Raw genomic sequence first — 72,089 nt, forward strand, 5'->3', positions numbered from 1 at the left:
AACCATTTCCTTCTCAAGTTGCTTTTGATCATGGTGTTTTATCACAGTTACAGGAAAGTAACTAATATGAACTTTATGCTCAGGACAATGGAGAGACAATGAGGAATGTAAGCAAGAAGATGTGACTATATTTACATTTGAGAACTAGTTTAGGAGAAAGGTAGTTAATGGGATCCCTTGTATGACCTTTCTAATGGGATTATAAGTAAACAATGTATTTATTTCCCCCCCAGAAAAGCTATTAGAAGAGTTTTTTTCTAATGGGAACAATATAAGAATTCTCTTAGTAGTATGAAGTTCATTTTTGCTTCTCCTTTAGAGTCAAGGAGAAATACCCAAAACCATCAATTTAGTAACAATGAGATTTAATTTTTAATTTATTATTATTATCATTATCATTATTAATTAATCATTATTATTATTGTATGTCTATATGTGTATGGAAAGAGACAGATAGATAGAGATGAACAGACAGGCAGACAGACAGACGAAGAGAATGGACACACAGATACCACGACATGTGTAGAGGTCAGAGAATAATTTTCAGGAGTCAATTCTCTCTCCTCCCACCATGGGTTTCTGGGTTTAAACAGGTTGTCAGGACTGTCCAGGAATCACCTGTGCCTACTAAGCCAGCTCACTGGCCCAAAGACAGGGTTTGGGGTTTAAATCTAGGTCTCCTAACTATGAACTCAGTGTTTATCTGCCAACATCAACCTGTTTACAGTAGATACAGAAAGCCTGATATCAGGACCTCAAAGGAAAGCCATTGGTGCCAATAAGTGTCATTTCACCAAAGGGACATAAAAGCCATCACCCTGACCCAGTCTAGCATTTCAATATAGTTGAGAATTTCAGGCCTTGACCGATCTTCTGTCTTAGTGGATTATATCAATTAAGGCAGTGGTTTTCAACCCTCCTAATGCTGCAAACCTTTAATACAGCTCCCCATGTTGTGGTGACCCCTAACCACAGAACTCTTTTCACTGCTACTTCATAACTATAATTTTGCTACTATTAGGAATCATAATGTAAATATTTTTCAGAGATAAAGGGTTGCCAAAGGGGGTTGCAACCCATAGGTTGAAAAACCATCTTTTAAGGCATTGAAATGAAATAAAAGAACCAGAGCTTAGGACTGGGGTCGACGGCAGAGAAAGAAAGAAGGTGCTGTGCTGCGTGCTTTCCTGATGAGCAGCTAGGAAACGTGGAATAGAAAAAGAAGGATTCGTGGCAATCAAAATCCAGATCGCAATTCCATTTCTGTTCCCAAAGGAAACTCACACCGAATGGTCCTCAATTTCCCCCCACACAAACAAATCATCAGAAACTATAAAAATTCTAAGAAATCAGATATATAAAATGTAATAAGGGGGAAAAGTGTTATAATTCTTTATGCCACCTTGTCCTGCTTTCCTCCTTCATGGCCAGTCTCCCTATCTTAAGATTTTCCAGTGGGGGGTGAGAGGGGGGAAGTGGGAGGAGAGATGAGAGGGAGATCTGGGGTTGGTGTGTAAAATGAATAAAAAAAAATTTAAAGATTTGCCAATTAAATAGAAAATGTTCAAACACTTGGTTTAATGAAACAAAACAATTTAATAGCCTTTTAAAGTCTGAGCAAAGTTCCCCTCAACTCACAGAATGCACAACAGGCCTAGGATTTGCATTCCTTCAGTTGGTGGAGTTTTCATAGTTTCAGCCTTGGGTCAGATGTAAATTCTGGGGACTGAGGCCTACCTCGCCTGAGAGCTTGGCACTCTCTCTACTCACAGTTGGAAGCAAAAAGTACAGAAATAAGCAAAATGGAAAAATAATGAAAAACAAAAGTCAATCAAATCTATTCCCTTTGCCTTTTTCTCTTCTCTTAGTGAAATCAGAAATACATATCTGTTTGACTTTAAGTCAAAGCTTGGGATCTGGCTTTACGTCTGTAAACCTCTTTCCCAGGCTCTGATTAAATAGTTCCACCTACCCCATTCTGGCCATGGCTTTGAAACCCAAGATTTGCTTTTCCAGGTAATGTATTATCAAGACCAGTGACTGTGTAACTAACACTCAGGTTGAATTCTTTGGAAAGACATATAATATACACACATGCCTGGCTGTAGTTTATAGCAAACAAAGTTTTATGTTTATTTATCAATTCAAATGCTCTGATATGGGTACCAGCTCAGCAGTATGAGACAATCAGCCCAACCAAATTCACGTGGCAATGTTGTTGAGAGACTTCATCCCTCTGTCAAAGGGATAACTAAAATTCAGGCCCCTGCCTACTTATCAGAGCAGATAAAACTTCTCTCAGCACACTCCTAGCCCCTTGCCCTGTAGGAGATCACATGTTCTCCTCAATAGAATCAAAGACAAGGCAGTGATGTCTATGAGGAGACTCGGCACACACAAGAGTTCTTGCCTGTGTAATCTAGAAAGTGAACCAACACCCTGAACTGGCTCGCTTACTCAGTGCAATTTCATCAAGGGTGGACATTAACAATAATATTAATTGGTTCAAGGTTCAGGAGGTGGCTAGTGATGGCTGTGCTTCTACCACTCCATGCATATTTTGGGAGACTGTCCCCTACAGGGGCCTCACCAAACTGTCTCTGAGAATAAAGGCCCGTTGGGCCAGGAGAGCTCATGGGGCTTCCACAGCTCCAATGTTCTGAAGCAAGGTGTCCACTGCAGAACCCGGAAGTTGGGCCATGCTGACAGGTCTGACAGCCCACGAAGACCATCCGACAGTAGAGATCATCAGAGACAATGGGGTGGCCAAGAAGTAACCACACACGTGCTCAATTTGTGTAATAACTAGGAAGAGGAAGATGCAGTGTGACAGAGCCAACTGCGGCAGTGCCCCTTTGGCAGGTTGCCCTCACTATAAAAGTGTGCTTTATTCTCTTTTTGTTTTTATTACTGTATGTGTGTAAGTTATATGTGTAAGTATACATGTATATGTGCATATGTATGAGTACAGGTATTCATGCACATGTGTGCATGTGTCTGTGGAGGACACAGGACAACTTCTGGTGTCATCTTCAAGAATACCATCTACCTGCTTTGAAATAGGTTCTCTCATTGGCCTGGAACTCACCAATTAAGCTAGACCAGCTTGTCAGAGAACCCCAGGGACGCTCCTGTCTCTGCCTACCTGGTACTGTGGTGACACACATGTGCCACCATGCCACACACCCAGGTTTGTGCATTGGTTCTGGTAATCCACCTCAGAACCTCGTGTTTGTAAGGCCAGCACTTTACTTGGGATTGAAGCATCCCAAGAATCTTATCCTGTCCTTCTTAGACTAGTTATCAGAATGACTGAACTAGGATTACATTTTCCTAAATCACAAGAAGAATTAAAATCTAACATTTGGAAAATCTAACTTTTGAAGAAAAATATTAAAAACCCCACAAATAGGGAAAATGGAACACCTGCGGAGGAAATCGGCTCAGCACTGGGCACACATCATCAATAAGCACTACCACTAATAAGCAGAAGCCAAGGGAGATTGTCACACCCTCAATCCCACAGCTCATGGCCATGAAAAGAGAAGGGCACACAGGCCCTGAGCAAGGATCAGAGGGCCATAAAGAATGAGAAAGGAGATTGCTTTCCCTCTGGACGTGTTAATAATGACAATGTACTGAATGGATGACATCCACTGGGTCTTAGAATGACATTTGATGGACTTTGGCTGCAATTTAAAGTTAGTTTTGTCGATGGAAAACTGAAGGATGCTTTATTTTAAAAGAATAAGGTAAAACCCAGGCATGGAAGATCATGCCCTTAATCCCTGTACTGGGGAGGCTGAAGCAGGAGGAAAACAAGCTTGAGGGATGCTAGGGCTATACAATGAGACCTTGTTTAAATACATCACAGGCACACACACACACACACACACACACACACACACACACACACACACACACAAGATACGGTTATTGAAAATGTAATTAAACCTCAGTTCCCTCATCCCTAAACTGGAAATAGGGGTTTCTCCATCCCATAGAGGGCTTTTCCATTTAATCCAAATTTAGGAAGTAGCTACTTGAAATGCAGAGAGAGATTAGTAGAATGTGTGTGTGAACGCCATAGTAACATTGGTGGGGAAAGGAAGGAGGTGGTGATACTAGGCCCCTACTCCCATGAGAACATAAATCTATTCTAAAGTAAGAGAGGCCCTAATTAAAGTTATATCATTAAGTACCTGCTCTCTTTCTTTGCAGGACCACAAAATGCTCCTTGTGTAGGACTTTCTCGCCAGCCCATCAGGCATCCTTGGAGGCAGAAGAGAAACAGAAAAGGCATTATTCTTCTTTGTGTGTAAGTTGAGTCTAGTCCAAAGTGAGATGAACTCCTCCCCTTCACCCAGCTCTCTCCAGCTAGTTTCAATCTGAGCATTGTAATGAAAATAGGACCTCCAGTGGTACCTACCAGCTTCCGAGGTCACTAAACTCTATGGCGTCTCTGGAAATGCAAAGTCCCAGTAAAAGCCCACTGACTGGTACCTGCTGCACACTGGGCCAAGAGCTGCTCCACTACAGCAAGATGTCTGGAATTTGACTCTTCTGTCCATGAGCTTTATGGAAGTCAGAAAGATAACCAAGGAAAATTCCACGTGGAATGTTCCAGAACCCACTCCACCTGGACAGGTTGGAGATAATGTAACAGAGAAGGTATTCTTTTGAGTTCACCAAATAAGGAAATGGATAAGGGAAAGCCAGGTCAAAAGAACGTCATAAGCAAAGAAGGGCCAAGGCGCATAGGAAACTGTTTAGTGTCATGCTCAAAAACGTAAGCCGTCTGGAGGCAGGAGATGTGGAAGGTGATGCTCGGGAAATGAGCAGGAGCCAAGTCATGAAGGGATGCTCTGTGTGCCAAAGGAAGAGGTCTGGCCTCTGTCCCGCAGCTATGGTGAGCCCCTGGGAGCTTTGAAGCACAGGCATGATGTGGTCAGATTCACCTTCCAAGCACTCCCTCTAGGGCACTGAGAAGCAGATGGGCTGAGAAGAGACCGAAGGCTAGGAGGTGAGTTGTAAAGAGTTTTATTGCTATTTTTATGTGCAGCTTCTATTCTAAAAGGAACAAGAGAAGATTAAGCCATGGGGCCCCACAATGGGGCATGTGGGCTAATAATGATGGCTGTTTGTCACTGGCTACATGGACAAATGTTGGTGAACTGGTCACAGTGATGAGCAAGAAGAGGAAGTAAGAGAAAGACACAACAAAAGCCCCAGGACTGTGTGACTCTGGGCAGCTCGGTGACCCTCACGGAGCTGCAGTGTCTTCACGCAATGTGGTGGCAGTCACCTGGCCAGTGTGCTTGTGAGTCAGAGGCACACAAGGTCCCTGGCAGAGCTTGAGGCCTAGAGCAGGTCCTCCATGGGGGTAGCCACCATCATCGGAGTGGAAAAGCTTTCATCTGCCAAGAATGCTCTCAGCAATCAGAAAGGATCCATTCACCAAGACAGAGGCTTCCTCCACTGAGTACCTGTAACCAAAGCAAACAAGAGCACTGGGGACGGAGCCGGAGTTACTACCTACAGGGGAGGTTCAGGTGTCCCTTTGATGGAAAGCAAAAACCAGCTCAAGTCAAACAAGCCTGTACACACCGATCAGAGCTGTGTGTTCTCAGCAGCCCTGGGCACATTCCCACAGAACCTGGTTTGACAAGCAGTGCTGGCCTGATGCCCAGCTCCAGATCAGAACCTAGGAGGCCTGAAGTTTCTTTGATAATCAATCTCTCTCTCTCTCTCTCTCTCTCTCTCTCTCTCTCTCTCTCTCTCTCTCTCTCTCATTCTCACTTTCTCTCGTTCTCCCTCCCTCCCCCACCTCTCTCAGCAAGGGGTACAAATGAACAGAGACACAATCCATATATATTTTAAACACATACACAACTCTTTTCTATCTCACTCAGAAGGTAAATCATTCCTAGGTGGCACCCATGTCCCCTTGGCACTGAGCTCTGAGCACAGGTTCCAGAATCCGAGCAACTAGCTCACCAGCCAGAAACAAATGTGGTTCCTCAGTTAGCACTCTCAGTGGCAGATTTACTGGCACTCACAGGTCAGACGAGGATGGAGAGGACCACCCCAAAGTACTTGCGTGGAAATCAAAGGGTCCCATGCATCCATGGGACTGCTTCATCCAAGCTAGCCATGCTTTCTCACCCATCTTCTGACTCTCATCCTCTCCACGGCAAACACTCCAGAAGTGTTCTCAGCCCCTGCTTGGATACCATCTCCTTCCCGCTAGCACTGTATGTTCGTAGCTCAGAGTGCCCCCCTACCCACCCACAGTGCTTCTCACCTAAGAGTCACCTTTGAACTCTGAAAAGACCTTTATGCCTTCCCCGTGAGACTGAGACGATGACCCCTACAAGTCAATTGTGACCTTTGCAAATCCAGTGAATTCTCATCCAACCTGTCCACACCTCGGTATTATCTAATTCAACCATCCTGCACTCCTGGGAAGCTGCCTTCTCTTCTGGATCTCCACGCTCCGACTTCTGTTCACCTCTGGGTGCAGGCTTTCTGGACCTTTCTTCCTAGGGCCTCTTCTCTTTCCATAATCGTCTTCCTGAGGAATGCCACAGATACCCTTAGTCCCTTAAGAATCTAGTCTTCCATTGTAGCTAGATCCACCCCCTCCTCCTGTTAGAAATCCAAGGTACTCTTGACTCTTCCTTCTGTAGACCCCCATCCTGACAGCCCTGGGTCTTCCCACCTCTTGGCCGGACTCTGACCCTCACTGTTTAGCCACTCTTCCTGCTCACCCCTCCTTCCTTGTCATCCTCCTTATCACTGTTGTCTTTCTAAAGCATGGATGATACAAGCTTCCAAATCAAAACCCCTCATGTCCTCACACCCTCATGCCAAACCATCCCTAGCACAGCCTTCCACAATTCTGCACCATCCCATGAGAACACGCCTCTCCTGCAAGACCACAACTTTCTCAGTAGCTACCATTATGTCTTAGTGGCTGAGTGCCTCCGGTGTCACCAACGGTCAATGTCAAATAGGCACTCAAAGAAATGGATGAAATCTTGTATTAATTTCTATTAAGCTTGGTGAGGACCAAGCTTATACAGTCTTGCTCTCTAACTTCAATATGTTCTTCTCAGAACATCTCAAGGATAAAAGCTTCTTTGGAACAGTTATGTAAAATACACCCAAGCATGCTGAAATGTTTGGGGGTGGGGGTGGGGAGATGCACAACCTTAATTTTCCATTCCATTGAACCGTTCCTAACTGCTTGTTTCTCTACATCAAGCAAGAAGTCTTCTCGCTATAGATGACATATAACAAAGATACTTCATCAATATTTTTACACTGATTGTCCTTGTTATTATCTGATATCCAGTCATTAAAAATTAGAAGGCAGCCTATTTAATGCAGAAGTAAGTCAACATAAATAGTTGATTCCAGCAGTAACGGTGGAGCTGGAGCATTTCAGCAGATGGTGGCCAGGCAGGCAGAAGACAGGGAGCTGCTGATCCTTCCCAGCAGGGAAGAAGATGAAGAGCAAGACTAGGTCACCCTGTGGCAGCTAGAGGCTCCACAGTGGCTGATTTACCATGGAGTTTAAGCTTCAGGGCTCCCTAGGCTCTCAGGTTCCTTCTCAGAACCTGTTGCTAATTGTATACATATCATTTATCTTCTATGGTAAGCCAAGCTCTGAACCTGAATCTACCAAGACATATGGAGGAAATACATCACCATCAAGAATAGTGTCCAAGACTGGAGGTGAGGAGAAATGTCCTGGATTTTTCTTTCTGTCCACCTTTCAGTTTCCTGCTGGTACATCCCCAGGTCAAACCCAAACAGAAACCAACTGGTGTGAGAACATGGTTGTTAAGATTTCCGTGTAAGATGTTCCCTTACAGGCTCATGTGTTCAAAGACTTAGTCCTCAGCTGGTGGCGCTGTTTGGAGAGGCTGAGGGACCTTTAAGGTGGGACCTACCTGGAGGAAACAGGCTCAGTGGTTACAGTTCCCACCTGCTTCCACTTAAACCCTTTCTCTGCTTTCTGATCTCTGGAGATGTAGCAAGCTCTCGCCATCTTCACAGAGCCCTGGATGCTGTGACTTACCCTACCCCCATGACGGACAGGATTTACTTAAACCTTAAGCCTAAATGCTTCCTCCATCCCTTGAGTTGCTTCTCGCAGATTCTCTGTCACAGCAACAAGAAAAGTAGCTAACACACGGAGTAACAGGCTCTCCTGCAAGGTCAGCCTTGCTGTGACCTGGAGGAGAGCGAGGAAGAGCAAGCAAACAAAGCCAAAAAACGGCATCTCAGCTCCCTGAGTCTCACTCTAGTCCCAGTGTGAGGGCTGAAGGCAGGGGCACAGAATTGTAAGGGTATTGCAGGGACAGCCTGACTAGCTCTGCCTACCAAGGTGTCCCACAGAACAGTGTAGCTGGAGTTTTTCTGTGTCCTGCCCGGTCCACAGCCACTCAGATCCAAGTAAACAAACAGAGGTTTATAGTAATTAAAACTGCTCGGCCATTAGCTCAGGCTTACTACTGACTAGCTCTTACACTTAAACTCAGCCTATTTCTGTTAATCTATATGTCACCACGTGTTCCATGGCTTTACCTGTGTGTCATTACATGCTGCTCCCTGGACGGTGGGCTGGCGACTCCCGACTCAGCCTTCCTCTTCCCAGAATTCTCCTTGTCTGCTTATCCTGCCTATATTTCCTGACTGGCTACTGGCCAATCAGTGTTTTATTAAACCAGTGTACAAAAGCATTATCCCACAGCAGAACAGCATCACCCATGTAAGTACAACATATGTGACATGTACGCATACATGGATCAACACTGAATACTCCAAATCTCATCATTGTCCCAAAGGCAGTCAGACTTTGGGAGGTCAATCCACAGTAAATAAACTTATAAAATCTTGTAACTAATAAAAAAATCAATAAAAACAAAAAATTAATTTAAAATTTTTAAAATGATAACCTTAAATAAAAGTAATATTTCTATAGCGTGGAGTGGCATGTTTGGGGTAACATAACCCGCTCAGTCACCACAGCACATAATTATTAAATGTTTATTTCCTGGCAGCTGCTCCTCAGTTTTGTAAACACACCTAAATAATAGCACATAGCCTCTGCACACTCGCGGAGTAGAAGGTAATGAATTTACAGTTACACCATGGATAGTTCTAGAACGAAGAAAGAACTGTAAGCCTGACTGAGCTCCACAGCCAGGAACCTTCTTGTAGATTTCAAAGATTTAACAGCATCCCACTCTGCCTCAAGGACTGGTCTCCACCACAAACACAGACCTGACAGGAGGGCCATAACTGGCTGTTTTCTGGTAAGAATATAGTCTCTCTGACTCAGTTTCCCCATGTACCACACTGACCATTGCCTCTTTGTGAATCTGTAAGAGTTCCAGGCTCCACCCACACCCATTAGTACATGATGTTTACATACACTGTTAGGAGTCCTCTAGGCTCTAGGCTTCCTGTTCTTTCTCTGGAGCATTGTTTCTCAACCTCAGCACTGTTGACATTTCAGGCTGAATAATTCTTTGTTGTGGGAATCCATCCTCTGAATTGTAGAATTTTAGTGGCCTTTATAAAACAGATGACAGCAGACTACCCCCAGCAGCCTTGATGACCAAAACCTCCCTTGAGTTGACAAATGGCCCCTGCAGGGCAGACTGGGTTGATAGAGAACCAGTGCTCTAGAGAGGCAGCCATGTCCACTGTAGTTCAGTGGACAGAGTATGAAAGAGGCTGCTCCTGGCCAGCCTAGGCTGTGGATTCTCAACTCAGCAGCAGCTTAGCTTCAAAAGGAAGGCTGTGCCAAGTTCTGCATTTCTGCTTTTCCATAGCACAGTGAGCATGTGGGTCCCAGTGAGGAGGGAGCTGGATGACACACACTGAGGTCGGTGACCTCAAAGGGATTCTGGGCTTTGTTTTTGTTTGTTTGTGTCAATGGGGAGAAGAATTGCCATCACTAGTGGGATGTCTGTGTGTGTAAACCGCATACAACTGTACCCATCAACTAGCCAAGACCACTCAGAGACTTCTGTGATAGGTAACCTTGGGAGGAGTGCTGTGTATCTCCAGGACAGCTGGAATTATCATTGTTCCCCAAGGATGAGGACTCTGCAGCTATGGCAATGCATAAGGCCAACTGTGGCCCTTAAAAGATGGCATAAATAAATACGTCAGGGGCTAAATATGGCTGAGCAGTTAAAAGCACACACTGCTCTTCCAGAGGACCCAAATTTGAGTCTCAGCACTCCCCACTCAAGTGAGGCAGCACAGAATTCCAGCTCCAGGGGATCTGATGCCCCCTTCTGACCTCAGCAGGCAACTTCCCCCACATCTACATATTCTCCAACACACACATACACATACATTAAAAACTTAAATATAAATCATTAAAAAAATAAATAAGATATTGTGATTGTTTTATTAAGATGGCCGAGGATATCTCCCTTCCAACCACTGCCATACATATTCTGAGGATCTGCTGTGGGCCAGACATGGTGCTAACCACATAGCAAACCTTATAATGAACTAAACAAGAAGGTATCATCAGAGAGGTCTCAAAGCTGCTAAGAGTCACATAGCCTATCATTGACAAAGCTGGAATAGAACTTCGATCACTAATGCTTACAGCCAGGGCTCTTGTCCTATCTGGCTCAGTTACAAACTTTAAGGTTATTCAAGGCAGGAAAAAGCCTCTAACGTGTTTAAAACTCTTGGGAAATAGAAAAGTTCTTTCGTTTCAATGAAGAACTGCCTGGAAGTGGAAATCTGACAATGCGGCTCTGGCTGAATCTGTTTTTCAAAACATGGGAACCTATTTAGAACAGTATTTGGCCATCATCCTTAAACTTCTAGAGCCTTCCATGATACAGGCAGCTACATGCAGGGTTGAGGGTAAGGCAGAAACCCAAGAATGCTCCTTGGAGGGCTATGCTCACTGTGAGTTGCTGGCTCAGAGCTGGAAAACATCATTAGCCTCATTATCGAATCAACCCAAGGGCCTTCTCATTCTGCCCACACTACTCCAGGGGAAGTCTGGGGCAGGCTAGAGAGACCAGATTGATGGGGCTGGTCCAAAACACAAATAATGCATTTCCTCCCAAATATGAAAACAATGCTTGCAGCCAGGGTGTAATAACAGGTTCTACTGCCGTGGTTGCTTGCATAGAGAGCTCCAACTGTCCCCTGATTGCACTTCTAAGAACACCAAGTCTGGCTTCCTTCCTCCCTTCCCTTCTTCTCTTGCCATGCCTTCGCTTCCTTCCTTCTTTCCTCATCCAACAATCACATCCGGGCCTCCTCCCCTGCACCAGACCCTGTGCTGGAACCTGAGGACACAGATGAATGGGCCTGGGTGCTGCCCTCTCTTAAGTCCAGTGGGGGACACCATCAACTATAAATAATACTAAGGGGGTATAGCAAGCACTGAAATAGACTTGCTCTGTATATCCCTCAAACAACTGTCAGCACAGAGATTGGGAAGATCAGGAAAGTACTGCAAGCATGAGGATCTGGGTTCGGATCCCCAGCATCCATATGAAAAGCTGGACCAGCCGTCTGTAATGCCAGCACTGATAAGGTGTCCCCACAGCTCACTGACCAGCCAGCATAATGACTCCAGTAAGCTCTGAGTTCAGTGAGAGACCCTTCTCAAAATATAAGGTAATGAGTAATGGAGATCTCTGGCCTGCACACACACACTTGCATACAACATACCTGCATGCACACGCACACACACACACACACACACACACACACACACAAATATACACATACGCCTGTAATACATATACACATATATACACACAAACACTTTCATGCACACATGCACCCGTGTACACACACAATTGCACACACACACATATGCGTATGTGCATACACCTGCATACACATGCACTTGCATATACACATACACCTGCATACACTTATATGCACATGCCTGCATATACACATATACTTGCACACACACACACACACACACACACACACACACACACACACACACAGAGTAGAAATGTTCAAAGTTCTATGGGGAAACCATTCACTCATGATTAATAAATTAATAAATGCTACTTTTCTTTTTTTATTTAAAATTTTTTCATGCACTATGCTTTGATCATATTCTTTCCATTCCTTCAACTCCTCCCAGAAGCTCTCCACCTTCTTACTCATGCATCTTCATGTTTTTTTCTCTTCTCAAAAGAAACAAGAAAAAATAACAAATACTAACTAAAAAAAAAACACCAAAACAAAAAGTGCACAGAAAATATGGAGTTCATTTGTGTTTGTGTTGTCCAACTGCTCCTGAGTGTGTGGTGCCTGCCCTGGGATGTAGTTGATATACCCAGTAACACTCCATTATGGAAAAATGATGTCTTCTTCCCAGAAGGAATCAATTGGGAATAGCTTCCTGATTTCTTGTGGGACCTCATGTCTACTTCCCCTTCTCTCTGTGGGGACTTTGCCTGGGATTTGAACCTGTGCAGGTCTTGTGTATTCTGTCACAGTCTTTGTGAGTTCATACGTGCATCAGTCCTGTTGTGTCTGGAGGATGCTGTTTCCTTGGAGTCATCCACCATCTCTGATTCTTAACAATCTCTCTACCTCCTCTTTGGCATAGATCCCTGAGCCTTGAGGGGAGGGGTGTGATGTAGAGATCCCATTTAGGACTGAGTGCCCCACTGCCTCTCAGTGTCTGTGTTAATTACCATGTACTGAAAGAAGAAGCTTCTCTGATGAGAGTTGAACAATGATGCTCTGATCTATACATCTTGCTTTTCTTATTCATCTTTGAATAAACACGCTGTGGCTTTTACCTTTTTCCAATTATTTTTGTGTACGTTAACTAATATTGCTTGCTTCCCCACCCTGTCATAGGTGGTCATTATTATATCCATGTTTCCAGTAAGAAAATGGGAGCTCAGAGAAGCAGAGTTCTCTCATGAGCTCAGAGCAGGAAGTATAGACCTCTCAGGCTCACCTCTGTCTACCTGTCTACCTGTCCTTCCATCTAGAAGACACCACCTCTGTGCATGCCACAAGTCCTGGGAAACAGGTAATGATATTCAACTACAGTCTCCCAGGCTGCAGATAGAAAGTGGAAGGTGTGTTCAGGAGGATCTTGGGTGCTGAGCAGAAAGCAAAGTGGGTTTTAATGGAAAAGATTGTTCTACTTATAGCAGCTACAGAAAAAAAAAAGTGATTCACTCTTCAGGCCTGACATGTTTTAAGAGACAGGCATGCCTGTAGATTTGGCCAGACTCATGGGTGCCAGAGGATAATTGACAAAGACCCTAGGGCTTGATGATCAAGCCAGGACTTCCTCGTATTCCTCTCTGGGCTCTCCAGGGGCCAAGCACAGTGCATAATTAAATCAGATGGCTACAGAAGGGAAGAGACGGGTCATTTTCCTTATAGAGAGGTTTGCTTCTTGGCAAGAAGCAAAATGACACACTTCAGGCAGCAAGAAGATCATTTCCATAAAAGTCGGTGGGGATGGAGGGAAATTGTGAAGTTACTGAAAGACAAACAAAGCCCCAATATCATAAACAGAGTATGGAGTTCCCAACCAGAGGCACAATTATCTCTTACCTCAAACTTGGACAGGACTCAAGTGAGCATTAGAAGAGATTTTCTCATGCACATGAGTAATTGCCCCACTCATTAAAATGTTATAGATGAGCCTCACTTGGAAAGCAGAAATGTGTAGATCCCAATGCAAGACCCTGAGGAAGCTTAAGGGGCCCCCCAGAAGTCCCAGTGGAGAGCTACAGGGAGCATAGTGGTCTTACAGCAGGTAAATAATGGCCATTGTGAGAGGACCAATACAAAGGAAGGAACATGTCACCCAATATTCACAGCAATATTGTGCATGCCCTAGATAGAAAGAATTATGTATAGAATGGGGGGAAATAATTTTTTAGTCTTATTACTTGGGACTCTTTCTGCTTGGATGAAAATCAGTATCCTTTAAAAAGAAAGACCCCATGGGATTGCTAATAACAACTTAATAAAGGTGTGATTTGTGTAATATTTAATGGCATGACCAGAACCACACCAACATTCTGATCCCGTAGCTCTAGGGCACCCAGAAGAGTACAGATATGGAATATAACACTTAAAGGAACTAGTCAGTTGATTGTGTGAAAGCTGACCCTGGAATTTAGGATAATCAGATCTGTGTTTGAACTCTATGTAGCATTTTGAGAGAGTTCTGGTTTGGCTGCAGGCAGTAACACTCATCAAGATGAAGAATTCAGGGGAAAAAGGAGCATAGAGAGAATGAAAAATAATGATTCTTATAGAAAACCTTTTGAGCTTGTAGCCCTGTGGAGCATTTTCAAGCACAGAACATCCAAGCTTTGAGAGGTTGGAAATCTATTGGTACTGATTTCCGCTCTTTCTTTCTTTTTCTTTTTTTTTTTTTTTTTTTTTTTTTTGGTCTTTTGAGACAGGGTTTCTCTGTGTAGCTTTGCGCCTTTCCTGGGACTCACTTGGTAGCCCAGGCTGGCCTCGAACTCACAGAGATTCGCCTGGCTCTGCCTCCCGAGTGCTGGGATTAAAGGCGTGCACCACCACCGCCCGGCCTGATTTCCACCCTTTCAAAGGACGGTGGTAAGCAAAAGGCTGCTCGAAAATTAGATGTACTTGCTTGTTTCTTGGCTTTCTTTTGTGTATAAAAGCTGATACCTGGTACTTGCTTCCTCGTCACTATTAGTGCTATTTGTCACCAGATGTAATAAACACATTCCTCTGCGGCTAAACCCACAGCCTTTTTATTCGGGGCAAGCGTTCTCTCTGGAAAAGTTTAGGCATGTGACATGTCCTGAAAGAGCTTTGTCCCCAGTTCATCCTCAAGGGGCTGATAAATGTAAATGTTCCAGGAAGGGTCCATGGGCCTATGGGATGTGATGGAAGAATGGACATCTATGTAATCCCTTTCAGTGTAGGAGTGATGACCCTGATCAACTGTGGTGTCCTGAGTCCTGAGTACACCATAGAAACCCTTAAAATGAGAGTGCCACCTCAATGACCCATGTTCTTCCAGATCACAGGGAGCTACCTAATTGTTGTTTATAATGCTACGTTTCTGGTTACAAAGTATCATATTCTATCATAATAAACTCGGAAGATACAAATAGGATTAATAAGAAAACAAAAAATACTTTCAATGATACCGGAGATAAGTGTGTACATCCCGTTGAACTTGGCTGGCCGTCCTTGTCATGTATCAAGGGACTATAAACATGAGGACTTGTTTCTGAAAAGAAACAAGTACTTTCAGCAATTGCCTGTGATTTCCCCTTTTTGTTTCCACTCAGATGGACAGGTGGGAGGGTGGAATGATGGGTGGTTAGAGAGATACCTTTGTCACCACCATATACGTATCATTTTATGCTATTTCTTCCTTCACATTACATATTGAACATTATCCCATGGTGTTAAGTATTTCAATGACATTTTTTTTATTGGCTGATTAGGACTCATCATATACATATGTCATAAGTTCACCAATCATCATCAATGGACCTTTAGTTTGCTTCCAGTTTTGTGTCAGTATGAATAATATTTATTTATTTAAATCTGGTTGCACTTCTGTGCTGGTCAGATCCAGGCAGGATGGTTCTGCTAAAAGAAATTATTTGGAAAGAGGCTCTACAAAGGTATGACAGGGCTTAAGGGAAGTCAATAAGGATGGTGAGGCAGAAAGGAGTGATTCCAGGAAGAGTAAGGAATCAATCGTGCCACAGTAGGCAGGCATGAAGGAGGTTGTAGTCACCACAAACCATAAACACTGTGCCAAAAGATGAAGTTGTCTGCAAGGGGTGTGTCCTTCTGTGAGGAAAGCAGCCACTCCCAGACTATGACCTGTGAGGGAGCAGACAGAAATGCCCGAAGCTCTCTTTTTTCTGCTTTCTAAGCACCATGGCTTCCCATGAGCAGGACCCTGCCAGCAGAAAAAGAGCAATGTGGCCAGGGTGATGTGGCCCATTGAATTCAGACTAGTGAGAGTGCCCGACGTACCAAGAGATGACGAGAGAATGTCCAGCTTGGCGCCTTGGCTTCTCCTCTCCTAAGTTAGAGACCTGAACACTATAGAGACTACAACAGAGGCTATAACCATATCTCTGTCATTTCACACTCTGAGTTCCAGATGGATGCAGAACAGTCCCGGGGTCTAAGTCTGTACCAGGTCTAAGACTGGGTCAGCCTCTCCTCCCAGCCTTCTTCTGCCGCAGCCTCTAAAGAGATCTCTGTGTTCAATCATTGAGCCAGTACCAACCAGGGCACTCAGGGGGATCTATAGTTACAGTTGCACAACGTATCTGCATGATGATCCCTGTCACATTATTATATAACCGTCAAGCCTGGATGACTTAGCTACTTCCCTGGTTCCCCTGTTTTCACTTTATTACTTCAAAGGAAGGAGGCTGTTGTGAGGCAGTATCCTCCAAGATTAAAATCTTCCATATTGGAAGGAAGCTCTTTAAGGCACAAGGTCTTTACAGGGAAGCGAACAACAGGGTGCTCTAAGTGGGGGGAGGGGTGAAACATTCCATCCTGCTTGGGTGCTGGTTAAGACAGCAAGTAAATACTCAAAATATCTTCAGGAAGTCCCTGAAACTGACCAGATTCACTAGACTCCCCCTCCCCAAGAGTATATAAGCAGTGAAGACTTCTCGGAGTCCCTCTCAGACAAGTTGAGCTGCTTTGAAGAGGCTCAAATCAAGCAGCCTGGAAGAAGCTAAGACCAGCCAAAGTACCTGGAAGCGACTCAGACCAATTGAAACACCCAGAAAGCACACGCTCCAACCTGTTGAGCTACCTATAGTGTGTTCCAGGTTTCCAGCTTTGCTGAGCTATCACCCATGCTGGGGCGGGACATGATCATTTCGGCTCCTGTAAGCAACCCTTCATCCATTTCTTGCAAAAAATAAAAATAAAAAGTAAAAACTCCAATAAAACCCACTGTTCCACCAAGTTGGACTTTGATGCTACCCATAATTTGATCTGTTGTCAGTTCCCCATCAGGATGAGTAGATATTTGCTCACATCTTCTTAGGAATGGTGTCGTACAACAGAGCCCTCCACGCAATAGTAGCCAATAATCGAAGACATTTAGATCCGCCTGATTTGAGCCAACATCGTCTTTGTAGCCCCCTCTTCTTTCCCAAGCTTTGGTCAACATCCTGCCTTCAAGTCAAAGGCCCACCTGTGACCATAGCTGTGCCCATTTCTAAGTAGAATTGCCGCTCTCTGTAAATCCTCAATATCATGCCAAGCCACAAGGTCAGGTACTCCTTCCTGGCTAGCAAGTCTAGCCCAGCTGCAAGTTGAAAACATTTTAGGCACTGTGCTTTAGGTCAGTGTTGCAGTCTGGTGCTTCTAACCAGGGCTCAACACAGCCTTGATCGTCCTCCCGCTGAGATCCCATTGTATCTTACAACCAATTGTGCAATAACTGGTAAAGCCCTGAGCTTTACTCGCTATGAGAAAAGACAATAAAAATTCAGGTGATGTAGACACTGCCTTTCACTAATGACATCATCTTCTGTCTGTGACCTCTGACCCAGGTTCAGCATGTGAGTTTAAATATTCTGCTTTTTAAAAAAAAAAAAATTGGAAAATAGTCTTCTCTAATGTAGAGAACCATCTCATTGTTTTCATCAGATCTATGGCAATGAACTCTTTCACTGGGTCCTTGGCCATGAAGTGTGCCTCCTGTTTCACTGTGGGAAGACTTTCCTTATTGGAGGTCTACATCCTGAGTGTCTTTGAAGTCAGCGACGTCAGATGTTAATTCCAAGCAGGTCCCCTAGGTCTCTTGCATTCTTTGCTGCTTTATAAATTGCACTCAAGGTTAATTTAAGCTCTTGCGGCCCAACAGACATCGTCCCATGTGCCTCTACTTCTTTGTCTCTTTATTTCCAACAGTACGATTGCAAGTCCTGTCTTTGTTTGGTCAGGTGGGTCCCATTAAAATCTTGTATTAAATTTTGCCTCTTTTGAAGTACCAGACTTCATCCATCTGTTTTGTTTTTTTAATGACCTTATTTAGAAATTTTTTCAAAGTTAATGGAAATGTTTGAGGGGCAGAGAATCTGGTTAACTGATCTTTCAGTTAACTGAGGGTCACTGTCAACCAATATTTTTAGATTTTTACATCTCATCTCATTTCAAATGTCCCTTCCGTTTGTTTCATCTATCCATCCCCCATCTTTCAAATTTTCTCCTTACTGAAGAGAAACATTAAGTGCCTATTCCTGGGCCTGCACTTAGCAATGGATACTCAGACACTGGACTTCAGAGGGACAGCCAAGAAAGACATACCGTTCGAGTGCGGTAGAGTGAAGAAGGCTGCCATAGAGAGCGATCCACCCAAATCCAGAAAGCAAACCTGGCAATCTTAGACTATGTCTAAAAATCAAATCTGAACACACAGAGAAGCATAAAAAGGTTACATGTTTAAGGCAGAAAGCACCGAGTCACAAAGCAGGCTGGAAACGAGCACGAAAGATTCCAAAATACTATTGCCAGCATCACTGTGTACTGACCCCACTTAACAGGACACTTCTCAGAACTTGTACAAAACAAAATTGTTGTTTCGCTAAAATCACGCTTTCATGGTATGTGCAGGAAAATACTTCTTTTCCCTCAAAATTTATACAGTGCTATCTACCCTCTGGGCATTTTTTTATTCCTTAAAAAAAGTCAATATCACCATCACTGTTTAAAATAGAAATGCTAAACTATCCATAAAAGCAGCATCTCTGGTTCATGTGTCATGTGCAAGTGCTTACGACCATATGGCAACTGAAGACCTCAGTCCTTTGATTTCTCAGATTTCCTTAAATGAATCCATTATTTGGGATTGTCAAGTCTCACGAGTTTAAAGAAGTGATGGTTACTAATGAGATAGTTTGCCCCTTGGCTTTTCTCCTGTTTCAGCATCACATGCCACTGACCAGGATGAAGACAGCAGAACAGTTTCTAAGGGGGTGAGGAATGAGGCCTTGTGAGCCGGAGGACCATGGTTTGTAAAAAGAAAAGCCTGGGATGATGGTACTCACTTGTAACCTCAGGGATGGGGAGGCAGAGACAGGGGGATCCTCGGGGCTCACTGGGCAGCCGGTCTAGCCTACTGGCAAGTCAGGAAGACATTCTGTCTCAAACAAACAAAAAAGTGGATAGCACCTGGGTAATGACAAGGAAGGGGGCCCTCTGGCCTTGACCTTCACATGCACACACATGTACACACACCCATATACAAATGAGCATGCACACATCATACATACATGAACACACAACAATAATTTCAAACATAAAATAAAGGAGAGTCAAGCAGAACTCATCTCATCCATGATGCATCCAGGAGTCAGGAGAGATGAACTGTAAGACCCGAATCCAGAAATCATTTGCTGACCACTAGGAAACCTCTGGATCTGAGACAAATGTGAATAAAAGTACGTCCTAGCCTAGATCAAGGATGAAGTAACTTTAGAAACTTGACCCTATGACTATATTATCTGGGATAGGCTCTAAATATTACAGGAGATACTGAAAATGTAACACAAATGTAAAAGATTTGAAAGAGAAAACAGCTTCACACTGAAAGAATTTTAAGCCCTCAGTGTGAGAGCAAGAAAGGGTCCGACCACAAAAGAAGAAATCCCTGAGAGCCTAAGGGAACAAGGAAACATCACAGCTAATAGTTTGTATAAATGAAGAGTCCAAATGGTACAGAACAGAAGGGTTGTTGGACTGACCATCTCAGGACATACAGGGAGGAATCGAACAGGCTGATATCCCAGGGAGCTTCAGAGCAGATCATAATGTGTATTGGAACCTGAGTTCTCTGAAACTGCCCTCATTTCAGAATGAGAATCTGTCAGTCATCTTCATAACACACACACACACACACACACACACACACACACACACATATACACATACACACACACACACACACACACACACACACACACACACACACACACTGTCATATGTGTGTCCTTGAATGGGCCATACAATTCCAGGGATTAGAAAAGAATTAAAGTAGATTAACAGCATTCTACACAGTCTTAACTTTTTAATTTACCCAAATAGATTGTATTTCAAGAGGGAAATCAAGTGGGCTTAAGTAGCCCATCTTTCCCATGCTATAAACCACTCAAAGATTATTTTCTCTCCTCTGTTCTTTCTAGACTCTGAGCAATGCACTTCGGTGACCTTGATTTGTCCATTACTTGTGACCTGGCCACATGTAACTCTCCATGTTCTCTGTGTGTTGTTTGCACTCCATATACTCTGGGTTGGACTAATCCGAGCACCCAGCACCACAGAGTCCCCAACCACCATTCCCCTTTTACCCCTGAACTCAACCCTAAAGGACTGAGCAGCCTTTGCATTGAAACATCCAAACTTCCTTCTTCCCAGTAGGCTTTGTGCGTGTTGCTCCCCAGCAGAAAAGGCCCTTCCACACTCCTGCTATCTCTTCAAGTCTCTTCATTTTTTCTTCCATCTTGGGGGTCTCTTCTTTAGCAATACCTTCACTAAGCCCAGATTAGACAAGCCCCATCACATTTCTTTATTTCCAAGTCTTCTTTCACCCCATAGCACTCATCACCTATGTGTGACCCCATTTAAACAATATCTGCCTTCTTAGCAGGTTGTAATCTCCATGACAGCGAAGACTGGGTCCACTTTTGTCCCTCTGTGTCCTCAACACAAGGCATGGGGCCAGGTATGGAGTAAGTTGCACCGTGAGTGTTTGTTAAGTGAATAATAAAACAAGACTTGCTATTAGCTTTATCTGAACAATGAAGAGCTAAACATATGACCTTCAAGGTCCCTCCTGCTGTGACATCTGTCTCCTTAAAACACTAAGCCACATTTGGCTTATCTCTAGGAAGAACTACCCAGAACAGTAGGAAAGTAAATTTTACTTTCAGAGAAGGAAGTGCCTTCTACTAAAAGGGACAGTCCAGAAATAGAGGCAGTTTCCCTGCAGACCAATGCAGCTAATCAAGACATAGTAACTGGAGCCTTTGCGTGCATTTCTCAAAGGTCACAGAACAGTGAGCAAAAGGAGAGAGAAAGGAGCAGGAAACTCCCAAAGCCCCAGAGTAAGGGGTGCTGTCGAGGTGACAGGATCTCGGCATATCTAGACAGAGTTAGAAGTCCTGGCTTCCAGCTGGAGTCCAGGACTGGATTAGTCCACCAACCGAGAAGAGCAGTGTGACCCGTCTAAATCTCCTGACTCTCCGACAGAGAGAGGAGCATGGGCTGCTGTGGGATCCCCTGGAAGCCGATGCCTATAGGGAATGCGGACTCCAGCCTTCCCAGTCTCACACCTGTCCAAAGGGTTTGAAAGGTCTTTCCTCGGAGCTTCACAGCGAACACACGGAATGTTGGCCTCCTTCAGGAAATGGAGGCATATTGCCCTTCCCTCAAAAATGATGAGAATTTTGGCAAAGCTACATTGAGCCACCTCATGGCCAACTGTCAAAACAACTCTTCGGGATTTCAAAAGTGTCTCCCCACAGATGAACACAGCACCCGTGTGGGATTCCTGACTTCACTCTAAAGTCAAGGCCTGCCTACATTTCCCCTCCTTCGACTCTCGTGTTTTTTCAGCATTTTATTTCACTGAGAAGTGCATGTTTTAAGTATCTGTTTAATTTAATGTGTATGCTTGTTTTACCTGCATGCATATATGTGTATCATGTGCGTACTTGGTACTGGGGGAGGCCGGAAAGCTGGATCCCTGGAACTGGAGTTAGAGACATCTCTAAGTGACCATATGGGTGCTGGGAACCGAACTTGGATCTTCTGCAAGAGCAGCAAGTACTCTTAACCACTGAGCTGTCTCTCCTGCCCCAGAAAATGCATCTTAAAAACAAGGCTAAAGTTAAAAAAAAATCCAACCAAATCAATTTTTTCTGCTTTCATCCTGAAAACTTGTAAATTTGACACATTTGGGAGTGTTGAAAAAGAATTATAAGTTGTTTTTTTTTTTTTTTTTCATGAAAGGCCTAACACTGGGTATTCTAACTTACATAACAGAACCCACGTTGTCAGCTGGGGTGTCTTTGTCCTCTCGAGGCTTCGTTACCCTCCAGGTATTTGCTAGCTTCTGCACGTGAAGGGAATTTGACATGGTCTCTGCCCTCAAAGGGCTCGTACTCTAGCATCTGCATTTCCTGACTCTGTGTGAGAATGGGTATGTCTTCCCTCTGTTCTGTCTAACATGACGGCCACCAGCCACGTGTGACTGGACATGCAAGATGTAACTGGGAATGGATTTTTTTTTAAAATTTAAAGTAAAATTATCAGATGGGAGAGGAGGGGAAGAAGGGAGGGGAGGAGAAGACAGGAGTGGAAGGGAGGGGAGGGGAGAGGAGAGGAGAGGAGAGGAGAGGAGAGGAGAGGAGAGGAGAGGAGAGGAGAGGAGAGGAGAGGATGAAGGAGAGGTATATAATGAGTGTGGCTATGAGAAGGTACACAGTGAACCACCAATTGTCAATACGGACAACTACTTAAATGTTTAAGGCTCTAGTAAAGGTGGTAGAAGCTTCAGGGTGAAGATTGTTCATGGAAAATGAGGGGTGCTCTCCACTTGGGCAGTGGGGAGAGCTTGGTAGGTAGGAGCCACAGAATAAAGAACCCGCAGCAGCTCAGAAACACAATGGGCTTTCAGCATGCTGGTTTGTTCGGTTAAAGCAGGGGGCATTTGAAGAGAAGTTCCAATAAGAAGAGGGTGAATATGGCAAATGACAGAAACCATTAGGGATCGGTGCCTAGTTTGGGGCGGGTGGGGGATTTTTTTTGTCCCCAGGCAAAATGCTTCTCCTGAGGACACTAAGGCTTTGAAGTGGTGGCTGGTGCGCCTGCCCTTGTTTGCCTTCCCAGGGCTGGGAAGGAAAGCTGGTGTTGCCATTGTCAACGAACTTCCTGCTTCGGGCTTGTGTTGTTCACTGGGAAATGTTCTCGGTTTCTGTTTCCACGGGGCTGGAGAAAGCCAGCTAGCAGAGCTTAGTCTGATCCAGATGAAGTCTCCCTTTTCTCAGCCCAAACAACAGCTTCAACTCACTCTTTCCACGTTAGGAGTGAACCTCACTTTTCTGGGAGGCTCTGCCAGGCTTGGCAGACACGCTGGGACCACCAGAAGGACTCTGCCTGCTGGAGAAGGAGAAAAGGCTCTCCCTCTTTGTGTAGAGCTGCAAGTTCCACATGGCTCAGTCAGAACAGGGCTGCTGGGGAACGCCCTGGGAAGTTAAGCAGAGGGGAGAGCAGGATTCTGTAAGCCAGCGAGGCACTGGCACCTCCCAGGGGCACTCCCGAGAGTCGCTGTTTATGTAAAACCCTTCCTGTTAAGGCCACAACTGAAACATCATAACTATAATGAGTACCGACTCTGTCCCATGTACCATTGAACCCACTTGACATATGTCAATTCCATTTAGGCCTAGGAACTTTCCGCAAGGTAGAAATGTCTAATTCGGGTTCACACCTAGATGAACTGAAGCTCAGAGACACTGTGCAGTGTGGTCACACGGTCACACACTAGCGCCAAATTCAAAACTAAAGTGACCTATGGAAGATGTGTGCTCAGTCAGCACTTCCAGAAGACAGTGGTGTGAGAGTTAAAACAGAAACTCCCCTCCTCTTACGATGGACGAGTCTCTGTAACTTCACTTATAACCTAGGGATAAGCACACCTACATTTCAGTCACTGAAAGGTGCGGAACAGGCTTTGAAAATCTGCTTTTTCTTATATGAGGGGGATGATCATGTGAATGCAGGTACATGTGTGTATACAGGTACATGGTACATGCAGGGTCACATGTGCACATGCAAATGAAGGCTGTCTTCTTTTGTGAGGCAAGGTCTCTCACTGCTGGGGAAAAGCAAGTAGGCTAAGCTGGCTGGGCAGGAAGCCCCAGGAAGCTGTGCAGGCACCACCACACGTGGATTTTTTAATGTGGGGTCCAGGGATCAAACTCACCTTACCAGCTGAGCCACATCCCTAGCTCCAGAAAATTCAACTTTCTTGAGAAGGATTTACGTGTGTGTGTGTGTGTGTGTGTGTGTGTGTGTGTGTGTGTGTGTGTGTGTGCTCATGCACATGCCATGTGTGTACAGATACCTGAGAAGGCCAGAAGGGCATTAGAAGGCCTGAAGTTAGTTACAGACAGTTATGAGCTGCACAATATGGGTGGTAGGAACTGATCTTGGTCCTCTGGAAGAGACACAAGCACTTTTAACTACTGGGCCATCTCTGTGGACCCTGAAAATCACTTTTTAAGAGAAAGAAAAAAGAAGCATCTCCCTTCAGTGAGAACCTATCCTGCCAAGGCAGCATACTGAGCACTTTACCTATATTATTCTTCATTCTATCTAATCTAATCCTTACAACTTCCTGAAAGTAGAGGCCATATAATCATCAAACCAGAATGCACTGAGCACCCACAATGTTTTAGTGCCCTCTGCTAGACTGGGGATAGTGAAGGTACAAAAAGATTTTAAGAAATCATCTACCTAGCAGCACCAAGTCAAAATGTTTGTAGAACGCCACTCCCTGAGACACAAAGAATTCAGTAAGTTGGTTGGGAATGCTAAACGGAGACACGTACTCCAAGCACGAGGTTCTCAAAGGTGTTAATGCAGAGTGACAACCAAGCATGAGTATCTGTTCTCAGAACAACCCATTTAACTTCCTACTGAGTCAACTGCTCTCCACTCCCTCTGCAGTGTGCATAGACCAACATTTAGAACATAGCGGTTCAAAGCAAAGAAGCAGGTAGCAGAACCAAATGGAATAGTGGACTTCAAACAGCCATTGAGATTTACATTGAAACAGCCACTGAAGCCGGGCCGTGGTGGTGCACACCTTTAATCCCAGCACTCAGGAAGCACAGGCAGGCAGATCTCTGTGAGTTTAAGGCCAGCCTTGTCTACAGAGTGAGATCCAGGAGAGGCACCAAAACTACACACAAAAAAAAACTTGTCTTGAAAAAAACAAACAAAAAAAAATAGCCACTGAAGTTTACATGTGTGGATACCAACTGTATGCCACACTGAAGTAAATTAAATAGCGTGAGATCTAACGAAACATAACTGTGATAAGAACTGCCAAAAAAAAGTTAATAGGAATACTTTGAATAGACTCAGCAAAAATAAACTTCTAAGTAACCACTCTAGAAATAGAAGTGGTGAGCAGCCTATAAATAACCAGGGTGGAGGGTCATCAAGGTCTATATGGGTTCTATGCCCAAGTCACCTCATGAATATTTTCAAATTCTCATTACATGTCAAAGAAATCAGAACTGCAAACTGCAGTCAATCATGACTCCATCCAGTGAAGCATGCCTAAAGGCAAGCTTTGGCCTGACATCAAAGGGCTGACAGAGGCTGGACAATGTATGTGCTCTGCATCTGAACTGGATGTTTATGGCGTGTGTATGTCAGTTCTTTCCACCTTAGCCACCTTTGGAAACATGAAACAGCTACATGTCCTGACCACACACCCTAAGAAGATGCAGTATAGAAGCCAAATTATTCTCATTTTCTAGTTTTTTCTTCTTTTACTTGTGTGTGTACGGGAAAAGATATGGGCACGTGAGTGCAGGTGGCCTTCAGAAGTGAGAGGCGTGGGATCACTTGGAGATCAAAATGGGTGCTGGGAATCCAACCCGGGTCCTTTGCAGGCGCAGTACATGCTCTTAACTGCTGAGCCATATCTCAAGCCCCCAATTTTACATTTTTTTTCTGTTTTCATTTTATGATGAAATTAAAATATTTGTGAGCATGGCTATACTTGTGTTCTGAAATGAGCATCATTTTATTATATAGTCTGTGATGGACAAGTCAGACATCATAGACTCAGGGGCCTAGAACAAGACTGAATATAGAGACAGGCTGCATACGGGAAGCTCCAGGTTCTCCGATGTGTTTGCTATCCATTGTCTCTTACGTGATTCAACCTACATTGTGATGTGTGCTTTATATCACTACACATTTTATTTCTGTACTGGAGAGATAGCTCAGTTTGAGCCCCAGAACCCATATAAAAAAAATGCCATGCCAGGTTGGCATGCACTTGTAATCTCAGTGCCAGGGAGGCAAAGACTGGAGCTTGCTGGTCAGGCAGCCTAGTCTATTTGGTAAGTTCCAGACTAGTGAGAGATCTTGTCTCAAAACACAAAAATAAAATAAAGGTAGACAGAACCTAAGAAAAAACACCCAAAGTTATCTACACACACACACACACACACACACACACACACACACACACACACATTCTCATATCTAAGTCTGATTTTGGCTTGTACTCTTCATCTAATAGTTGAGTCTGTGAACTGATTTGTCCATCCTGATGTGGGAAAGGCAGGCAGTATGTTTTACTTGAACATGGCTTCTAACAGGCAAAGCAATTCTTTCTACATGGCAAGTATTAAACCATCCCATAAATTTTGATGGCCTGTGTTATTGAAGGGTTTACGTGTGTGTGTGTGTGTGTGTGTGTGTGTGTGTGTGTGTGTGTGTGTGTGTGTGAGGCAGTGGTAGTACATGATGCTCTTAATCCAATCACATGGCAGGCAGGGTCTTTCTGTGTTCAAGGACACAGCCAAGCGTGGTGACACATGCCTTTAATCCCAGTACTAACCATAGAGATCTGGAAGTCTGTACAGACAGGCAGTGACGAGGAAGTGAGGTAGCTGGGTTAGAAGCCAATGAGAAGGCCAAACAGCAAGGCAATGAAGGTGCAGGTTAGACAGGAAGAAGCTGGTTCGGTTCTCTTGGGAAGCTACAGCGATGTGGTGACCTAAGGTTAGTTGGTGGCTATCACTCTGATCTCTACAGCTTTCACCCCTGTATTTGGCTCTGTGTTTCTTATTTATTAAGACTGTTTAAAAATTCGTCCACACCTACTGACATATGAAGGATTAGTAAGACTTTCCAGAATACATTAAAATTAGCACATTGCTAAGATGTATCAAATTCTTAAATGTATTGGTTTTTTAAAAATCCAGGTGTTTCTTCAAGGCATGGAAGTCTTGCTGTTTATAATCTCAAATGCTGGGCACTGTAGAGACTTTCTAGGAAACAATGCAGGGCTCATGGCTTCATCACTGGATCTTAGACCTTGCCACTTTAGTTGTCTCTGCTCTCGTTTTAATTGAGACACTTGGACTGTTCTGTTAGGTTTTACTCCTGCTGATTTTTATTTTTGGCAAATCAAATGAGTATATCAAGTTATCAGGATGAAGGTTTTGCTGATGATTTGCAAAATTTTCAAGATCCATCCTTCTGCTTATTAATCAGTTGGGTGGAACCATAGCCCTCTGCCTCACTAACCTGAGAACTCTGTTTTTCGTGCTCCCTCAGCGGCTGCTGTCTCTCTAGCCTGTGCAATGGATAACTGATATGTGGGATAAATTCTAACTCCCCTGGGCTCAAAAACTCACCTGCTACTCAAGCCTAAATTGAAAAATATCCTCATTTACAGAACCGTGACATTTCCTGGGTCATACCACTAAAGCATCCCAGCAGCCATGCCCAATATGACATGATCCATGTGTATATAAACAAACACTGTTCTGCCCTGAAGGACATTAGGCCTGCGATTCATGTTTTGCTATTCTTTGTGTGAAGGAAGGCTCTCTTATGTAGACAACACACAAAACCCAGCCTCTGTCTTCTGAATCCCACACTACTTCTATGCAGTGATCAGATGTGATTTTACTTGCTTGCTACAAATTAAAGATTAGGTAAGTGATAGATGATAGGTAGACAGATAGACAGACAGACAATGGATAGATGACAGATAGGTAAGTAGGTAGATAGATAGATAGATAGATAGATAGATAGATAGATAGATAATAGATAGATAGATAGATAGATAGATAGATAGATAGATAGATAGATAATAGATAGATACACAGATAGATAGATGATAGATAGATAGATAGATAGATAGATAGATAGATAGATAGATAGATGCATATATACATACATCAATTAAGTGACCTGTCTTAAGTGTCCAGGGATAGCAAAAAGACTATGATTGGAATGTTTTTGGTTCATAGTATAAACCAAGTTAAATGTTCTCACTTTTTGAGAACACACACTCCTTTTATATAATCTCCATTTTATTAAAATTAAACTATTCCTAAACCCAATCTTGAGATACCATTTCTCATTTAAGGAGACACATCGGCCTGAGAGCCACTTCCCCTGCTTTGTGTGGGTTCACATCTTACCAGATCTTCAAAGCTGACTCAAAGCTGCTGCCTCCTGAGAGAAACTTTACCAAATTAACCTTATCAGGAAGCAGTCTCTACTCCCAGGAACCCAGATGTGACTTTCAGCCTTGCAACTCGGTCCTTGTATCTGCCCTTAAGACTGCTGGCCAAACCGTATAATTTGCTTCTTCTGGTCCCCACATCCCACAGTGGGCCTTGTACAAACTAGTGAATAGACTGCAAATGAGTAAATAAATGAACACATGAGTTTATGGATGGAGCTGACAACCTATATCATAACTGATTGTTCTCTCCTATAACTCCATCTCTGAGCCTTTATTGCCAGGTGAACCTGTCTTGAATGTGAACTCCAAGCAGAAATCTCCCTCTCAGATATGGTACGAAAGTCCATCTGAAACCCAAGAAATCCATGCTTCAGCTGGGCTCAAACCAAGGCACGGGGTCTCCATATAGAAACACTTTATAAGCTTCCATGGAGTGACTTTAAATTGGATTGGACATCTTGTGACATGTGGCTGAACTCATGGGACAGCAGAGCAGAAAAGTCCAATGAGGGAAACAGGGACTGAAGGTTGAGGGTATACTTTCTCAAAGTTGGAGAAGATGCAGATTACAGCCTGGACACTCCAGCTTCATCGTCCTCATCTTTTCCGGGAAGATGGCATTTCCTGGCTCTGTCACAATCACTTTCATGCTCCATCTCCAAAGTGGCTGCTCTCCAGCAGAGGGTGGGAAGGGAGCTGGATTTCACCAGAGATCTACAGCAGTGGGGAGCCCGAGATGGATCGAGGAATGGGAAGGATCTGGCAGGAGGCAGTTTTCCGGTAGGTTTAGCGAGCATGCACGAACATCAGTTATGTGTACACATCCATCAGCGTCCTGGCTGAAGATCAACCACCAGCTTCTGCTCCCATTGAGACAAAACAATTAGCACAGCCAGGCACTATCCCTCTGTGCACGCTCCAGTTCCAAAAGACAGGGGTAATTTGTCTAACCCAAACACTATTCCCTTACCTTCATGTTCTCACGTGGCAACATTAGCTGATCTCGGCTCCCCTATGAGCCATGCAAAGCTTGTTAAAGTCCAACCCAATCTAATGCTGAGTATTTCCTACTTCACAGAGAATATGAGAAGCTTTCAATATGCTTCCCTCCCCCGCCTCTAAACTTATATACATCCGCACTCCCTCACATCTTAATTTCCTCCCCCCATTGAATGTCCACTCTCAGCCTTGAGCTAGCTTAAACTCCTATGGATAGATTCCAGCTGCCCCCTCCCCTTCTAACACTGTATTCTGTGGGCCACGCCCTCTCAGGCTTCCCATCAGTTTCTTTCACTCCAGGCTGCCTCTCCCTGGTCTGCAAACAAGTTCAAGTCATAGATACCCTTTGAAAAGAATGTAACCTGAGTGCATGCTCACACATGTGTGCAAGAGTGCATGATGCACATGTGTGGGTGGACACTAGTGGTCGAATCCAGTGTCTCCCTCAATTGCTCCACATGCAATTTTAAAACAGGGTCTCTCATTGAACCTAGAGCTTACCCATTCAGCTAAGCTGAGTGACCAGCATTACCCAGGAGTCCTCCTGTCTTTGCCTACCCTCCACGCTGTCATGCCCAGCTTTTCTTTTTCACACGGGTGCCAGGACCCACTTCAGGTCCATATGCTTACACAGCAAGAGCTTTACCCGCTAAACCACTTCCCTAGGTGCCCCCCAAAAAAACTTATTTTTCCCTTTCAATTCCCACTTTATGTCTTGACCAAACTATACAGGCAGTGTCATCTGTCCAGCTGCTCTCAACCGCCTCAATCCTTCCAGCCCTCAGCCCATTGCAATCAAGCATTAGCACTGGGACCACCAAGAGGTGACAAGAGAAGCCAGTGATCACTAGCAGCCATGAAAAAGCACATCAAAGAGCACCTGGCTTGCTTCTCCCATCCTCCCAGCATCAGAGCCAGAAGCACAGAGGTCGGTCACCCTTGGAACTTTCTCCTTTCACCTCTCTCTGCCACCAGTAACTAAATCTTGTATTCAGTGCCAAATACAGCGGCTCATATGGATGCTGAAATTCAGAGCTCTGGGTGAAAAACCTGGGTCCCTGGCTTGGCCTTGATACCAACTTGCTTCGTGATTGGTCTCCCTCGTGGCTAAGGCCCAGTATCCTTGTCTACATGTCTAGAAACCAACTTAAGCCTTTGAGTTTGGCCCTCTACCTGGATACAGTCCACCTAAGTCACTTGCCTTCCATGCCCTATTTATCTAATAAATGTCTAAAGATTTACTTTGAAATTTAGAGTCTCATTTTCCTCTAAATATTGTCCATACCATCTTGACCTCCCAGTTCAACTCTATCATAGGAGACAGAGATAAATCCACCCATCCTGTTCCTACAGCCCTACTTCAAAATGGTTCTAACTGGCAGAGAACTGGGGTTTCTGCATCATCAGATACTGTTTTCATTAACAATTTAGCTAGTGCATTCTCGAGCCCTTGTTCTGCTATGGATGAGTAAAAATAACAAGAGTAGTTTCTTAGACAAGGGCCAAAGAAATGCAAAGGAATTGGTATATGCTGATGTCCAGGAAGAGAAGAAACTAAACAGTGTTCAAATCTGCGTTCGACGGAGGACAGGCACCCACTGTGGCTGAGCCAGGGCTGAGGCTGGACACTCCTCTCCTGGTCTCACTGGAAGGAGAGAGAGACAAAAGCCAGCTCCATTTAGATCAGCTCACAGCTATTCCACTAAGCACAGAACTTGGTGCCAGTCTCTGGGATCCAGGGGCCACAAAAATGAAAAGAAGTACTCTTTGCTGTCAAGGCAGCTTGTGAGCAATGACTGATCTTTTTGTGTTGGAGTCTGGTGATCTAGTTTTGAATTCTGGTAATGCCATTCAGTAGTTAAAGGACTTCATTCTCCTCTGAGGTTCACTTTACCACCTGTAAAACTTAAGTACTACCTCACATGGTTGGGAGGTATGGATTTAGTGATTGAAAAATTGGCACACTGCTCAGCTCCCAGCAAGTGCTATAAAATGGAAATGTCCAGCAGTACTACAGAGGGAGTGTGTATGCTTCATGCTAGATATGTGAGATTAAACAGAGTGCTTGCCTTTCTGAACTTCAAAATCTCTGTCTTAAGAAAAAGCCAGTAGTCTCGATGCTCACAAGATGTGCGCAGGAAAAATATATAAACATAATATACATAAAATTATTCAACAAACTATAAAACGTTTGGGCTCTACAAACTGCTCTAAGAGACACAATGTGGCAGAGCTCGGTAATTCTAACCTTACAGAGACATGAGTCAGTCACTAATGAAAATTGATTTCATTAAGTGCTATTTCCTATGTGACAGTCACCATCTGAAATACTTTGTAACAATAGCCCCTTCCCTGTCTTTATGGCAGCCCTTTAAGGGTAAACACTTTTTAATTTTTTTTACATTTGTTTAGTTAATTAACTAGAGCACAGAGTGGTACATGTGTCACCATGTGCTTGTGGGGATCAGAGTTTGCATAAGTTAGTTCTCTCCATCCATCATGTAGTTTCTGGGCTTTGGAGACAAACACCTTTACTCCTTACTATTCCCCAAATTGTCTCCGACAGCTGAATTATGCTTCAGTAATGGTTGTAAATTGGGGCTCCTGTGCAGCCTTCCCTAAAAGGGCCAGATAACTATTTAATTCTGCTGCAGGCTTCAGGGGTAGGAGTTTTTTTGGTGAAAAATTATAGAAAAATGTTGGCTAATCCTGGCTCTGTGTGCTGTGCTCTCCCTGAAGACAGAGTCATATAACCCAATAACATTTGTCATCACAGCTTCATGCTTCTAATGAAGTCGTTCTCTGTACATTCTCCTGCTATGGCTGTTAATTCTCACAAACTAGTGGCGATAGAGAACACCTTGGAAAGGACAATGACAACCAAGAGAAAGGTACCACAGTCCCTGGCAGGTGCACAAACTCTTTTAATGTAGATAAAGTACATTTGATATACAGCCATAACACTCCATCTGGTCTGATAAAGCACACAATTATTTACTGTGTGAAGGGAGCTGGATGATGCAGGGAGGGGTAGGGGGAATCATCTGCACTTGGTGGAAAACATATACCCAGCCTTCACTCACCAAAAGCCACCTGCTCTTGACAATATCACTTGACTATGGCAGACTTTAATAAGTCCCCACCACCCTTCCTGCACCAGAATCAAGACCCATCAAGTCCTCTCTACTGTTCTCAGGACTCTGGGTCCACAGCTTTCTTCTTATTCATTATGTGTAAGGAATCGGCCCACCTCTCTCTGCTTGCCCTGAAACTACTTTGACAGTATTCCATGGAAAGCACTCTTCACTTACAAGTTATGGCCTGATGAGTAATTCTCTTTGTTCAGATTGAAAACAAAAACACACACAACTTAGTGAGTTTATTTCAAAATAACAACTTACAACATTTTCCCCTAAACATTGTTCTAATTAAAGGACATGGCTTTGTCTTAAAAGACTGAGGCCTGTGGGAACCTTCCTTTTGTCCCTAGATCACTAGCACACCATTTAGTGCTTGATGAATGAATGAATGTGTGAATAAATGAATGAATGAATGAAGAAGCTGATGACTGAGTGAGCAGTAACTAGTGTCTATTGCTTCTGATACATAATTTTGCCTGTGTTCATAATCATTGCAGGGTCTTTAGCAAAAATTACAGATCTTCCTCTCCTTAATAACAAAGCCCCAAATTCCTGAATTTATTCAGAATAACCATGATCCCAGTTAAAAGACTATATTTCCCTGTCTCTTCTAAAGGTGAGTGTGGCCTATGACCAAAGCTAGTGAATGAGATTTAAGCATGATAAGGTTTTCAAGAAATTTTTCCTAAAAGCAAGCGAAGGGGGTCCTCCTTCTTTCCTACTTCCTGTCATCTAAAATGTAACAGATGGGGTCTAGACGCTATCTTAGAATATAAATACAAGGATCACCCACAGCTAAGGGAAGTGCTTTAAGACACAAACTCCCAGTGCCCCTGGGGAACTGCCATCCCAGTGGACACGCCTGTTGAGAGCAAGATCCTTATGCCCACAGATCTCCAGGAAATTCGGGTATGTTAAGCACCCTGGATTGTTCTTTCAAGGGAAAATATGTATAACCTGTTTTTCCAGAAAGCTGGGAATTAGGAGTGATTAACAGCCTGGTGATCTGCATTGTTTGTTGGACTAGGCCATTTCAAGCTCCTACAGCCAGGACTGGAGATGGCTGTAGTCAGATTTTTCTTTGGACCACCAGCTCACAAATAACAATATGGAGACTTACTAATTATGAAAGCTCTGCCTTAGCTTAGGCTTGTTCTCCACTACCGCTTGTAAGTTAAATTAACCCATTTATATTAATCTACATTCTGCCACGTAGTGTTACTTCATCTATGTACTGCCCATCCTGCTTCCTCTGAATCTGTCTGACAATTCTGTTTTTCTTCTTCCCAGCATTCTCTCTCTCTGTCTGGAAGTCCCAAGTCTCTCTCTCTCTCTCTCTCTCTCTCTCTCTCTCTCTCTCTCTCTCTCTCTCTCTCTCTCCCTCTCTCTCTCTCCTGCCTAGCTATTGGCTGTACAGCTTTTTATTATACCAATCACAGCAATACGTCTTCACAGTGTACAAATATCCCACGACATTTCCCCTTTTTGTCTAAATAAAAAGGGAAAGTTTTAATTCTAACACAGTAAAATTATATACAATAAGAACAATTACCAAGTAAGAATTACAATTACAAGGTCCAGTCTATCTGTATTTGGCAAATTCAGAGAAAATATTTCATTATCTATCCTATCTTGGTTAGTCAAATTTTGTATGTGATTTACTTTCTATCATAACTATGGAAAACTGTAACTATAACTATCTAATCTTCAACCCCACCAGAGACCTGAGAAGGATATAATATTGGCTGAGTAAACAGGAAGTGCAGAGTAAGTAACTTCCAAAACTAAGAAGAGACAGAGACATCTAGCTGCCTGGACAATCACCCCAAGGTCCTTCTGCAACATTTGGGCATCCATCTTTAGCCTATAGGCCTAGAATATCTGACAGACTTTTTGTGAAGCAGGAATTTTGAAGGACTGTCCTACCTTGTCTTGGCAAAGCTAGGTAATCACCTTCTTTTGTGTCCTGCTTGTCCAATTTGGACAGCATATTGTCAGCAGTCAAGGCAAGAGCAGTTTCTTGCCCAAATGGCTAGCTTTGCAACATTTAAAGCAAACTCCATATAGAGGTTCTTAAATGCCCATCATCTTCTCTGAAGCAGATTGGTGCTACCAGGAAGAGCAGACATGTCTCATTGTCAAGGAAAAACCTTATATTATTAAAATATCTTAAATGCTATATTCTGTAGGTATTGAAGACCACCTGTCTATCTAAAATATATCTCTGTTTGACCTTAAAAACATACCTAGCATGGCCACAAATTTGATTGTTATAGATGACTGACTACTACATTTTTTAGTTATCATAAACAGTTTGTAATAATAGCTTTTAAGGACTAGAACTTTGTATTACATTTTAAAATGAGCTGCATAGATATAATACCTTAAACAAGAGTAGAAACATATATACAGTATGTTAAAACAAAAATAACCTTAAATTTGTATCAATTGTAAAAATCCATACCAATGTAAAATATTTGAGATTAATAGTTACTTTTAGTTTAAAAGTAGATTTAATAATCTACCCTTTTATCCTATCATTTCTATACCCCCTTTTTTCTTTTCAGAACAAGATCTTTGAATCTAATCTCCTTTGCTTAGTTTCCTCCCTGACTATGACCAATAACGACTTATAACCAACCCCCCCTAAATAATGATAAATATCTATAATCTACCAAATGACCAAAATCCATCCACCCCACCTTTTAAGAATGTGGGTATCATGTTCTTAAAATTACTTCCTGCTATCTGGAAGCAGCAGCATATTTGGGGGACCATAAGATGATGGTCAAGTCCTAAGAGAGCTAGCTGTTGTCTAGTCTTGGTGTGATGAGGAAATGTAGGGCTTATCTGAAGTCCTGTCTGGAATAGTCTATAAAGCTAGACCATCTTAGCTAACTGCCTTGAAATTGTCCTGAGCAGATTGTAGTTCAAAGCTGATCATTGGGTGGTGTTTGTCAGCTTAATGGTTTTACCACAATCCAGGTGGAATTGTCATTGTGGGGCCCCATCATCCTTTTGGAGACTTCAAAGGTCACTGTTAGGAATGGTCACTGTAGAAAACTTTTAAAACATTTAAAATGTACATGCAGCAGATCTCAGAGAGGTTAAAGGACTACAATCTATTAAATATATTCAGGATATGCAAGCTTAGTTCCTAGTTACCTGATTCAGACTCAAGCCCAAAATCATGTACAGGAAGCCTATTTCTAGAATTAGTTAGTACTCTATATGAGCATTAATATCACAACAGAAAGCATATATATATATATGTATATATATATATATGCATATAAATCTTACAACTTTTTAGATAATATTTATACCTTAAGAAGAAAATTTTTGTTGTTTTTTATTGTAAGTGCTCAGCCAATAGCTCAGGCTTATTACTAACTAACTCTTACATTTTAAATTAACCCATATTCCTTATTTACACTCTGCCACATGGTGGTACCTTTATTATCATGGCACATTCATTCATCTCCTGTTCCCTCTGCATCTGGCTGGTGACTCTTGACTTCGTTCTTCTCCTTCCAATCATCCTTAGTTTGGTCGCCCCACCTATACTTCCTGCCTGGCTACTGGCCAATCAGTGTTTTATTAAACCAATTTGAGTGAAAAATCTTTAAAGTTTACAAGAGGATTATTATTCCACAGCAGGTAAACATTGATTGTCATTCTTAAGGATGAAGTTCACCTTGTTTTCCTGAGGTGGAATCTCTTGCTGGCCTGTGATTCAATGATTTAGCCAGACCAGCTGATTAGAAAACCCAAGGGATCCTGTCTCATGGCCACTCCAAGAACTGATATTACATATACTACCACACCTAGCTTCTTTTATTACATGGGTACTCAAATGCAGATCTTCAATCTTCATGCTTCAAAGGAAATATTATACTGACTCAATCATCTCTCCAACCTTATCTGTTGGTCCTTGATATGAGTATTTGGTAACTTGCAGAACATTTGCTAGTTTTGTTTTGTTTTTAAATAAATTTTTTATTCATTTTACATATCAACCACAGATCCCCCCTCTCATCCTTCCTCCCACTCCCTCCACCAGTGTTCCCCACCCTCCTACCCTCCCTCTCCTCCTCATAGAGCCTTTATCCAATAACTTATGGAAGCAGATGCAGAGATCCACAGCCAAGCATCATCAGACCATGCTCTGGGAGTCCAGTCAAAAAGAGGGAAGAGGGATTATATGAGCAAGGGGGGTCAAGAACATGATGGAGAAATCTATAGAGACAACTAAACCAAGCTCATGGGAACTCACAAACTCTAGACTGACAGTTGTGGAGCCTGCATGGGACAGGACTAGGCCCTCTGCATATGGGAGACAGTTGTATAGCTTGGTCTGTTTGAGGGGCCCCTGGCAGTGAGATCAGGATCTACCCCCAGTGCATGAGCTGGCTCTTTGGAGCCTATAACCTATGGTGGGATGCCTTGCTCAGCCTTGATGCAGGGGGAAGGGGCTTGGTCCTGCCTCAAGAAAAGTTTTAAAGAGTCAAAATAAAACCAAAGGATTATGAGACTAGTGGCAATAGAACAGTCCCTTAATTTTGGTTTTTCTTCTGCCCCATCCCAGGTGGCTCTTCTGACATGGGACAGAGATTTGAGATTTTCCTTTAACAAGCAAGCTTTCTCATCTGGACTGCCAGCTCACAAATAATGACACAGAGACTTCTTATTAATTAGGAAAGCTTGACCATAGCTTAGGCTTGTTTTCAACTAGCTCTTATAACTTAATTAACCCATATTTTTAATCTATGTGCTGCCACGTGGCTCATTACTTCATCTTCATACTGCACGGCCTGCTCTCCCTGCATCTTGCTGGTAAATCCTACATGCCTAGATGCCTCCTCCACTTCCTCTCTCTCCCCAGAAATCTCACCTATCCTTTCCTGACTATCTATTGCCCATTCATCTCTTTATTATACCAATCAAAGCAATATATCTTCATAGTGTACAAATATCTTACAGCGGGTGACTAGTAATCTAAATGACCCTTACAGCCAGGGACTTCCCCAAGCTCCCACAACCAGGACCTGAGATACCTAATAGTCTAAATGACCCTTACATTATCTGTATAGCCAGGGACTTCCCCAAGCTCCCACAACCAGGACCTGAGATACCTAATCGTCTAAATGACCCTTACATTATCTGTATAGCCAGGGGCTCCCCAAGCTCCCACAATCAGGAACAGAGGTGGCTAATAGCCCAAATGACCTCTACAGTATCTGTATGACCCAGACCAGACCAGAGCCTTCCCTGGGTCCTTAAGCTAATACAGGCAGCCTATCTCTAGAATCTATCTTTTTGGAAGAAATGACATGTACATTGAGTTGAGTTTTGATGTAATTACACTTCCTTGTGCACTGGGGATTATATTATACCAGGAAAAATTTTTTTTAATTATATACTGTGTTTAAATTTGTTGGGACTAAACCACCTGATATCAGACCCTTTAGAAGTCTTGATCCAGGTTTATGAAGTCAATCTGAACCGAGCTTTCATTCTTGTCTCTTCATGGTTCACTTCCCTGCAGGGTCCTCTCCATGTATGTAGGGAAAGAAACCCATGAGTGTTCAAGCTATGTGAGGAGGGACTATGTTAATCCTAAAAGATTCTGTTCTTAAGACCCATTCTGGTTTTTCTGGTGTAACAACCAAACTCCCAGTGACTCACAGTTCTACCCCTTTACCATGTCTGTCAGGACCAACAGACAACTTTTCTCTGAATAATTAGTAGCTAGATTAGCAAGTCACAAAGTTGATGCTTTCTGCAAGGCTATATTATGACTTTTATGATTTTTAGTAATATTTTCCCTAATAAGATCTTCTCATTAACCAGTCTTTGGCCCTGTCCTATGAACGCTCAGTGCCTTCGGAGCACCTCGTCACAACACTCTATCATTCACACCACTTAGCAAGTCCCTGACCCACGCCTCCTCTTCCCCCCCCCCGCCCCCACTTCCTCAGTCATTGCTTCTTCTTAGACCTCACAAATACCAGTTCACACTTGCTTCTGATTCTAGGACCCAAAAATGCCACCATTGTTGAATGGAGATTCATCACGATGGTGACTCAGCCCCAGGTAGAAGGTGACCTAGCACCACAGGACCAAACTTGATGGGAATTCAGGGCGTAGGCCTGACATACCAACCTCAGGAACGTGACTTTTTACTCAGGCATGGCCTCTACCCTCTCAGAGAAGACAGCAAGATAACTCTTGTCATTTTCTGAGATCTTTCTGGTGATAGGGTCCTCTCAAGGGATGCATGTTCTGGATCTTGGAGCTTCATTTTGCATCTGAATTAAAGTAGAAATGAGTTTTCAGGTGTAGGACATTTCATGTGCCTGAAGGTTCCTGTAGCTAGAGTTTTCCTTCCTGGCCCACAGTCAGGACAAATCTCTGTCACCCACCAGTCCCACAGCTGCTCAGACCCAACCAAGTAAACACAGAGACTTATATTGCTTACAAACTGTATGGTCGTGGCAGGTTTCTTGCTAACTGTTCTTATATCTTAAATTAACCCATTTCTATAAATCTATACCTTGCCACGTGGCTCGTGGCTTACTGGCATCTTCACATGCTGTTTGTCATCGTGGCGGCTGGCAGTGTCTCTCTGACTCAGCCTTCCACTTCCCAGCTTTATTCTCCTCCTTGTCCCGCCTATACTTCCTGCCTAGCCACTGGCCAATCAGTGATTTATTTACTGACCAATAAGCAACACACTTGACATACAGACCATCCCACAGCAGGTTCCACTTAGGATTTTTACTATTTTTTTTTTTACTTACCCCTACATCTGTAGAAGGCCATCTTTGCTTCTTCTGTCTAATTTGTGGAACCTCTGGGGAACCATTCTGGTATCAATGACCACATTCTGTATGTATGTGCACACTGAGCTATTGATCTCCCTCAATCCCGTTCCTGCCTGCCATTCCACCATCCCAGTCCCACAGTTCCAGACCATCAGAGTTCTCAGTAGATCAACTGGTCTGTGCCATCTCTGTAGTATATAGGTAGAAGGGGTTAAGTTCACACTACTTGAAGTACTTTCTGAGTAACTCACATTACTCGCTTTGCAAACAAATATAAAGAGTGGGTGAGATGATCAACAGGTAAAGGTGCTTGCTGCCATGCCTGGTGCTGGCCTGAGTTCAGTCCCCAGGACCTACGTGAGGAAAGGAACGAACCGACTCCCACAGGTTGTCCTCTCGTTTCCACATACGCATCACGGCACAGCGGTGGAGGCAGGGGTAGAAAGGAAACGTGTGTGTGTGTGTGTGTGTGTGTGTGTGTGTGTGTGTGTGTGAAGATTAAAAGATTAACCTAATTACAGGCATATCACATATACAGTATATATGGTATGATATATGTAAAAATCTACAAAATTAGTATAAAGTTCAAGAAATACAAAAACTTCCTGAATTTCAGCCTCATTTTAGGAAATATTACACATATGCACACACACAAATATACCCATGGATTTTGTTTTGTGTTTTGCTTCTTTTTCACATTTTTCCTTTGGTCTCACAGTTCCTTACTTCTCGAGGCTGAACGGATGGTGAGTGTCCATAAGCTATCCTCAGCTTGAATGACACTGAGTCCTCCCTAGACTCCTCTTCTGGAAAGGGTGTCCTATGCTAAGGACAGCGAGTGCTGCAAAGCTGGCGGGTCACACTCAGTTCAGACTCCCTCCTTGCAAGCCGATGAAGGAGGCTTTTATTCCTGAAGGACTCACAACAAAGAGGAACTCAAGTGAAAGGCCTCCATCCTGGAAAACGAACTGTGCTGAGCTTATTATGTCCTGGAGCATGAATACCACAAGACAAGCAGCAGAAACTTCACTGGTCATATCACACTAAGGCTCTGGTTGGAGAGACAATCCCCCTTATTACAAAATTGGCAAAGCCCTTGGACTGCCCCGGCTTTGGTCCTCCACTCAGCTGAAGCCCACCTCCTCCGTCTGTTGCCCCTCCTCCGTCTGTTGCCCTGCCTCCTCTGTCTGTTGCCCCTCCCCACTGCCCACACTGGTGCTTTACTTCCCAGAGCTTACCTCTCAGCAGAAACCATGGCAATCCCACACAAACTTCTCCTGCTTCTGCATGCAATTTGGATTCGTTAAGAAGAAGAGGATTCAGTAATGAACCATGGCATCCTCCAGGCTCTTCTACACATTATTCTCTCCCTCCTAGAAGCTTCCCTAGGTACAAACTGGAACATTCACAGGGCTTGGTTCATTTGCTTCTCATGTTTTAAGCATCTTTCATTGTCTAATATCCATTACTGTATCATCTGTTTTGTCTTGGGTGTTTGTTTTCTGTATTATTTTAGTCAGGGAAACAAATCCAGTCTGTTTAATGTGCCCTATTAAAAATAGAAAATAACATGTACTCAGTTTTCAAATCAAATCTAAAATACGTAAAATAAAACAAAGTAGATAGATAAACAGATAGATGACTGATAGATAGATAGATAGATAGATAGATAGATAGATAGATAGATAGATAGATAGATAGATAGAGATGGTAGATAGATAGATAGATAGATAGATAGATAGATAGATAGATAGATAGATAGATAGGTAGATAGACAGAGATAGATAGGGATAGAGAGATGACAGATAGGTTATTAGATGAGTAGATGATACTTTTAGAATATATTTGGTATTGATGAAATGTTAAGGATTTTTTTAACTTGATGCCAGCATACTCTTTAAATACGGCAAGCAATTAATGGTAGGATGAAGTAAATTCATCTTCAGTCTGTTCTCTTCCAGCTGAAGGCCTGTGTGCAAATATTTCCAACCTAAGGCACACACAGATGCGGCCTCCAGTGGGCTGTCCCTTGTTCAAGTTTCACCTCTTGGCTTGGATTAACTACCTCTAAGGCCATTTGTAAGAATGAGTTTGGAGTATTTTGAGAATTTTTGTTTTTTAGTTTTTATTTGGCATTATAGAATTACTTTCCTCACTGTTGTAACAAAATATCTGATTAAAATAATTTAAGAAATGTAGGGTGTGCTTGGCTTACACTTAAAAGGAATACAGTCCAGTGTGGCAGGTAAGGCATGGGCAGCATAGTGTGAGGCTGCTGGTCCCACTGCTTCTGTAATCAAGTTGGTCACACACTGCATCTCTAGTCAAGTTGGTCACACTGCATCTGTACTCAAGTTAGTCACACTGCATCTGTACTCAAGTGGTCACACAGCATCTCTAGTCAAGTTGGTCACACTGCATCTCTAGTCAAGTCGGTCACACTGCATCTCTAGTCAAGTTGGTCACACTGCATCTCTAGTCAAGTTGGTCACACTGCATCTCTAGTCAAGTTGGTCACACTGCATCTCTAGTCAAGTTGGTCACACTGCATCTGTACTCAAGTTGGTCATACTGCATCTCTAGTCAAGTTGGTCACACTGCATCTCTAGTCAAGTTGGTCACACTATATCTCTAGTCAAGTTGGTCACACTGCATCTCTAGTCAAGTTGTCACACTGTATCTGTACTCAAGTTGTTCACACTGTATCTCTAGTCAAGTTGGTCACACTGCATCTCTAGTCAAGTTAGTCACACTGTATCTCTAGTCAAGAAGATAACAATATACCCGTGCTCAGCTCACTTTCTCCTTTTATGCCATCCAGGACCCTAGCCCATGGAAAGTGTGTAACATATTTAATATGTGTTTGACACACCTCAATTAACTTAATGTAGAAAATCCCTCACAGCATGCCCAGAGCTCTCCCCAAGGTGATTCTAGATCCTGTCAGGTTGATAATCAACATAAACCATCACACTTGGTAAATATTTTTCATCATCTTCCTTCACAGCCACTGTAGCTCATTGTATTTATTCTGTTCACTTGATCAACATGAAATCTCTAACTTGCATCAGCAAATGGCTGATCTTGTGGATCCTGTGCCCTCATCTGCCTTTGCCCTGTGTTTCACTTCTTTTGAAAACAATAGACCCATTTCATCTCCTGCAAGTCCCCAGCTACTTCTGGTTAATTTGTGAGCTTTTGCTTAATAGAATAGCTTGGGAAATCTGAAAATCCTCAAGAGGTCAGAAAGACTCAAATGAACAAAACATGGAGGGAAAGGCAGCCTGGTCAGCGATCTGGGGCTGAGTGTTTCCTAGTCTTCCCCCAGAAGCTCACCATGGAGACTAGTCTAGAGTTCTATCACCTTGCTCCTTGCCACTGCACTGATACTTGAAAATATGAAAGAAACAGCACAAAGTCTTAACCCAGTCCCCTCCTAGACACAGACAGCTCTTCACAATGCTTTCCCTCCATTGGTCAGTCATGTCCTCTTGCTCCCCAGGTTTTAGGGTAAAGAGATTCAGTGTTGGGGCCAACAGTCTTGCTTTGCCTGACCCTGAAAGGATTCCTTGGATTTAGTGATGTCTACTTTTAAAATCATGCAGTCTTGTGCAAACTATGAAAGTTGGTCACCCTATGATTTGGTTAAATGTTACAATACCTTCAGTTCACCCAGCTATAGACAATGATCAACACAGAAAGGTAATTGTAATGCCAATAAGGAGTTCCTAAGAACAGATGTTTTTGCTATACATCAGTTTCCAAATCTTTATACATCTCCAAAATATCTCACAATTAAAAAAATATTTTCAATCTCTATTGCTTTTTCATTTTTCAGTATTATTCCTTTTCTTCAACATCTTTAGAGAGGGATTTTGACTAATATGATGGGAGACTTTCAAAAAAATTATCTGAGGGGCTTCAGAGATGACTCAGGAGTAAGGTTCCTGCCAGGTAAGAATGAGGGTCTCAACTCCAACCTCAGTTTCCATGGGAAAGCCAAGCACACAACCCTACATCTGTAACCCCAGCAGTGGACTAGGATCTGGGAGAGACAGGCAGATCCCTGGAACTCATTGGCCAGCCAGCCTAGCCAAAGGACAAACTCCAGATTCAGTGAGAAACCTTGCCTCAAAAAAAGATAGAGTGATTAAGAAAAAAATCCAATGCCATGTCAACTTCTGGCCTCCACATGCACACACACACACACACACACACACACACACACACACACACACACACCATGTATACATCCGCACAAAAGAAAACTATCTGATTTACAAATACTTTTTGTTTTGTACCAAAAACAATGGCACAAGTCCGTTTTATAGAAAATACCATTTGCTAGATAGAAATGTATATCTCCCAATTCCGACTAAAAGGAAATAACCCCATTGCTGGCAGAGTTGCCTCTGAGCCCACAGGAGTGAAGCAATGCATTTTCTAACTTGTTTAAGTTTTCTGTCTTCATGTAGTAAATAAATAGAGCACAAACAGAGGACTTACAAAAGAGAAAAGGATCTCTGATTTGCTCATTTTACAAGTCTGAAAATCCAATTTTTCATCTTAAAATTTTTATATTTCTTTCTCATTCAATTATACTCGCCTTTTTACTTGGCCACAATGTTATTTTTATAAACCATCTAAAGGACATTTAATTCATTTCAACTAAGCCCCAATTTTTGCCACTTAGATGACTCCAGCTAATCCTCTATTACTGGTCATGTACATTTCTCAGTGAATCTCCATGACTGGATATACAGGTCATTTCAGCTTCTCCTCATCACCAAGAGGGAAACATGGAAGGTACAAAACAGCCCTTATAATCCATCAATTTACATTTATTTGAAAAACTGGTAATTACAAAATTAGCATTTTTCACTCAAACATCTTTTCACCACCCTCATGTTGGTCAAGGCTACATCACTGAATCTCTTCAGACAAAATGTTTTCAACCATATCAAGTGTGCAGTTGTGGAGTATGAGTCTCAAATGCATTCAGAAGAGGAAAACAGAAACCAGAATAAACCAGTGAGATGCAGGAAAATGTACAGAGATGTATTGAGTTCACTGTCACTTTAAAACTGTCACAATTTCCTTGGGAGCATCCTGGAAGGGCACAAAAAAGTCTCCATAGCCTCATCCCCCACCTTTCCCTTCCACACAATACCCAGATTGATAATGGATGCCATTATGTCCCTCAACACTCAACCTGTGCTGGATGGCACATTGCTTTGGCTCCCTTAATGCCTCTCTCCCCAGGTTGGACTCTCTGCTCTAGGTCTTTAATCTTTTCTGCTATTTGCTACATTTAGTCTCATTTCTGTATTAAATTTTATGTGTTCCAGGCATGCTCCTTGGTGTTACAGTTCCTTTTCTATCCATTATGAAGTTTTCAGCTGCCTGTTACATGGATTGACATGGTTCATCCAAACAGAAACTATTTCAGCTAAGAATGCAGATTCCTTCAGTACAGGGTATAAACTTTCTGAGCTTATCCTTACCATTGTACAATGAGTTATTCCTAATTCCTACATCAGGGGTCCGACACATGGATTCCATGAGGGAGTCTGTGAAGTGGCTGACATAGTGATAATTTGGTGAGCATTAGTCTTGCTTATTGACAGCACCAAGTCAATTGAACACTGAAAAGGAAGACTGTTCTATCTCCAACAGTTCTGAAACCATGGTCCACAAACAACAAGCGCCAGCATCATACGAGAACTTACTGGAAACGTCAAAGTTCAGGCCCAACAACTGAATCATAAACTCTGGGTGTGCAGCCCAGCAACCTGGGTTTTAGCAAGCCATCCCAGTGACACACTCAAGTATGATAACCAAGGTTCTACATCAACCCTACCTACTGCCAAGCCATCCAGTCATCATTCCCAGAAAATGGCTTAGACTCACAAGCCAAGTAAGACATTTGCTCTTGTTCTCCCCATACCCACGCCTGGGGCAGGGGCTCTGCCACTACATCAGTGGTTCTTGACCTGTGGGTCACAACCCCTTTGAGGGGGGGGTTGCATATCAGATATTTACATTACAATTCATAACAGCAGCAAAATTACAGTTATGAAGTAGTAATGAAATAACTTTATGAGGGTCACTACAACATGAGGAACTGTATTAAAGAGTCCCAGAATTAGGAAGGTTGAGAACCACTGCTGTAGGTCCTTATCTTCCAGGCTCAACCCCCAATGCCGTCTATGCCTTCTATGTGGGACACTCGTTCTTCTCTTCAGTGCTGGGTCTCCTTGTGTCCAAGGTCTCAAATCAAACGATACCCTTTGGGAATACTTTCCCAGACTATCAAGTCCAAAATGCTTCACATCTTTCTTTGTCATTACCATGCTGTTTGGGGCATCCTTTTTCCTAGCACTTGTCACTGTCTACACTTTTTATTTTGTTTATTCATTGTCTGCCATTGTCCACTAAAATATATGAACCACAAAGACAGACCTTGTATCGTCATCACTATATAGATCCTCAGCACCTAGGGTAGTACATGGAAAACAATTGGCACTCAAGAAGTATTTGTTGCATGAATGAATAGACAAAAGGACAGAGAACTTTTGTAATGCCAACAGAAAGGATGGCTGAGCTGTATTGTGCCTCCTGTATGATACAAGTCTACACATTATGAGCCTAACAAGTAGACTCAGAGGTCTTTATTCTGATGTCACAGACTCTGGCTCCAACAGAGCACAAGGATGCAGCAAAGCAGCCATAGGTGTGTGCAATGTGCTTTATTATTTTTCCCCCCAGAGGCAACATAACCTTTTCTTCTGTCTAACCCACTTGTCTAGAGGCAGACTTAGGCAGAGTTTCCCCATCTGTCCTCACTCCTGTCTTCTCTGTCCTGTGAGTTGTAGCTTAGCCTAGGAGAGAGGAGGGTGTCCTGCCTGGGCAGGGGTGGCAGGTAGAGAGAGGGGAAAAATGAACAGGGATGGGAACTGAAGGAAACTCAGGACAATGTAGACAATGTAGGGCTGCAATGCCACCCAAATAGAACAACCATCTGAACCGAGGGATGCTGTTACCTGTTGGAGACCCCTCTACCTTGCCACAATGGAAGAACCGAGGAAGGAAGAGCTTCCTCCAACAGCTCCTGTAGGGCCTTTGCATCATCAGTCTCTCCTGGATGGGATGTTGTGCTCAGCTTCCTGAATCCTTCTCTCCAAGTTGGTCCCCAAGCTGCTCTAGGTCTTTAATTTTGTCTGCTGTTTTCTGTTTCTCTAACCATGGACTGTGAATTACTTCCTTAGACTAAAGAATAACCATTCTTCCTACACCATCATACATGTTAATCTCATCTAACCAAGTCATAATCTCTGTAAGATGCAAATGCTTTTCCATTCAGTTTAGCTGTTCTGTCTGTATATCTGAAAGCTTCACTTCCAGTTGAATGTCAACAATATTGGCTCGAAGCCCTAGGAAGGCCTTCTTCAACTCCAGATCCACAAGGAGCCGCCATCTTGGGGTGCTCCACCTGGATGACTCACTCTAATGTGTTTACTAGTTAGGCCTGGCCCCTTGTCTAGGGGGACTTTCTAACTAATCACACAGGCAACTCAGACGGATCTTTTGCTTCTATGTTAAACCCCATCTTTGGACAGCTGTAAGAGGAATGTTGGAGTTAATCTCAGCTTCCTTTCTTCAAAGTGAGACTCCAGCTCCCTGGATGCTCCTCCCAAAATGCGCGCGCACGCATGTGCGCGCGCACACACACACACACACACACACACACACACACACACACACACACACAAATAGCTGATGCTTTATGGCCCAGCCTCTCTCAGGTTTCTTCCATTCTTTATAAAACTGGGGCATTCAAACTGCCGCCATTAGGTTTTTAAAGTTTCATAACATTATTTTCACAATAAGTTCAAGGTGCTGTGGTGCCAAGAGCTGGCAGTACAGCCACATGCGCTGAAGTTCCCACAAAGACACATCAGAGCCAGCTGCCTTGGACAAGTTGGGTAGCCTTTCTGTCCCCACTTCATTCCCTCCAAAATAAAAACCCTTTACTCCTCCAAGTTTCTTCAGCAGTAGAAAATATCAGGGTGTCTGGGCATGGTGGCACAGGCCTTTGATCCCAGCAACTAGGAGACAGAAGCAAGTGGACCTGTGAGTTGAAGGCCAGCCTGGTCTACAAAGCAAGTTCTAGGACAGTCAGGGTTAACATAGGGAGATCCTGTCTCAAAAAGACCAAATACACACACACACACACACACACACACACACACACACACACACACACACACACCAGGGGATGCTGTAAAGTGAGGAACAGGGGTAGCAAGGCTATAGGGACATAGACAATAAAGAGAACCATAAAAACATACTTTGTTCAAATATGTAATAATAGTATCTAGCACATTTTATGATGATTTAAGAAAATAAAAACGAAAAGATCTATGAATATGTGTAAATGCAAAGAACTTTACAAGCATACATTTTTGTTATGTAGAATATTATGTAGAATACTTGCTTGTGGTCATATCTATGCTAAGGACCCTTACATTTAAAATAAAAAGCTTGAAAAGAAAGTTTTTGCTTTAAAATATTACCAACAAATACTTTCCCAAATAATTTTCTTTAAAGTATTAAGAGATGAAACCCAGCTCCCTACTGTCTATCTGCCGTGGCACTGGAAAGAAAGACATCAGCACCTAGAGTTCTCAGTGATCCAGTTTTGAGCCATGTTTCCAGCTTTGTGTCCCATCATTCTCTGTTCCATGTGCTGCCTCTGCAGGGCAGCTCATCTCCATGCTGCCGTGGCCCTCTCTACAATCACCCAACCCTCTGTCTGGGTCACCTTCCTCCTCTTGCCCTGGCTAACTCTCCCTCACTCCTCAAAAGCTCAATTTAGACATCAGATGCTTCCAGAAGTCATGCCCAACACCCTGACTGAGGACACTCAGGGGACCCTCCTATGGGCCCCTCTAGTGCAGTGAGCACCTCAGCTTAACATTTCCCATGTTGTGTTGAGATTCTCCTAAATGAGAGATGCAAAGAGAATCCCCTCCTTCAAACTTCAGCCATGCCATATCACTCCATCCCATAGAATAATTCCAGAGACAGCCTATGGTAGGTAAGAGAGAAGACTGCAATTCCAAGGTTAGAGCTTCAGGCCCTAAATGCCTTCTCCTAGCTTGTTTCTGTGTGGTGGTGTCTTAGTTAGGGTTTCTATTGCTGTGAAGAGACACCATGACCACAGCATCTCTTATAAAGGAAAACATTTAGTTGGGACTGGCTTACAGTTCAGAAGTTTAGTCTATTATTGTCATGGTGAGAAGCATGGTAGCATATAGGCCAAAATGGTGCTGGAGAAGGAGCTGAGAGTTCTGTATCTTGATCCTCAAGTAGTAGCAGAAGATTGGCCCACTAAGCCCAGCTTGAGCATATAAGGCCTCAAAGCCCACCCTCAGTGGCATACTTCCTCCAACAAGGCCACACCTCCTAATAGTGTCACTCCCTTTGGGCCAAGCATTCAAACACATGAGTCTATGGGGACCATTCCCTGTGGTAGTTTGAATGGAAATGGCCCCCATAGGATCATATATTTGAATGTTTGGTCTCCATTTGGTGGAACTGTTTGGAAAGGATTAGGAGGTGTGGCCTTGTTGTAGGAAGTGGATCACTGAGGGTGGACTTTAAGGTTTCAAAAAGCATGTGCCATTCCCAGTTAGGTCTCCCTACCTCTTTCTTATGGATCAAAATGTAGGCTCTCAGGAACATGCTCCCCACCATGATGGTCATGGATTCTAACCCTCTGAAATCATGAGCTCCAAATTAAACACTTTCTCTTAAAAGTCACCTTGGTCATGGTGTTTACTCACAGCCATACAAAAGTAACTAAGATACTCTCCAAACTCCCCCTGCCTCACTTGATTACTAATCCTATCCATGCCGAATCCTTTCATATCCTCAAACTTACTTCCCTGGCTCTAAGCAGAACTGTCCCTTTTCATCCTGCAGGTCTTTGCTTGAATGAATGCTTCTTCCTTGGAGTTACCTTCCATCTCCTCCTCCATAACAATGTGACTCTCTCCCACCATTCCCTATTCTCTTTCTTCATTGTGGTTTCAAATGTTTATAACAAAAGTATTTACTCATTATTTACTTGTAACTTCAGTATCTACTGTGGTAGAAAATACATCTTCAACTCTCCGTGTTCGAACAAGCTTAATAAAGTGTATACTTGCAGGATGCTTCTCCCCCGATATGACCTCAAGTTCTTCAAATACGTAAATGAAGCCAAGATCACAAAGGATGGTAAAAGAGGGGGAGTCACAAAATAACAGAAGTGTGTAGAAATTAAATATTGCTGTCAGTGTCTTTAATGGCTTCTGTTGGTTTAATTCTGAATGTATTTAAATATTAATTTGAGTGCATCCACAGGAAGAATTTATTACCTCTAATGTGTAAGGAAAGTGAAGAAAGGCAAGCAAAGTGACTTTTCCAAAAGCAAGACAATGAGTTAAATAGGGAGCTTGGCCTTGACCTCGGATTGCTTTATTTCATACTCTGTCTGGTTCCCACAGGATTTGAGGTGGCTTTGAAAGACACAGACAGTTACACAACTTACAGTGTCCACACAAACAAAACAAGCCAGTTGCTCAGGAGAAGCACGGCTATTCCTGGTATAAGGTCTGAGAGAAACTTCTCCCCTGGGTCCTCACAAAGGGGAGCAAACCACATCCTCTGTCCCATCCTCCAGGATGTGCAACAGTGGGGATCCTGGGGCTGTTTTCTGGCATTCCTAAGTGTGGGCTGATGGCACAAGACCAAGCCTCAGATCCATGGAGTAATTCTCTAAGGGACCAAATCAAGACAGGCCAGGTGTGCTATTCTCTGATGGTCTTTCTCAACCCAAAGGGATATCTGCAGACTCTGGGGGCACTTATTCACAGGGAGACCTTTGTTCCTGGCCCCATGAAATCTCTCTCTTCCACCAACATCTCTGATAAATACTCAATGATGGCAACCAAGAAGAGACAAGCATTTGGGACAGTCAATGTTATGGGACTAAAGCTCCAGTTTGATGACATCAGCCAGATGTTTCAGGAGACATCATTTCAGCAGTCTGGATGGACCTAAAATGTGTTTCTCTCTCATGATATAGGCTGAGTGTTCTTAGAGAGTTGAAGGCAGCAGGCGGCTCGGTCCACAGGGCATCTCAGGATAAAGTTGGCAGTGTGCCCGCTGCATCTGCAACACACAGCATCTTGTAAGTCTCAGGCAGATGCTCCGGTCATCACCATGTTAAAGCCAAAGGAAAGAGGCACAGAGGGAAAGGCCAACTACTTCCTCATAAAAATATAGACTGAAAGCTGTACACACTGATTCTGTTTGCACCCCAGAGACAAAAAGTGAGTGATCTTGCCACTCCTAGCTGTAAGGAATTCTGGGGAATGAAATCTCTACCTGGACAGCCTCATGTCCACTTAAAACTCAAGTAGGATTTTTGCTGCCATGAAGAACAGGAAGGTGGGTAAGGAAGACTACAAGGATCTGCTACAGAGGGCTGACATCTGCTCCTGAGCACCGTTCCACTGCAAGCCGGAAGGAAGAGAATGAGATGCCAGCTATTCCAGGTTCAGGTTTTCTACATTAATGTTTCTGTCTAATGCACAATGGAAAATCAAGATCCTAAAGTTGTGTTCGTACACATATGTGCTCATGTTAGCTAGAAAAAAATTAAAGTTGTTTCTTTCAGATGCCAATAACAACTATAAAAGAATTCATATTAAGAAATGCCATTTCCCTGTGACTCTTCTAAGATAAGCTGGTTGCAAGATTAAGTGAAGCTAAATGAACAAGGGAATGACTACACTGGACTCTGAACTGTAGACTGGGTGAATGCTGGCAGGCTTTTGACCAAAATAAAGCCCATTTTTCCTGGGACAGTTGGTCTCAGGCCATTCTCTCTGGTAGCCATTAGATGACAGCATTGGTTTGTTTGCTCAGGCATTCTCAGATGGATGCAAAATGATGACATCAGCACATTGTTATTCTCTCTGCTGAGCGAGGTAGAAAGCACACCCATCATGTCCAACTGATATTACCACTCATGTTTATGCAAACGGAGCATGAAGATCATCCACACATGAGCGGGTACATACACACACCAAAAGAGAAAAAGAGCAGAAAGAAAGAAAAGAAATGTTAAAGAACAAGGTATAACTCTTAGTTCTCTCCCTCCCTGCTCCCATGCTCGCTCATGCCTCATCTCTCTCCTCTACAGGAGATAAAGAATATAACGATGGCCAACCATGTTCAAAACATATAGTAGATTTGGCTCAGGAAGCCCACATATGCACTCTGTCAAAGAGGTATTTATTTAGACATCAAGTTGGCAAGCAGGCAGTCTATAGCTTAAGAGAAATAGATGGCTTCTCTTGAATATGGAGTAGATTGCACTCTATCAGTGGGCATGCTTCCAAGTTCTAGAGTGAATAGCCACTGGCAACCCTAAGCAATTTGCCTTAAACATGAATTGGTGTTCTTCTGGATGTGATTTTCCCAAACATATGTGTTCCTATGTACCTGTCTGTGTACATGGGTGTGTAAAGGATGGTGTACCCAACGGAGTCTGGCTTTATCCAGACACAATTGGGACAGAGGAGTAGGAAATGCAAACTCACATCCATTGAGTACCCTTGTGTGCCAAGGACAGTAATTTATCACTTATCTTTGATTTCACACCTGATTCTCACAAGACTCCTGTGAGTCAAGGATTACTAACACCCTTTTAGAGATACAGAACCTGAATCATAGGATGTGAAATTACCTGCCCAAGGTCACCAAGAAATTGAGATTTAAACCAGCTGACTGTACAGTGTAAGCTTTTTTCAAACAGACCACACTGCTGTTCTGGGATTCTACTTACTCTAGCCTTCCTAAATTGGCCATAAATGGTGCTTGGATATACCCAGCTCAAGGAACGGTACCAAAAAGACTCTTAATTCTGCTGTAACAATATGTGAATCTGAGCTCCAAGACTGTATCTGCCATATTCCCTGACATACAAAGAGATTAATGTGGTGTCTTTAGCACTCCACAATCTTTGAATAAATGAATGAATGAATGAATGAGAATTGTTGCATTTTGTATAAGGATGATGTACTATTTTCTGAGAAATTTCGTTATGTCTACCTTGGATCTCTTCTCTTTTGTATACAAAGATTTCTGGCAGCATGTCTCATAGTGATCCACATGTGACTATAGCACCATTATTACTACTACCAAGCTGTCTCTTTAAGCATGTACTATGTTCTATGCAGAACATAGTTCAGAATATGTATGGAATAGCTCATGTACACAGCATGAACTACTGTCCTGGTTAGTTTTTGACAACTTGATACAAGTTAGACTCATCTTGGAAGAGGGATTCTCAATTGAGAAAACACCTCCATAAGACTGACCTGAGGCAAGTCTGTATAATTTTTCTTCATCAATAATTGATGTGGGAGGGTAGTGCCACTTCTGGGCAGATGGTCCTGAGTTGGATAAGTTATGTAAGCAAACTATGAGGAGCAAGCTAGTAAGTAACAGTTCTCGATGGCCTCTGCTTTAGTTCATGCCTCCAGGTTCCAGACTTGAGTTCCTGCCTGACTTTTGTCAGTGATAAAGCGACGTAAAAACTTACAAAATGAAATAGATCATTTCCTCCCCAAGTTGCTTTTTCTCATGATGTTTTATCATAGCAATAGAAACCCTAACTAAGACAAGGTCCTTGTGTGTTATCTCATCTAATCCTATAATAAGTCTACAAAGAAGGTACTTTCTTCATTTGTGAGAAGACAAAGGTTGTGAATGATTTCATCACTTGACTCTATGATTCAAAGGACTTGACCCAAGATTGCCCAATTCTAAAGACCAGTGGTGAGTCTAAGCCAATTTGACATTTGAAACAGATTTGCAAAATGTATACCTCTAAACCACACAATTATTTTTAACAATCACAATAAAATAATGGTCTTCTTAACCCTTCCTTTAATTTAAAGCAAATAATGCTAAGGAAGAATAAAATTTGAGGATGTTTCAGCATTGGCAAACATTCCACACATCCACTAAAATTCACACGTAACACCGGTAAGCATTCTACCACACGGTTCACATTGCGTCATTGTCTTAAATTTCAAACATGGGGGGAGGGGGGAGAACCACCAAATACTCATTAACATTGAAAGAACTGGTATCGCTCAGATGTGTTTTTCCATCTTGTGCCATCTCTATACTTTCATGGTGTACACACAGGAACAGGCAAAGGCTGTGGGTGTTAGTGACACCGTACATATCTGACACGAGCGTGAGATGTCCAGACATTACAGCTCTTAAAACCACAATATAGCCGAGCCCCTACGGACTGAGCAGCAACTGCATGCCTGGGAACTCTCTGAATGAAGTTCTTTGTGGAAGCCAGTGTCCATTGCAGAATACTGTATACAAATGCTCTTGCCTGAAGTTAGTCTATCATCAGCAATTGTCCAAGTAACTTTTCTAAAACTTAGAACAACAGGAGATTTTCTCTCGAACTGTGTTATCATTGGCATTGCTAAAAATTGCCGAGACACCATGAAAATGAAAAGCAGACTGACTTTCAGGGAGTTGGGATTGCTTGGTTCATTGTTGCACCTTGTCGTCAGGAGCACCTGGAGCTGGCTCCTCCCCCTCCCCAACACCATCAGATATCCCTCGCTGTCACAGCACTGAGCTAGGGAAGCCACTGCTGAGACTGCTGCTCAGGCCTCCTGCTTCTGTTTGTACCCACCCTCCAAACTCAGCCATGCTCTTCAGCGCTTTCTTACCAAATGGTAGGTGCTGTGGATATCGCTCTGTATGCAGTGAATGTGTTGCTCTGGTTGGTTAATAAATAAAATGCTGATTGGCCAGTAGCCAGGCAGGAAGTCTAGGTGGGACAAGCAGAGAGGAGAATTCTGGGACAGGAAGGCTGAGTCAGGAGTCACCAGCCTGACACAGAGGGAGAAAGATGTGAAGGCAGAACTGAGAAAAGGTACCAAGCCACGTGGCTAAACATAAATAAGAATTATGGGTTATTTTAAATATAAGAGCTAGTCAATAGTCAGTCTGAGCTAATGGCTGAGCAGTTTTAATTAATATAAGTTTCTGAGTGATTATTTTATAAACAGCTGTGGGGTCCTTGGTGCCGGGCAAGCACAGGAAAACCTTCAGCTACAGGTAGGAAAGACTATTCTCCAAGCAGAGCCCTGCAGGACTGCCCTGCCTTTAGAATGAAGAATAGTCCCTGACCTCATCTACCTTGTATGGTCACCTCTAGGAAAAGCAGCTCCAGGTAACAAGTAAAAACATTCAATGCAATGAAAAAATTCCTTCTGCTCTGTTGCTTGCTCTTCGCAGCCCCCTTATCTGTGAGCAGTGAGTACAAGCTCAAAACACTTGAAAAAGCCAAAACACCATTGTACTCACTGTTTACATACTGAGAGCAAAACCATCTCTAAGGTCCTTTGCTAATTACAGCATAGTACCTCGGAATCTACCTGGAAATACAGCCTAACATAAAACACAAAACATTCACCTCATTGCAGATGAGATTTTAAAAGGTCCAAGAGATTTAGAAATTATTAAAATTAATCTGGATGACTTCATGAGAAAAATAAGTTCACTTACATTATTTTGTATATTATGTGGCTTCCTATAATATACATCTGCATGCCATAGATATGGGAGGAAATTCCTATGTTAGTATGGTTTCAATAACTATTTCACGAATCAATGGATTTATAAAGTAAATATTATTTCTAGTGAGTCATGTTTTTATCATCTGCTGCTCTTCCTCCTAAAGTGATTCACCTAAGTTGCAGCCACATTAGAATATTTGTCCTTAGGGAAACTTGATCTTTTGATAAACCTCTTTACTAATCTTCATTAATCCTCACAGTACATTGAGATAGTTAGCAGGTTATTGACTTACCTGTTTGGGGAAATGGCAATACTGAAACATGGTGGCAAGGAGTATTTCTGTTGAATACCTCAGGGTGGTGACCGGAAAGGAGGTAATGATGGATCCCTAGGACTTGTCGCCTCGTAGTTAGAATTCAAGCATCATAATCCCTAAGGTGGGAGGCATTCAGGAACATTCAATGCTGTATCCACAGCAGCCTTCAGCTCCCGTTGGCAGAGTCTCCATGAGTGATGAGCTGACCTCACTCTAAGTGGCATCATTCTATTAGGGGACATCTGTATTGTCTTAGTCTTTTTTTTTTTCCTGTTGTTGTGATAAAATACTCTGTCAAAAGCAATTTCAGAGAAGAGGGATTTATTTCAGCTCATAAATCAAGGTAAAGTCCTTCATGTTGGAGAAGTCAAGGGAGCTGGAGCTTCCAGCATCTGGTCACATTACGTCCACAGTCACAAGCCAGCAATGAATAAATGTGACTGCCCAGTCCCGCTCTCTACACTTACATTGCCCAGGATCCCCTGTCCAAGGAATGGCTAAGCCCCCGACTAACATGGATCTTCCCAAATCAACTAATGTAATCAAGATAATCTCCCACAGCTCTTCCCAGAGGCCCATCTCCCAGGCGATTCTAGTTATGTCACATGTAACTATTAATGATGCTCCTTGTGTTAACCCAAGCCTTGTTGCTCTACATCTTTTCCTCATTGTCCAGAGACAGAACAAAACAAATCCACTCTCTCTTCCACCCAGTTTCCCTTCAAAAGCATAAAGATGCAATGTCCCGCACAAGCTAGTTTGTGACTCGATTCTTCTACACACTCTCGTGTGACCTCATCTCAAATCTCCCCCTCACTCTGATCACCTTGCCAGTCTAATAATAACTTGCCCATGCAGAGGGACACCTTGGTGGTTGAGGTCAGATCTGCCATAAAATTGAACTGTGCTAGCTCATTCTTACTTTTCTTTATTTCCTTGCTCAGCAGCAAAGAAAACTTATCAGAAAATCTCTACTGTCAATCTTCCCAGCCACCCCCTTCAACTATTTCTTAGTAGCCAAAGTGACCTTGTGATGAAGGTTCCCTTATTCAGTGTCCTGCAGAGTATAAAATGTAATGTGGCTTGGCAGATAAAGCTCCAGCCAGAGGCCACCATCACACTAAGGAGAAAAAAAAGTCTCTCCCTAAAAGCGGCGTTCATATGACTTTATTATATAAACAATCCTAGAGAAGTATTAATAAAAATTAAAATAGAAAAATTACCCTGAATTACATATATGTATGTAAATATAATTTTAGATTCATCATGTTAAATGTTACATGTCGTTGTATCTATCTTGTCACATAGTCTTTATTATTAATTTTATAAAGCATATGTAGTAGCTTTCTAAATCAGCAGTTCTCAACCTATGGGTTGCTACCCCTTTCAAGGGACCCTCCCCTGAGAAACAACCCTTTCACAGGAGCCTCATATCAGATATCCTGCATATCAAATATTTATAATACAATTCACAACAGTAGCAAAAATTATAGTTATGAAATAGCAATGAAAGACTTTTATGGTTGGGGGTCACCACAATATGAGCAACAGTATTAAAAGATCACAACATTAGGAAGGTTGAGAAAACCACTGTTTTAGATACAAATTAAAATGTCCTAAATAATAAATCTGAATAAATAGTAATTACTTCATTGGCATAGAGGGGTTTTTTTTATATTTACTTCCAAAGTGTTCCTAATATAAGCAACCATGCCACAGATGTCTTAAAGCATACAGCATTTTTTATTTTCTATAAAAATTTTCCTGAGACAAGTACCATTGTACCCATCTTTTTTTATTATTAAGTCAAAAAAGATAACCAAATTTTTACTCAATTTTGATAATGAACACTATTATTTTTGATGGACTGGCCAGCTACATGAGATAAGAACATCTGTTCTTCACAGGGTTCTACTATCTGCAGACTAAGGGGTACATAGATAGATTTGAATTTGACCCTCAATAAACCCAGAGAGAAAGGCTCTTCTTTATCTGTGTGGTAGAGAAAGCAGAGGCTTATAGAAGCCACATAATTGTCTGGGATGATTTAGCCAGAAAGGTTGAGAAACAGTTTCATCTATTTAGAGGCTGAAGATTTAAAGCCAAGTGGTTCTGACTTTGAAAGCAGGTTTTCACCTTGGCCCCTGACTGAGCCTTCTTTCACCAAGGATACCTTAGAATAATGGCATGACCATCAATCAGCCCTGCCTCCTAGAAGAATCAGCAAGACATCATTCAATAGCTTTGGTTAAACTGAAGAGTTCTGTCTCTTTGGACACGCTTTGGTCCCTTTCGTCTGGAAGCTTCGGGAGTCCTTGATGCTTGTGTGTTTAATTTGTAATCTAATAGCCTCTTCCTGCCTGTGATTCTCCATGAAGTAGTAAGGTCAAGTGAGGTGTTTTATAACTGGGATTCAGGAGAAAAATGGAAGAGCCAAGGGAGAGACTGGAACCAGGATGCCCGGCAGCAGACATTCCCATCCTGCTAGCTCAGGGGGCATTTAGGCTGAGGGCAGAGATGAGGGCAGCAAGACATTAAAATGTCTGTATATTTGTTTAAACTTACAATAAACAAATCAGGCACGCAACATCTTTGCATAACTCTCTTACTAATAAATGCATGAGTAACATGATTGCATCTGGAATTTTGCAAAATAAAACAATAGAGACAGTCCCTGCCCTCAAGGGGCTCCTGGTGTGAATACCACAAAAACAATGCAAAAATGGTCTAGGGAGGCAAGCCTGGACAGGTAGGAAGATGGTAAATGCCCAATGCTAGCAAAAAAAAAGTTAGTTCAGGGAGCTTGGAGTCTGCTAGTGAAAGTTCAAGAATCTCCAAGTCTAAATCCGACTTTATCCTTTAATTCTCGTCTGTGAAATGGGACTGATTATAACAACTGGGGAAGACTGTGGTGAGTGGGTATTAGCTGAAATAGAGTATGGAGAAAGATCTGTAAACGATGAAGAAATATGCAAATATTAATTAAAATAAGTCCTGACTATTTGAGGCAAGATCCCCATTAAAATGTTACATCAACTGATGATCCTCACTCTTTCCTTCACTTCCATCATTATCTCTCTATGAATATTCATTAAGCATCCGCCTACCGCCAACCACCCACTTGTACATGCACTAACTTTAATCCTCCCCCAATCCCAACTGATGAGAACCATTATACCCAACCCAGAGATAAAGGAGCGTGGTGCCGATGGAGATGATAATAGATATGAAGCCTCCTTACTCTGCTTTTAGTATTTCTTCCAACATATCTCTACCTAGATGATGAGTTTGGGTATTGGGATCATAGTTTGATTCAATCATTTGTTTTCTTTTCGTAGTGCATCCATTCCACCAACACTGATCTAGTGTCTACCAGATACTAGGATAGTTCCGGGCAGGACAAGCACTGGGTTAAACAGAGAAGATGCCTTTGCTCTTTCAGAGCCCAGTTCAACATGGAAACAGATATTAAACAGATAAACAGATACATCAGTATGATATTACCAAGAAATAACAGGTGCTGTGGAGAAAATTTAAATGACAACAAAGGAAGTAAATGATGACTGGGTAGACAAAAATGATCATTTACCTAATTAGAAAGCTTTTCATTTTGCTCAACAAAACTTAAGAGTTTTTCCAATGCCATTCATGTTAGTTCTTCTACCACAGACCGAGGGCACAAGGTCAAGGTCCCAGGTAAATACTTCCTGTATCAACACAGAGTGGCTTGCTATTGGAAGAGGAACTATATAGGCTGGAGGCATGTATGTCATCCTACAGTTTCCCCTAGACACCCTTAGCCATGGATACCTCCTCTCAGGTTAACCACCAGCCTGGGATGGTGTCACAAAACGAAGACCATCCTGGAAAAGTTGCTTGCTGTCTGCAAGTCCACAGTTCTAGTGTGGCTGCAGCACCATGACTGTCAGGTATGAGGAGCTCCGAGATTTACGTGACTCCTAGCAGGAACATGGTGATGTGAGTACTTTAGTGACAAAAGTAAGACCAAAGGCATGGAAATCCGGATGAAAGGGAGAGAATTCCCTTGTAAGAATATGTCTTCCTAGTCAAAATCCACGGGGAGTCTAGGTCAAAGCCTCTTAGTTTATTACCAATGGAAAATAATTTGTTTTAGCTGATTATGCTGTGAAGTACAATGTGTACTGTAATCTTATGTGGTTTTCTAATGACCAGAATAAATCCCAAAACATCGAGTACAGCTCCTGGGTTATGGCATATACAAAACTCTCTGGTATGATGCCAACTGAGATCTCTAGATAATGTAATAAGTGCCTTTGATGAGAATAGTTAGTTCAGCCTCCTCATTTAAAAAGAAGCACTCTCAATAAATAACCCTCACTGACAGTTTGCTTCTCCGTGGGTGGGGAGGTCAAATAGCAACAGTGTAGTCCTTGGAGCTAACGTGTGAGACCTACTTTGAAATGAATCCCGGCTATTTCCTGGGTGAGTCATCATCTATAAGCCACTTAGCCTCTTTAAGACTCTATTTCCTCATCTGTAGAATGGAGGTAATATTTATGAAGCAGCATTCTTGTAAGGATTAAATAAAGGGACGGACATTCACATCCATCATAAAGACCAAAACATCATCCACCTGGTTGTGTTTACTACTAAGATGTACTTGCTGCAATCTGGATAAGGTGAGATGTGTCAATCTGGAAGTTTCAGCGACCATCTGTAATGTATTTTTGAGACTGAAAAAGAGAGTCATTTCAGCCCTCTAACATTAAATTTTCTAGCAGAAAGGGGAGCGCATTTTCTGAACTCTGTTACACTGTCATGGCTGAAGTTTGGTGCCACTGCTTTTAGTGGCTATCAGAGTCCAGAGGGGACCCACTGGGATTCTGGATTCTTGCGGCATGTAGATAGAAACCGCAGACATGATTGTTTATTAAAGGAGAAAGGCACTTCTGAGCCAGAGCTGGAGAGAGTTTAAAAAAAAACATTCACCCACCGGAAGAGTTGCATCCCGTACAGTTCCTGTACACATACCCGCCTTCTCCTGTATTTGTGTATCGTGGGCTTTTCTCATGAGTGTTCTGTCCTTTACATGTGGCCCTTGATGAAGGTGCCACTCTTTCTTTCTGTCATTGGTATCTTTCATATGCTAATCTCAGTCCCTCTCTGCTCCCACACCACCAGGATCTTCATTAGCACTGAACAAATAATCCATTTTCCACTCATTTGTTCATTTACTTGTTCATTCTCCATGTGTAGTTATAGCCACATGCTCATTTGCTAAGTCCATTCTGAGCCCAATACTGTGGAGGGGCAGTTCAAGGGCTGGGCTCACCATCCAGGAGGGGAGGAAGATAAGTAAATCAGTGACTGCGATGCACTGTAATGGGAGCAATAACAATAAAAACAACAATAGTGAAAATGAGAAAAGTTAATGTGGCTGGCCGCTATTCTATCTGAAAGCAGCAGACAGTATCTCCAGCTGATTTAAACACAAAAGGAATTTACTGGTCACAGGATGGCTAAGAAATTTGGAGAACCAGTGAAGGAAAATGGGCAGGAGCTTAGAGAGGTCGCCCAGCTGGACCAGGGCCAAAATCCTACTGCAGCAAAGGTCTACTGAGGACATCCAGACTGGCCTACTTTCATGGCTCTTGCAATGACAAGCTGTACTTGCTGATGCTGGATTCAACATAACAAGCCCCCAGGTAGTGTGGTGAGATGCAACTGACTGTAGTGATGGACATGGGATAAGTGATGTGCACACCCTGACTCCCAGCAGGGAGATAAAACAGCATGTCTCCTCTCAGCTTTGACGGCAGGCATAGGTGTGGCTTCCTCCCAAGACGCATCCTCCAGGAATCCTCTGAACATTGAAATGGGTTTCAGATGCCAGGCAGCCAAACATCTATAGAGTGCCTCCTATGTATTGGGCACCATGCTAAGCAACTCCTATGGAACTGCCCCAGCAGCTTTTGATACCTACCTGTACAAACCGAGGTTTAACGAGCAGGCAGAGTTCGCTCAATATCGTTCTGTTAGTAAGTAGCAAAGCCTTGACCTAGACTTGATTTTTGACAACTAAATGACCCTTTGTGCAAACAATGAATACTAACTATTGCAGAGGGGCATGTGGGAAGAGGATAGAGACGTGAGGGTCAGGACCCCCGAAGAAATGAAAGAACAGCTCACATCTGAGTAAAGGGTATGAGACATAAACATTGCTTATCCCTGAAGTTCTTTTGTTCCTACAGTACAAAAGCACGGCCTCTGAATGCGAACTCAGTGTTCCAAATCCAGATTCATGTTTATCCCTGGGAGGGGATTCCAGACGATATCCCAAGTACTTCCAAATTATAAAGATTGCCCATCTCAAATCTCAGGCAGTCAGTGTGGCACTGGCATGATTAAATCCCTTTGTCTTCATTGAAAAAGAAGAGAGAATCAAATAAGCAGGTCGTGACAATGCACAGCACCCTTCCTGGACTGAGCTCACTCCTCACCACCGGAAACCACACTGAGGAGTCTGCTTGCGGATCCTTACCTAGACTCTTCCCCGAAATGGACCATGGACTCTCCTATCTGGAGTCCAGTGTCTGCTGACTTTAAGGAGGAAGGAATTCTAGGAACATAAATCCCAGGGAATGTACTCACTGCAATGGGCTTTTCCTTGTACTTCCAAAAGGCCAATGGTTTCTGCCCATATTCCATGGAAGAGTAATAGTTCACCATCAGCCATTCATTCTCCAGAGTGGATCTCTGCTGCTGTTAGTGATCAACACGTTACATCAAACTTCCTCAAGCTCATGCATAGGGTGTCAAGACTGAGGAGAGATTGTGAGTAGACTTTCCACGGTCTTTTACTGCAAGGACCACCAGCTGACCCCACACTGCAGCACTTTAGCTAACATTAGTTTAACTACACCTCACATCGATTAACCAAGTGTCATTGAGAACTTGCAAGGAAACAAGACCCCAAAAGGCAAACCACAGCCTCTCTCTCACAGATGTCTGTCTCTCTCAGTTTGCCATCACCTCCCAGTTTCCTGTTCTCTCTCTCTCTCTCTCTCTCTCTCTCTCTCTCTCTCTCTCTCTCTCTCTCTCTCTCTCTCTCTCTCCCTCTCCCCCCCTCTCTCCCTCCCTCCCTCCCTCCCTCCCTCCCCTTCCTCTCTCTCTCTCTCTCTCTCTCTCTCTCTCTCTCTCTCTCTCTCTCTCTCTCTCTCTGGTTTTTCTTGAGACAGGGTTTCTCTGTGTATTTTTGGTGCCTGTCCTGGAACTCACTCTGTAGACCAGGCTGGCCTTGAACTCACAGAGATCTGCCTGGCTCTGCCTCCTAAGTGCTGAGATCAAAGGCATACGCCAGCACCGCCCGGCTCCTGTTCTCTTTTATGCATACAAAGATCTCTACTGCCAGTTTGTCCAAAGGGCATCCCCTAGAGCAGTGGTTCTCAACCTTCCTAATGCTGCGACCTTTTAATGCAGTTCCTCATGCTGTGGTGACCCTCCAACCATAGAATTATTTTCGTTGCTACTTCATAACTATAATCTTGCTACTGTTATGAATTGTAATGTAAATATCCGGTATTTCCAGTGGTCTTAGGTGATCCCTGTGAAAGGATCATTTGACCCCCTCCCAAGGGGTCATAACCCACAGATTGAGAACCACTGCTTTAGCGTTTCCTGAGCCAGGCAGAAACACTCCCCCACCCCCTGCTTGCTGACAGTGAGAGAAGTCCATTTCAGGCACTTGCCCAAAGCCATTTGGTGAGTCACTGGTGGAGACAAAGTGCCCAGCCTGCAAGGTGTGGCTGCTCCAGATGACAGGCCATCTGTCAGGTTTCTCCTTGATTCATTCATTTTCAAGGGCCAGAACCATGACGACATTCATGGCTCTCCTTGGCAAGACTCTTTAATGACAGCAAGCACCCGACAAGGCCTTCCATGCAAAAGGTGAGAAACATCAGTTCCCGTGAATGCGGAACACACTGCACAAAGCCCAGCCATCCCCAGAGCCGATGCATGCCATGAGGTCAGAGACCAGCAAGGTGTGCATTCTGGGAGGAATGTCTGAACTCGCCAAATCTCAGGGAAGTTGGACTTCTCCCAAGAAGAGTCTTGCCTGACTCTTGCTAACTGTCAACACATCTCACAAAGGCAGGAACTCTTGAGCTAGAGATGCCAAGCAGCCGGGAACCATTAAGGCTAAAACTCAAGGAAACTGCTGAAGGAAACTGGAGCCTGGGTCCTTCTCTCTTCCCTGAGCTGAACCCTAAGAATGCAGGGAAGGAATGTCATTGATGTGAATGAGCTCTGGGCCTGGCTAGCATCATTTCACGGAGGCAGGGCACTGCAGCGCAAGGCTTCTCATTGCCGTGTGGGCTGCATCGTTCTTTCTTATGATGACCTATCCTGGACACTGTAAGATGCTGACCAAGACCCCTGGGCTCTGCTCACTGGGTACCTACAGCACCTCCTGCTGACAGCTGTGACAACACTGTCTCAACATGGCCAAATGCACTCCAGAAGACAGAGTCATCCCCACTGGAGAGCCAGTACTACACACAGTGGCTAAAAGTGTGGACTCTGGAATCAGATCATCGGCTTCTCAAGAGATCTAAGAAGATGTCTTAATTCCTCTGATCCTCCGTAGCCTTCAAGGAACTAAATATCCCCAATATGGAGGCTAGGAGAACTAGAGACAGGCCCCATAAGCCCATAACACCAAGACCGGATGGTGGAAAACCAGCATTCAGATACACACTACACTTGTTTGCCAGAAAAAGAAAGTGAGACTCAGAGATGTAAGGGAATCCTACGGCAGTGAGCAGCCATGCTGGGGTATGACCATTGTTCTGCATGGTTCCTAGAAAATTCCAGAACTTCTGTGTCTGGTCCATCCTAGACTTTGTAATTAAATAGGCAAAAAGAGAAAAATCTATGTGCTGTGTCTCCAGATCCAGCGAAGTAAGCAGGCACACAGCCTAGCAGGTTCAGTAATGGCTGCTGCCTGCTGTGCCTGGAAGGAATGCAATGGGTCTCAGAGCGGAGCGCCTGGGCCAGCCCAGTTTGTACAGTCAGACAGTGTCCTCAAAGACTTCAAAGCCCTTTCAGCCACATCAGGCTGTTTAATCCATCAAGCAAAAGGCAGGCAGTTTTAGCATCAGGGGTACAGTGATGCCCCTGACCCTGAACTTTGCAGGCAGTGTGGGCTGGGACATCAGCCTCTGCCTATTTGTAGAAAAGGACAAAGGCATAGAGCCTCACACAGCCTGAGTCAAATCTCTTCACTTAGAAGCACATGATGGGCCGGTCCAAAGCATGTTTGCAATCAGAGTCTCTTCCGCGGTGTGGCGAGAGGTTAGCACACCCAGGTCTCCGGCGTGGTGCCCCTTGCTCAACGCCAAAGACAATTACAATTTACTCAGCATGAATAAGCAATCTGGTGAGTAAGTAAAAACCCAAAGTACCACAGCAGCTTGTCCTTTTCCTTGATGATGCTGGTTGCCTAAGAAAGGACAGTGATCCCCGGGACAGACAAAAGGGTTCTTTCTCAAGCAGAGCTATTTTAACTGCCCTGAAATTCACGTAGGGGGCGAGCTCACTGCTGGTGGCTCACGCTCCTATTTCCTCTGGTTGTGTGAAGACACCCGCATCAGGGCTGTGTCACTGTGAGCCTTCAAAAACCCCAGTTACCTGGGGCCTGTCTCATGTGATAGAACCCGACCCCTGCTGAGACAGTGGGGAGGACCAAGCTCCATAGCGGTTCTTCTCGAACAACATCTCTGATAGAGAAGATCCCAGTGCTGCTCAGAGTGTGGGTCTCAGCCCAGGACGATGAGAATTCCACGGAAGCAATCCCTTTACTCCACCCCAGAATAGTGTCAGTCTTTGAACATGGAGACCTATGTTTTAACAAGCTCATCACATGATACTGAGGTTCGAGTCTAAAAACCACCACCCAAGAATGTCTTCCCTTCACCATCCACTTCATTAGCTCACTCAACAAATATTTATTGAGTGTCTACTCCCTAATAGCTCTGCCACCAGACGGCAGGTCTACAGGACTGAAGAAGAGTGGCACTGTGTTTGTTCTTGCAGACTTTACAGTCTCCTCTGTGAAGCCGTGGGATTTGGTGACCACTTTTGATGACAAACCACGAAGGAGTTTAAAACACAGCCTTATTCCTGGAGAACTATACAGGTACAGAATCCCATGAACCAGCGCAGACGTTTAGTAAACCTTGGGATTACTCTGGATGACAAAATGAAAGGAATGAAATGAGAATCAAGTGATACACACACACACACACACACACACACACACACACACACACGTCCACCCTAGTACTCTTCGCCCACACTTGTTTTTTTGATATTTCAATTTTCCCAACCAAAATCCTAAGCTCCCTGAGACCAGACAAGGTCTCATGAGTCCTGGCTTCCCAGGTCTTGGCCTGCGACCTAGAACTCACTCAGTATTTGCTGAATGAATACAATAAGGGATAAACCCCAATTAGCCTGGGAGCTTGCCCAGTGCTCTTCAAGTCCTTAGAATGCCTGTGACAACCTGCAGTCTGCCCCTGGACTGGGACAGGGGCCCTCGTCTGCCAATAACCACATGTCAGCAGAACATCTTCAAGCAGAGGCCTAAGTGTCCTTACAGCTTCCTTCAAGGAAGTTGTCTCTCTCTAGAAGTACCTCCCTATGGGTTGGAGGAGGGCAGAACTGAAATGGAGGGGCAGTAGATGAAGCTTCTGTCAGGGCTTGGGCAGACAGGGAAGTGCTGTCCCCTGCCCAAAAATGCTAGCCTGATGATATTAGCAGTAAGCAGCCAAGCTCTCAGGGATTTTGCTCAACTGGAAATCCTGGGGCAGCCTGAAAGTGGCAGGTTTGGCCTGGTTTGGACACCTGATGGACTGGAGCCAGACTGTGTACTTATTTGGGAAGGAGAAGCTTAAAGCATGAGAAAGATGTGAAAGTCGTCCGCGTGTTGAAATCACGTTATCCAAGAACAAGGTAGAGATGAGGATTTCAGGTCATATTTCAGCTCTCAAAGAATAAAATCCCCGCTGAGTCTGCCCATACTGTTGAGCTTTGCTTTTAAGAACATGATTTGTAGAAGAGGGAGCTTCATGGTATAATGAAAGCGAAGACACTTGGGGGCTGCAAGAGGGCCCTAAGGAAAGGAGGATGATGGGAAAAAGCAAGAAAAGAGCAGGGAGAAAGAGCAAGGGAGGCACAGAGGGGCTGGAGCAGGAGAAGAAGGAAGAGGAGGAGGACGAAAGGGGTTGAGGAAGAAAGGGAAGACCTGGAAGGATTCAGAGCTGGGCCACCTATGAGCAGCTGTTGAAGAACAAGCTTTTCAACTTGTGCTCCAGGAGGATACCCCAGAAGCTAATGCCAGCTGATACCCAAGAAGCCAGAAGCTGCTGCCAGCTTATCCAGCAGCTTCAATGTGAAGACAGAGTACCCAAGCAAGGGTGATTCTTGCCCTTGGCTTTCAGACGCTTCTTGGACAAAGCACATGTGGATGGTTTAGGGGCTCATACTCTGTACAGGAAGAGAGGGGGACAGGGAAGAGCCGCCCAGCTCAGCCATCTACCCGCTACTATCCAGTGGAGGACCCACACAGCAGAAGCAGCTCTGTGGGAGGCCATGGAGCCACACAAAGGCTCAGGTTACTCCTCCCAAGGTGACCTGGGGCTCTAGAAATGGGTCTGGACTTGTGAAAGTACAGGGGACCTTCCAGAATCTTGTTAGGTATTCAGAACAAGAGGAAGTACCAGGAAGTAAAACCAGCAAGGAACATGAAGGTCAGACATGATCAGTCAACTGTTGGCCTAAGGCAGGTGCCATTTAGCCTTTGAGGTCGGAACCTTTTGTGAATCTGACCTCAGGGCTCCCTCCTAGAAAAAAACGCTGTCTCAGTCCTTCTCTGTGTATACACCTTTCTGTCTCTGTCTCTCTGTCTCTCTGTCTCTGTCTGTCTCTGTCTGTCTGTCTGTCTCTCTCTCTCTCACACACACACACACACAAACACACACACACACACACACACACACACACACACACACACACACACACACACACACAAAATCAGTTTTCTCAGATCTCTGGATAGGTGTCCCTGCTGTAGGCAGTAGGGAGATACAGATGATTCGCAGCAAGCAGGTGATACATTTTTTAAAAAAGAAAAAGGACAGGAAAATGGATGAATCTGGAAGATAGTATGAAAAGTAAAACAGACCGGACACGGAAATAAAATGCCACGTGATCTCACTTCCGTGAAGAATCTACTGAAGTCAAATACAAATAAGTAGTAGACCTAGAGAGGAGGATGGCGGTCACATAAGTCCCCATTTGGAGCCAACAGACTCCAACATGAGACCCTGCTCTGGCTCTTACTGACTACACCATCTCAGGCCAGTTGGGTCATGACTGAGGGGGCTACAGTACTGTATATTGTGCAAACCCCATCTGAAATATGTGGGGCCAGAAGCATTCCGGATTTTGGACGTTTTCATATTTAGGAATATTTGCATATATAATGAGATGTCTTGGGGACTGACTGGATCCAGTGATTAGACAAAATTCATTTTGCAGCACAGGTGCCTTCCATCTTGTATCTTCTGCAGAGTTCATGGTGCATCCACATTGTGACTGCAACTCATCACATGAGAACAGGTATGGGATGGATTTTCAACTTAGTTTATCGTGTCCACATTCAAAGTCCTGGATTTTGGAGCACTTCAGATTTGGGATTTTCAGATCAGGACCTCAGAGATATTTGCTCCCACCTCCCAATACTGCAGAAAAGATTAAGGGACTTACGGGAATAAATGGCACAGATCCCAGAACCTGTGGCAAGCACCTGGTGAAGACTTCTGAAGAAGCACAGCTCTGGTAGGTATAGCCAGGAGGAGGAGGGCCTTCACCAACGCTGTGTGCAGCAAGGGGTCCTGGTGACACGGACAATGACTGTGACATGAACAAAGTAGGTCCTTGGGAGGCCTGAGCCCCTACTTCTTCTCTACATGAGTGGTACCTGAACCTTGTGGAGCCAGAAATTCGTGACTGGAGAATGACCAAGAAAGTGGCTCATCTATAGTGTTTTCAAACAGATCCAACAACCAGGTTATGCGTAAGTTTTCAACTTGGCAGCCACCGGCCTATTCTTCAGGTTGTGAAAGCAGTATTCAAATAGCTGATGAGGCAGATTCCCAATCGAATGACGAAAGGCCCCATTGAAGATGCCGACCACAGATCCATCATGGACACTTCATCCTGTCTCACTCTGAGGGAAGGGCAAAGATCTACTTACAGAACACATTTCCAAGTGCTGGGACACAGTAGGCACTCAATAACATCATGTTTGATTGGCAATTGAATGCAATAAAAATCACCATTGGACCCTCCAAAGGGATGGAGAAAATATTAAAGACGCAGCGTCAGGTGTCCGTAGTTATCCCAATGCCTCTATTCTGCAGGTGTGAAGAGAGACATGAAGACTAATCATATCCTCAAAGATGCAGTACTTGCTATGGATTGAGTTGTGCCCTCACCCCTGAACCTACGTGTTGAAGTCCTACTCCAAAGTCTGTCAACCTAATCTGATTTGAAGATAAGGTCTTTGTAGGTAATCAAGTTAACATGGGTCCCCTAGGGGGGGGGACTCTCTCTAAAATGACCAATGTCTTTAGAACGGGGGGGGGGAATTTTGAGACAAACACACAGCCAGATAGAATACCACAGAGAGATGAAGGCAAAGATGGGTAAGGGTAGTGCTTCTACAAGACAAGGAGCCTGAGAACTTGCACCAAACACCAGGAGCTGGACTGGGGACACAGAGTAGCTTCTCTTCTGGCCCCTGGAAGAGAACAGCTCTGCTGCTGCCACAGTGTTCTCACAAGGAACTTCCCTTCTCCAAGCCACCTGGTTTGTGCTAATTTGTTACGGTAGCTGAGGTAACTAATAGAGTACTCTCTTGCCTACACACCATTGGCTCTGGAGAACATGGGAAATTACTTTAGGTGACTTTTACTGGGAAAACCTAACATCCCGAATCTTTTTAAGATAGCAATAAAGGGGATTTGGAGGAGGGAAGGGGGGCAGTGTTGGGGATCAAACTTGGGGTCTCATGCATAAAGTCCTCTCTCACTGAGGCACATCTTCAGCTCCTAAGTACAGAACTTGATGATTAATTCTTTTTACTGATATTTCATGGGTTCCCGTGAAATGCCACCATCAGCTTCACATGTTATTGGTGGGCACACATGAGCTCAAAAGCAGACTCAACCCAGAACATCCTGCATCCAGCATTGCCCTGATGCAGTAGTCTCTGGAGGCAGTCGTGTAGAAGACCTCACTCTGCCCAGGAGAGTCAGGAAATATGTCACAGAAAATATGACATTCTTAAGAGAGGGTTAGGACTCTCCCGAGCAGGAAGGTAGATAAGGGCATTCTGAGAAATCAAACGCTATACAGTAAGTTCTGGAGTCCCCAGGGCAGGGCCACGCTGAGTCAGCAATGAGCTAGGATAGAAGATGGAAGGGAGGCAGAAGGATCCAGGTGGGCTGAGCTTGTTCTAGGTTGTCTGTGCACAGGTGCTGCACGCAACATTGTGATTTAGTTATTTGTCGTGATCTCTATGGGGAGACAAGGAAACCAAGCTTCAAAAGACCCTTGTCACTGTCCTGGGAAGAGATGACAAGGGCAAAGCAAGTTGCAGGGGGCGGTGGGAGGGTCCACTCCCGTTGTCAGTTGTCAGACTTCATGCCTCCAGCCACCAACAGAGGGAAGGCAGCCGAGAGGAGGTGCTTCCGGACTATAGGATAGCCTCCCGGTGTCTTTTTCCTTCATTAACGAAGGCCACAAGGGCTAGAAGATGGCTGGCAGTAAAGCATGGGGACTTGAGTTCCATCCCTAGAAGCCACATGAATGTCAGGCACGGTGGCATTCACTTCTCAGTACTGAGAAGTCAGAGACAAGCAAACCCTCAGACTCACTGACCAGACAGCCTACCCTACTTAGTGAGCTCCAGGACAGTAAAAGATCTTGTCTTGGGGGACAAACTGGACACCTATGGAATAACACCCTTATAATTCTCAAGTCTCCACATACACACACATACACACACACACAACTTGCACGCAATGTGCACCCTCATACAAACATACACATACAGGAAGAGCAGAAGAAAGGCACCCCATTAGTTCTCATATCTCCTTAAAAAATGTAGAGGGGGCCACATGAAGATGGTCTGGATCTAGGAGCCAGTGGGGACAAAAAGTGATGTGAGTGACATTTCTCTTCAAAGCTATTTATATGCCAAACTCAGCCTGCGTCAACTAGGGTAGGTGCCACCCAGCCTAGGGGTCCCCTTCCTGGTCAGAATGCCCCAGACTAGGCTTCCCTGATATGCCTCCCTGAGCAGAACAGGGGCATTGCTGAGCCAACAGAAAAAAGCATAGGAACTGAGGCACAGAAACAATGAAGTCATGAGGGCTGGAATGGTCACTACCCTATCACACGCAGTCCTGCATCTCAGAATCTTGGGCTATGTGGGACCTTAGCAACACCAGCCCAGACCACCAGCATGGGAACCAAGAGCCTCCACAACTTCTGCAGGTGCTGGCTCGCTCACCCTTAAACACCCTCAGGAATGAGAGCGCACCCCTCTTTTGTAGTTCAGCTGACCTCCAAATGCCTCTGGTCGCTAAAAACTTCCTTTACTGTGTCCCATTAGCCTCCCTGAGTCACCTACATGAAGTGATGATTAGATGAAGTTTCAACTCAGCTGTCTATTGACACCCTTCAAGCATCTGAGGCTAGCACTCATGTTCTACCCCCTCCGGATGGTTTCAGCCTTTCAGAGTGAAAGTTATCTGGCTGTCCAGCCTCTCCCCACTTAGCTTTACTTCTGCTCACGAGCTTCTGAACTCCTGCCAAGGCCAGAACAGCTTCCTGTTTGACATTGAAGACTTTGATGTTGGGAGGAGTCTCACTTCATATTCTTTACGTTTCTCATCACTGACAGAAGGTGTGACTGAAGCAGTCTGAGAGGAAAAATTTCTTTTGGCTCATAGTTTGAGGGGCTACAGTCCGTCATGGTGGGTAAGGCATGGCAGTGGGAGCTCCTGGTGCTGCTAGTTCATGTCTTAGGAATCAGGAAGCAGAGGTCGGTATGGGAAGCAGGCCAGGATACAACCCTCAGAGGCCTGGCTCAAGTGGCCTATGTCACCAGCTAGATGCCATGTCCCAAAGGTTCCATGACATCCCCAAATGGCACCACCAACTGGGAAACAAGTGCTAAAACCTTAGCCTGTGGGACTATTACACATCTAAAACATATTACACTCCAGTGTCAGTCTCCTGTGTTCTCAAGGATCTGAACAGACAATTCCCTCTTCAGCATGCCATAACAGCTCTGTGCATTCCAAGGACATCTCTGGTCTTGAGATAAAATGTACAAAGGGAGAGAGCAGAAGATAGAGGTAACCATGGAGGAGGCGTATGCTGAAAAAGCAGGATAAGGGTGTTGAGCAAGGGGAGAAAGGAGCCCCCTCCTTCCCATCGCTCTTCTTCTAGACGTGCACCCAACCTTCCACCTGATTTACCTGCAAAGTACAAAAATTAGATCCTGTGCTGCAGTCTGCTGGAGGATATGCAGATCTGATGTGTTTATCATGGACTGTTCTGAATTCATATGGGAAGTGCGCCCCCCTCAAGACGGTCTGTAACACAACTGGATCAAGTGAGGATAAGATTATCAGGATTTTTATTTCTCACACACTTGCTATCTTTAAATTTCCATCTTTTGCATGTGC

At 43.7% G+C, this 72,089-nt stretch overlaps 1 long non-coding RNA gene across 1 annotated transcript; it reads right to left on the reverse strand.

The window, feature by feature from the left end:
* Positions 1 to 28,514: 28,514 nt before the first annotated feature.
* LOC131904712 (uncharacterized) lies at positions 28,515 to 40,317 on the reverse strand. The gene is made up of 3 exons (XR_009377806.1): positions 40,020 to 40,317; positions 38,632 to 38,777; positions 28,515 to 29,187 (listed from the first exon to the last, which is right to left on the reverse strand). It is a non-coding gene; the product is annotated as an uncharacterized LOC131904712 (long non-coding RNA).
* Between the last annotated feature and the right edge of the window lie 31,772 nt (positions 40,318 to 72,089).

Source organism: Peromyscus eremicus, chromosome 2, assembly GCF_949786415.1.
Source record: "Peromyscus eremicus chromosome 2, PerEre_H2_v1, whole genome shotgun sequence".
NCBI lineage: Eukaryota > Metazoa > Chordata > Mammalia > Rodentia > Cricetidae > Peromyscus > Peromyscus eremicus.